The sequence below is a fragment of the Phyllostomus hastatus genome, unplaced genomic scaffold (genome assembly GCF_019186645.2).
Source record: "Phyllostomus hastatus isolate PE091 unplaced genomic scaffold, TTU_PhHast_1.1 phas_scaffold_46, whole genome shotgun sequence".
In the NCBI taxonomy this organism is placed as follows: Eukaryota; Metazoa; Chordata; class Mammalia; order Chiroptera; family Phyllostomidae; genus Phyllostomus; species Phyllostomus hastatus.
Window position 1 is genome coordinate 34923603 of NW_025334032.1, and position 72089 is coordinate 34995691.

Genomic DNA, 72089 nt, shown 5'->3' on the forward strand with positions numbered 1-72089 from the left:
TGGCCAAGGTCAGGACAGAGCCTGGTGATAGCAGTTTGACAGTCGTATCCCTCATTTTTGAATGCCAGTTTGATCTGCATTTACTTCACTTGCTCACTTGTTCATTCATTCAACACATTTACTTGCGGAGCAGTGGGCTTGGAAGCGGAAGGAACCATCCTGTAGCATCAAGGAGGAAAGAAGAGACATCGGACAGAGATACAGGCTTGATTTTTGTATGACTTTTGTCAGTTTCTAAAATAAAATATGACCTAACCGGGAAGGGCAAGACTTGCTATGACTGGACATATTTTAAAAAATCTAAAACATCAGTCCCAAAGAACTTCCAAAATGTTTTAAGGAATGATTAGCCATGTTGGAATGGCCATGCAGCATTCCAAGGCCTCAGAGCGTTCACTGAACGCTTATTTATTGGTGTCTCCTGGGTGCCTGGTGCAGGGAGACTGTAGGGGGGTCTCAAAGTGGATTGGAAAGCCCCTGGCTGTAGGCACTCAGCTACCGTCCCAGTGTAGGTACCTCGTAGACTGCACCACGAGTCCTGGGAATGAGGGTGTGGTCAGCAAGTGCACCCAGAGGGTGGAACAGGAAAGGTGTCAAGGAAGAGGCTCCGTCTGAGTTAGTTCCAGAGAACGAGTAGGATTCCATGAGGCAGATATGGCATTCTGTTAGTTACATGTCCCACCCAGGCGCTTGTTTGGAATTCCTATTTCATTTGCTCTTTGGAGATCAGTTCTTGGGAAACTCGCATTTTCCGTCTCAGGAAAGGAAGAAAGGAGCAATTAAAATGAAAATATAGATGCATGTTTATTGATTTTAGAGAGAGAGGATGGTAGAGAGAAAGAATCATTGATTGGTTGCCTCCTGTGTGCGTCCTGAAAGGGATTGAACCCACAACCCAGGTACGTGCCCTGGCTGGGAATCCAGCCCCCAACGTTTGGGTGTAGGGGATGATGCTCTAACCCGACCAGGGCAGAAGAAATTTTTTTTGTGCAGGACTTTTTCCGCAGAATTTCTTTGTGTTGCCAGGCTTACTGGAAGAGCTGAAGCTTGTCAGAATTCTCCTAGTGAATGCGGGAGTGAACTAAATCACAGCCCTTTGTCCCTTTGTCTCTGGCGCGGGGCCTTCCCCCACCCCAGCGTGTCCAGGGCGGACATCTGCCTTCTGGGATGTATTTACCGACCAGATGATAACAAATAGCAATTCCCAGGCTTGACCCTAGAGCAGGGGTCAGAAAGAGTTCACACTTAGTGATTTGCACTAACAAATGCAGTCTGCCAAAACTGTTGTTTTTACTTTCCAAAACTACCTTTTCTGATATGCATGAATGTCTTGAACCAGTTGCAAACTTCTCTTAATGTGATAAGGTAACGAAAGTGTTTCATAAATTGGTGAGTTGTAATCTTGTTACTACTATAGATTGTTAAATATTGAATGATGATTTTGGGAAGTATAGGGGTTTTACTTGTGAGATTATTCTAAAGCACACAGAATTTGGGAATAACTGCTCCCTTCAGAGCACCATGGTTGGTTTTTAAATTCCCTTGATTTATACTTTTAGTGAACCTCGAGTTAGCAATTGCATGTACTAGGGACTTTACAATGTAGTAAGATTTTGTATAAACTTTTTATCTGTCAAGGAGAGGCTAGCTAAGTAAATAGGATCACATTAGTCTCACAGCTCATGTTTTCCAGAGGCAAATACTTTACTTGTGTTTTTAAATCCAAACTCATCCTGCCTGCCTTTGAGTAGTTAAAGCAATGGGTCATTACAAATGTTAATAGAAAAATTCTACTTCTTCTTCCTTTTCTTCTTCTTTGCCTTATTCTCTCTCCTCCTCTCCCTCTTCTCCCTCCCTCTCTTTCTCTCTTTCTCTTTTTCTCTCTTCTTCGTCCTCTTCCTCCTCCTCCTCCCCCTCCCAGAAGAGAAATGTGAAATGCTTTGCTTTTTGGGGCCTGCTTTCTATACCTCAACATCATAAAACATTCTTGTCCTTCTGTAATGTTCCGCTTCCATTTTTTAAACTTGAACAATCAAGATGAAACAACTGAATTTTCCCTCTTCTGTTCAAAATGGAACCCAGTTTATCCTTCTCTTTCCACCCTGGGAGTGTTTCTTTTATTTTCATAGTCCCAATTATTTCCGCTCCATGTTCAGGTCAGAAAGCTGTGAGTCTCTTACCCTCCCTCCCGCAATTCTCCTCTTTTCTAGTTTCTGTTTATTCTGCCTGTTAAAAATCTCATAAGTTTACTTTCCATTTCCATAGCTACTGTGTACTTCATCATTTATTGTAAGAGATTCTCCTTAATTCTGCCCCTCCCCAAGTTATATTCTCTCTAAAATGTAATGTGAGACGGTGACTCCACTCTTTTGCTAAGAAATCTTGAACACATACAGAATCACATGCTAACTGTTTAATTTTTTGGTGTGTCCAATCTTTTGGCATCTCTTGACCACACTGGAAGAAGAAGAGTTGCCTTGGGCCACACATTAAATACATTGTGACAAAAAGTCACAAATAAAGTCTCATAATGTTTTCGGTAAATTTACGATTTTATGTTGGATCGTATTCATAGCCATCCTGAGTTGCATGCAGCCTGCAGGCTTTGGGTCGGACACCCCTGGGTCACAGTCCTCCACATTCTGGCTCCTGATTATTTTCTCAGCCTCAAAGAGCAGCTCGTTCTCCAAACTAATTGAGTTCATTGTACCCTCCTGCCTCCTGTTGCCCATCTTCATGCCTTTCCCTCAGCGCCTTGGCTACTCCCGCCTTCAAGTTCCCTTTGATTGACTGTTCGCTGAACTTTGTGCTCCCACCTGTTGTGTTTTCTGGTATTTGCACACTTGTCTTTTTTTTTGCCTTTCTACCTGGCTCGATCTGCTCCTTGTACTGCCTCTGGCTTATCTGCCTGACTCTGGTTGATGGTGTTACTTGCAAGCTTTGTGTCCACTTGGTCTCTTAATTATTTGTTGGCCACCCCAGACCAGGCAGGCTCCTTGCCCTGTATCTCAAAACTACCGTTGGCTTGGGAGGGACAGTGTATCTCTGCTCAAATTGTTTGGTCCTCGACAAGGGTACAGTCCACAAAAATGAATCTTCCTTTGAGTGTATTGCAACATTACCTCGTGATCCATACACATTTTCTTTATTATTATTGTTGTTATTTTCCAGTGGAAGGGTCAAGGGAGGCAGTCTTGGCCACCGATCTGGGTTTAGGCTTTAACCTTTCTTAGGATATTTGTTACTCTTGCAGAAATTCTGAACTTTCAATATCATCCAGTGACCTGACACAACAGGAATTTTGTTTTACTGTGAATGCAGCAGAGTTTCAGCACTTGACTGCTGTATCATCATTTCTATAGATTCAGAATGTGAAACACACATTCATATTGTCATGTGAGTATCCCACGTCTCAGTCCTCCACCCTCTTGCTACGCACGCTCCTCCCTATGTGATCTCGGGAAGCACAGGGGCATTACATGTCACCTCTATGTGAAAGCTCACAAATATGTGTCTCCAGCTCTCCCACTCTCTGAAGCCCAGACTCCTGTCTCTAACTGCCCCCCAGTTATCGCCACCTGGGAGACCCACACACAGCTCCAACACTGCATGCCCACAAGAGGATTCTTGGTCCCCAGCTCCCAACCCCGGGGCCCTGTGCACGGACTCGTGCCCGCAGTCTCCCCCATCTCTGTGCGTGGCAGCTCCGGTGCACCAATTGCCAGCCCAGAAACCCCGCCCTGACTCCCATTTATTCCTTACACTCCAATCAGCAAACACTACTGCACTGCATTGAGAGTCTTGCCTCTTCTTTCCACATCCATTTTGTTTACGCCACTTATGTTATCATTTTTCTGGATTATTGGAACACCTCTTAATTATTTTGCATTTATTCACCCTTGCCCCCTGCATTTTATACTTCTCCAAGAAGCTGGAGTAAGTCTTTTAAAACCTAAGCTGGGTAACATTTTCCATCTCCTTAAAACCCGCCGGTGGTTTTTCCAGATCAAGGTAAAAGCCATGACCTTGCTGTGACCGGCAAGGTTTTCAGTCGTCCTGTTTCCTGTTGCTTCCTTGCTCCCCAGCGCAGTCACGCTCCCATTTGCCACGGCCGTCCTCCAAGATGCCAGGCAGCTGTGCCTCTGCCTGGGGGCCTTGACACTGACCATGCCCTTGGCTTGGAATGCCCTTCCACCGGGGGTCACTATGGCTCATTTCCCCTCTTTATTCAAGCCTCTTCTTAACGTTACCCCGTCACGAGAAGAGTCCTTTCTGACCGTTTCATGTACAATGACAGACAACCCTGTTATCCTTTGGTCCTTATTTTATTTTATCCTTCTACATAGCGCGCCTTCCTGCCTGACTTGTTTTGTATGCATATTTTAAAATGTTTTTACTGGTGGCTTCATCTTTCCTCATGTAAACTTCACAAGAGCAAGGCCATCAGTGTGTTCATTGCTGTATCTCCCGTATTTACAATGACACTTGGCATATAGGAGGCTTGCCGGTAAGCATTGCATACACGAATAGGTATATTCAAGAGTACAGTTATTTTAAAGGCTGTGTCAGTGGGCTGGTGCTGAATTCTCATTTGTGAACAAAGAAAAACAGACAACAGAGAGTCCAAATTCTCCCTGGGAGTTTTCTCTCAGTCTTTGGGCTCGCTTAGAATCGCCCCAAATCTCTTGGCTTCTTGACTTTGAATGAGTCAGCTACTGTGTGCCTGTCCCATTTGCTAGATAATCCTGTGCTATGTTATAGGGATAATCACCTTTTATGTACGCACCCATCCTTTCCGCGGAGACCACAGATTTTCTGAGGGAAGGGACTGGGTCCTCTACTTGCAGTAGGCGCACAAATGAGATTTTAACATACAGATTAAGTTTGGTTTTATTAGAATTTATTTCAGTTATATCTTTAGTGCATTCAAGTGGTTAAAGGTTAGTGCCACATTGCATGTTGTGTGGCTTTAAGTCAAAATTTAGGGTGAACATGGGATTTAAAGAAGCAGCTTGGAAAACAGCACCTGCGCCACGTGCCGCCCTGGTCTGGGCTTTCTTTGGTCTCTCCCGGGAGCTCTGCGCACGACTGAGGAGACCTCCCGCTCGCTGGGAGTCGAGTGAAACAACATCGCCAGCCTCGGTATCAGCACTTGAGGGGGGCTCAGTTGACAACCATTTGAGCAGGAGAGTTAACTATTCCGTTTTAAGATTGTGAGTGGGAGTATGAAATACTTGCGCATGTCTCCAGCACACGGTGGGTAACGGAGGTGATCGGGACAAGGTTGAAGGGTGGGGAAATGCACCCTTACTCATTTATGAAAAAAAGAAGAACCCACAATGTTATTTTGTAGCATAAAATGCTCCCAAACTGCAAGTAATGTAAGACTTTAGATTTAGCCTATGGTGCAGTTTGCTTGATGTCTGTTGATAGACGGTAACCAAATTCAAGTAAAGACATTGTATTTTTTCCCTCAATTTCTCTGTCTGTCTCTCTTTCTCTCTACATATGCACACACACACATATATACATATATATGAGCCCTGACTGGCATAGCTCAGCGGATTGAGCGTAGGCTGTGAACCAAAGGGTCGAAGGTTCGATTCCCAGTCAGGGCACATGCCTGGGTTGCAGGCCAGGTTTACAAGGGGACCACGCCGAGAGGCAACCACACATTGATGTTTCTCTCTCTCTTCCTCCCTCCCTTCCCCTCTCTAAAAATAAATAAATACAATACTTAAAAATATATATACATATATATGTATATGTATACACACATATATATCATTTTAAGTATTTGTTTTTTTAAATATTTGTACTCTATAGATATCTGTAGATACTATCTCTGTGAAGTCATTATTTAGGCAAACCACACAGATCTGTTCTCTCAGATTTTCCATATAAATCCTTCCTTGAGTTTTAAAATGGTTATTGTTTTCTCCTCCTGAATGTGGGTTGGTTTTCTGTACTTTTCTTACCCCGGTCCCGAGAACGAAGCACGCCACCGTGACGCCAGTTCGCCGGTCCTTCTGGGGACGGCCGTAACCGCTCCTACGTGGGACGGGATGCCTGCGTTTGTGCCGCCCTCACCTCGGCCCCCTTTTTGTCAGCTGTCATCACGCATCGTAAATCCCGTTCTACTTTCTTATAACGGTTCTCTGTCTCTTCCACGACTTTACCTTTACCAGGGCCTTCCTTCCATCACAGAAAGGTGTTTTATAACAGTCCCAACGGAGAGATTAGCTTACGAGGCTGGATCATATTTTTATTGCCTGCCTCCATTTCTAATCTGACCATATTACTTGGTTTCATTTCTCAGTTCTGAATGTTAACAACGCTGCACAGATGGATGTTGCGATTTGCCTGCAGAGGTTATTAGGATGTGACTGGTTTCTCCTCCCCAAAGTCATTAATAAAGAAGGGGAAGGCCAGTTCAAAAGTAATCCCCGTGTTACAGCACAAGAAACTCTCCCCTGCCCCCAAACATACTTACTACTTAACCTTTGCTTAACCTTTGCTATTGTTTTCTCTCATTGGAATCCCTTTCAGTATACTATGGCGAAAAGTAAGGTGGCCCAGTTTTGTGAGTTGAAGCAGGTGGGTCCCTGGTCTTTGGTCACTGTTCAAGTCAGGATTTAAGACACTTAAAAAAGAAATGAATTCCTATTAACTGCACCAAAAGAGCTTAATGAGATTCACCTGGCATGATTTGTGAGGTGATTTTTTTTTTCAGAATTTATTGAACAAGAGAAGCCCTTTGATTTGTTATGCTTTCAAGGAGTAGAAAACAGCAGCTGGAAAAATATGGAAAATGGTCAAAGTGTGTTGAGGCAAGATCGAGCTTCTTTGCAGCAGGTTGGCGGGGGAGAATGTTGTGTTCAAGGTGTACCAGGGTCAGCAGACTGAAGCGGACGACATGCAGAAAGAGCAAACGGGGCTATGACCCTTCACCTCCCCACTGTAAGTCCACCGCAGGCAGCGGGATGGCCGTGATGGAGGAGACAGATGCGTCCCAGGCTCTGCCGCTCGGTTACATGGGGGTTAGCGGGCAAGGGGAAAGACAACTTCAGTACAAGATAATTGGTGCTCTTACCTAGGAAGTTCAAGGTGCTATAGGAGCCCATCGGGGCAGCACCTGCCCTCTTTAGAAATTGTCCATGATGGACTCATATATTTGGCACTGTTAGCAGATCCAGTGGAACTGGAGTGGAGTAAAAGAGTTGGGTGCATCAACTTAGAATACTGATTTACTTTGGTTGGTTAGCATAGACTAATAATTTAGTTGTATGAGTTAGCAAAAAAAAAAGTAAGACATAGAAGAAAGAGACATGGAAAGTTTTTAGCACCACTAAAGAATTCTCATAAAAATGTTACAAGAACGTGTATAAATGCAATACAATATGAAGCCGAGGAAAGAATGCTGTTGAATGTTATTCACTGTTTACTCTTCACAGCACGACTATAGGTGGTTGGTGGACATTCATCTAGTTGGTGAATAGAAGTAAGGGGATGCAGAGGGGTATAAGTAGTTGAAATTGCAGATAAGCAATGGATAACATATCAGAGGGCAAACTTCCTCTGGGTTATTTCTAATGCCTGAGAGGGAGAAGCTGTCCCGGAATTGCATCCCATTCCATCTCTGTCCAAGTCACAGAGTATGGATGGGGCCATCCAGATCCTCCCTCTCCATGGCAATAGGTATCTTCCTCCAGTGAATTTTACCAAACGCCCTTTAGGTTGGTGCTTTAGCACAGCCCCAGGAATGCAATCCTGAAACCCTCCAAGATAGTTTGGCTTCCTAAGGAGGAGCTCAGCCTGAGATAAGCCAGGTGGTGCAATGGCCCTGACCTAGCTCCATTGGCCTTGGAACTTTAGAAATGCCCCTGATACAGAGAAAGTGGCCCCTACCTCTAAACACAGCTTTGCCTGTTACAGCAGAACAGCCTGTGATGTGTTAGCTGGATAATCTTAGATGTAGGCTCACTGCTTAACTTCGGCTCATGAACACCTTTGTTCATGTTCTTTTTAAAATTTTTTTAAAAGATCTTCCCTTTTTTGGTAAAGATTTTATTTACTTATTTCTAAAGAGAAAGGAAGGGAGGGAGAAAGAGAAGGAGAGAAACATCAGTGTGTGGTTGCCTCTCATGTGGCCCCGACTGGGGACCTGGCCTGCAACCCAGTCATGTGCCCCGACTAGGAATTGAACCAGTGACCCTTTGCTTCACAGGCCCATGCTCAATCCACTGAGGTACGCCAGCCAGGGCCTTTGTTCATGTTCTTAAGTTGTATTTTGCACACATGTTTAGTTCTGATTGGTTTCCCCCATGTTCTCTATTTTAAAAACTGCTGCTGTGCTAGAGTCTCCCTTGCTCCACGAAGGTGCAGTGACTTGGATGGCTATTGATAACATTCTCCTTTCTCCATCCTCCACCCCTCTGCTCTTTTCAATCACCTGTGTCAACTGCTGGTCTTGGCTTCAAAGTCTTCCAGTGTTTTGAGATCAAAATAGGAGACTGCGACTTGATTTTCCTAAAAATGTTGTCGATACCTTCCAAACAGCCGGTAAGGATGAAAATGGAATAACACAGATTAGAGAATCGAAGACAGGGAGATGAAACAGCAGGAATGAAATCAAAAGAATCTGTGGACCGTGGCTGTCCACTTTGCTGGGGACTCTCCCATTTGTCAGTCTTGGGACTTTGAGGAGTTTCACCATCTTAAAAATGTTCCCCTTCTCTCTGTCCTGACAATGACAGGCGGCAAGAATGGTCCCCTGAAAATAAGACTTGATCCAAAAAAATGTAGTTGCTCTCTGGATCCTCCTGAGATGGCAGATTATGAAAAGTGGATTTGAAAGATGGACGCCTATTGTGAAAGTCACGTTTGGGTGATAACTGGATACGTGAAAACCACTCTGTGGTGTCTTCCGTTTGCCACGGCGCAGCTGCCTGGCAGGTGAAAAATAAATTACAAAGGATTCTTGTGGTGATGGAACTATTCAGTGTCTTGACTGAGGTGGTAGATGCATAAATCTACTCTGGTGACAAAATGGTATCAAACTTTCACACACACACACACACACACACACACACACACAAGTATAATGGGAAATTGGAGTAAGTTTACTGGACTGTGTAATGTTAATTTCCTGCTTCTGATATTGTATTGAAGTTTTGTGAAATGTTACCATTGGAACAAACTAGAAAAAGTATAAAAAGGATCACTATAATTTCTTTTAACTGCACATTATAATTATCTTGATAAAAATTTCAGTTAAAAAGGGCTTGCAATGAAACCCCTGTTTGGCCTCCATATTGTGCCATGATGATCTTGGCTTCTGAAAAAAATAATAAATTAGAGCAAATTACTTTAAAAATTAGGATATAAGGGTATAGTTGCAAAGGAAAAATCTCTGGAAATTTTAACTAATTTGCTAATAAGGAGAATGATATCTTATCCTAATGGTTTCTTGGAAGGAGGTTTAATTTAAAACGTTCAGAGTAATATATGCAATTTGGAAATAATGCATACAGATACACTTTCAGTAAATTTTTAAGTGATGTGATATGTATTTTCATATGAGAGACTTTATATGAAAATTATTAAATAGTAGACCTTATGATATACTTACATGATTATAGAGAGCAGAATCCATATTAATTATGTTTTAAAATCTATACAAATGAATTAAAAATGAATTTGTTCCTTACACATCCTGAATGTAACCTAAACACATGAAATCAAGTAACGAGTCAAGTAATAAAAACACTAAGCTTACCATTGTAGGCCATTGTCATTTGAGTGTGTGTGTGTGTGAGTCCTTGGGAGGCCATGTACTTATTTTAACTCTGTTTCCCCAGTTCAAAGTATTCAATGAATTTTCCTTTTGAAAGTAGCTTTGGACTCTGTGACCCATTAATTTTGCTATCATCAGGGGAGGGAAGTGTCTGTGTTTTGAGGAGGGAGAAATAATAAATGTATCAAGTTAAGTTTGGTAAATAACATGGTAGGTGAGGTTGAACCATATTCTATTGGGCCAAAAACAGGGGGCCACTATAAAGCAATGCATTTGCTTTTCTGGTGTGGTTTATTTTTTGGTTCTGAGAAAAGCAAGAAATAATGAAAGCTTAAAGGGGTAAGCACATGTGACACCCATTTATGTGGTTATATGTGCTATAAAGCCAGTTTTATGACCCTGTGCACAAATCTTATGTGTAATATGATTTGATACACTGGGTATAATTGGGTAGCAACCCATTAATCAAGACATATTTGCTGGTTACATGCTACCTGGCAAATGATGAAGATTGAAAAAGGAGTCTTAGATGTATTTTCAACCCAATGAAACAATTCCATTCCATGTGTTTTGTTTACGTCCTATACTTAATTATGGATGAACAGACCTGCTACTCTTGACCCATTTTATTGAGAGCTTGGCAGTTACTACACCCTGGACTGTGCGTCCGGAAGGGGGTGCCTCGCTGGTATGTGTGACACTGGATCCTTGTGGGTGACAACCTCTGAGTGGGAGGAAGCCCTGACGCTACTGAGTGGAAGGCATCCCCCCAAGTCCTAGGATGAGTTGATAAAGAATGGGGGAGCACCCTTGCTCTGGACGTTCCGGGGAGGGTTCTTCATTCACAGTTCAAGTTGAGAGGTACCTCTCGAGTCCTCTAACGCAGGAAGGCTGTGCTCTCCTCCCATTGGTCCTCCGAGGGTGCCCAAACAAATGCTGTGCTTCCCACAACTCAGTTACCGCTCTGTGCCCGGGTCCAGAAACCAGGGAGTTCCCCAGGGTCTGATGTGTCGTGCTTGAGAATGAACCTGTAGACTCTGGGCTCTCAGGAATTACATCTCAGTTACCCAGGGGCCCGTGAAAGACCCAGAGGCTCCGTCTGGACCCTCAGACTGTGGGTTATGAACAAGTTACTGAATATCTATGTTGCTTCCTCAATCAGCCTTGTTTTTTGAATGGTGATATCTTTGATCAAGGTTGCAGAGTGATTTTAACCTTTTTGCTTTATGTGTTGAAGAAGGACTTCCTGCTATCTCAAATTAGTCATCTGAAAGTTTAATTTAATGACCTGTTCAGGTCTACAGACTACAAAACACATTATGTCAATACAAAACATTGCATGTGTAGAAAAAATTCCTAATAGAAATATTTGGACTACTGTTAGTATAAAGAGAAGGTTCACTTTTAGAGAGATAAAATAAAATACACTGGATAGGTAGCTAGATCTATTTAAAAAAAAGGAGAGATTAAAAAAAGGAGAATTGGAATAAAGTGTAATTCTTAGTTTTCTCGTATCTTTATCTCTAGGTTTTTGGCGATCCAGTTGCATGATGAAATTTTCTCCATTATTATTCTCTCTATGGACCTTGTAATTAGGAAAAACACTCAAAACTGATTCCCCCTCGCTATTTCTGGTTGAATAACCTTACTCTTGAATTTGGTCAAAATGAACTTAAGGCTTATATTCAAATCAAACTTATACAGATAAAATATTCTTTCGTTCAAATTTGCCTCTGTAGTTTCCAGCCCTCCTCAGATGTCCAGGGTAATTCAGTCATAGTGCATAGAAGGCTTTTTCTTTACACAAGAAAGAAAGCATTGTTTTCTACAAATGAGTAGAAACTGCTGATAGATGAGGCCCGCGCATCTAGCTTTTATCCTGAGTTCCTGGGAGAGTGAAGGTGCTAAGAGATATTGCCCATCCTCCCCCCAGATATTGTTAAAGATCCCTCGGCCTCCCATGTGCTGGGAGGTGCGAGAGGATTTAAAGTCTTTCCGAGATCGATCCCTCGCATCACTGTGGTTTTCTGTTACAATGCAACACTCACTTTCCCAACATCTGTGACACAGTTTTTTTCCTTTCTCTAAGGTAATGAACACAGGTAACTTCTTTTAAGAAACAGGACGGTTAAGTGTAAGATAAATACCAGATTGTTTACGCTTAGCTCCAAGCAGTTCAGGTTAGTCACCTTCTGATGACTTCTTGTTTTTCTAAGAAAAGTTTAGCTCTATGTTTACTAAGACTAAAGAAATTCAGCTTTGGAGAAGAAGTGGACATTTCGGCAGCTATAACCTTTGCTGTTAGCAACTTCCTGTCCCGGGTCTGCCTATAGCAAAGGGTGCTGTAGATCAGTGTCTTCAGATGCTGCAGAAGAAGGAATGAATGAATCCCGTTGGCAGTAGGGGCTATCTGAAATGTGGTGTGAGCTCCACGAGGAGAGAGATTTCTGTCCCTTTGCTATTTGGTATTCTGTTCTAACTCTATTCTATTCTAACACCCAGAATACTGTTTGGTACCTAGTAGACCCTTAGAAAATATTTGTGGAATGAATGAATGAGAAAATGTGTAGAACGTGAGTTTGTTGGAGCTTGATATCCAGGGACCTCCTTGTGGCGAGGAAAGGTTCTCAGTGAGCTGTACTGATGTCTTCCAATTCCTTTTAGCCTATGACGAACTGGCCTCACCTTCTTCCAGGCTCAGCACCCAAGGGAGCAGAAAGAACTCTGCGTTCTAGGTTGCCAAACTCCACAGTTCTTCAAGAAGCCACAGTTGAGTATTGGGAGGGCTTGAATGTGGCAGCACCAGCCCTGCCGAGAAACACCGATTGGCAGAGGCACCACCTGAGGGGCCTCCTCTGGTGCCGGCCAGCCAGGGCTGGACGCCTTTCTCAGACTCCTCATGGGCACGCCAACATAATGTGATATTTGAATGCCATGGGCCTGGTTCACAAAGTATAAAACAGCAATCCACGCTTATATTTTAGAGTTTTTATTTTATCACAAAAAACCTGCAAGTATGTGAAGATAGGTTGGAATGTGTAAAGAAAGGCTAAGAAAGCAGATTTCTGATAAGACCAGCATGTGACTTGTCTAACAACTCTGAGTCACAGTCTGAAGGATGGGACGCTGACAGCTCCTCCTTTCTTACTTGTGACGGCTAGGATTTTATTTCCCCCTGTAATGGGTCATTTTGGAGCCAACCTTAAAATGAGAAAATACTTGGAAGAATTACCCATGATGGGGAGTGCACCTCCCTTGTTATCGGTGGGGTCCCCCCGCTGCTCACGGTGGGTGGAGATGACGCTCTGTCTTTGGACATAATCACTTTTGACAGACAGATCGTAATAATTCCTTTTTCGCCATGCAGTCATCTGAAAATCTGCCTAGTTGGTCATCCAAAGTGATGACATTTAAGATATAGTCGGTACACTGTTTATCTTAAAGAGACATTTTAAAATTAATTCCTCAGACCTGTGCAATATTTTATCTTTTCAGTTTAATAATACCCAAATGTGCTTTTGGTTGCTTTTGTGAAGCAAAAAACACATGTGCGTGGCTTCATAAATCAGTCATGTAGCTTTGAAAATAAAGTACATTTCAAGTATGTAGCAAAGGCCCTCAAAACACAATTATTAAAGCAACATGAGGAGTGGAGTTTGCTTCAGTTTTGGATTTTTAATAGACGTCACTGGTATGTAGTGAGGACAGAAATATGCTGTGGAAGTCTCTGGTGAAGAGCCAAGACTTTTTCTCTTGAATTAGTTTAGATCCTTTTGTTTCGGCTGGATGCTCAGCATGGAATATATGCATTCGTATTGTTGAGTAAAGTTGTTAGGAAATATAATCCCATAAACCTACCCCTTTGAGTCTTAAGGTGAACATGCTACCACATGAACTCAAAACTTCAAATAATGACTTTTTAGTAAATTTTCACATACTTCCTTTTTAAAAAAATATTTTATTTATTTATTTAGAGAGAGGAGAGGGGAGGGAGAAAGAGAGAGAGAGAAACATCAATGTGTGGTTGCCTCTTGCGTGCTCTCTACTGGGGACCTGACCCGCAACCCAGGCGTGTGCCCTGACTGGGAATCGAACTGGCGACCCTCTGGTTCACAGCCTGTGCTCAATCCACTAAGCTACTATAATGTGTATGTTCTTGAAAGCACACATGCACATACAAAGAGGACAGAGGACAGTTAGCCAACTAGTTAGAGAAACAGGCAAAACATAAAACTTTACAAATTCAGATCAAACTACACACAGTGTTTTTTTTTTTAAGAATTAAAATTTACATTACTTTAATAATGTATCTTCTCTGCCCAGAATGAAAACTCGTTAAAAACGCAAGGCCTCGGCCACTGAACTGGACACTCACTGACCATGGCTTTTCATGTTATGGATTTTGATGCATGCGTGCCGTGTCGAGTTATTCCTGTTCTTCCCCCTGCCCCTTTGTTCCTGCCACCCGTGACATGTATTTATGTAGATCTTATGTGACTTTTAGGGAACAGGCTAGTGCTTTAACGACACTATGGGACAAGGGGATGCAAAGTGTCCATCTTGGTGACGAGTTCTCTGTGGAAACCTGTCAGCTGCTTCCTTCTCAATTTTCCTGGAAAATGTTTACATTCAGTCACCAGCCGGTGAGCTACACCATTTCTTACCAAACACCTTGAACTCGTTATGTAAAGACCAGACAAAATAAGTGGACAATAAACAAAAGAATTTACAGTTTAGAGATTTCTGGATTCCTTGACCTGTGAGTGTATAGCCCCAGAGAAACTGGACAAAACAGGCCAAGAACCAGTTACGAACCAGTTACGAACCAGTAGAGATTCACTTTCTTTTCTTTTTCACTTGTTTTTTAATTTTTATTTTTTAACATTTTTTTTATTGTTACTTGATTGGTATGGGACTTGCCCAGGACCGCCTCCCCCACCTGAAAGCTGAGAATGCTTCTGTGTCACACGGTGCTGTCCTGATGTCCGCCAGAGCCAGGTCTTTGCCGACGGACAGAGCTGGGTGTGAAAGCCATTGTTCTGCAAGCTAACATTGAATGTGCCTCTGAGTGCGTCACTTAACCTCACACTGCAGCCTGGTTCCCCTCGCCGTAATAAGGGCAATGAAATCTCACTCTGAGACGTGATTTGTGGGAGCATCTGTCTTACAGTAGGCTCTTGACAGACCTACCCTCCTTCCTGCCTTTTCTCATCTAATTTAGGGGTTTTGGGGAGAGAGGGAAGGGGATGGTTTGTTTCAAATATGTCTCTTGCAAATAATTTACAGCTGAATTAAAAATCCGATCTAAATTTTTAGTTTTATATTCGTGATTTTAATCCTCTTATATTTTATATGATTTGTAGTTAAATTTATTTTCATCATGTGATTTTGTTTTATACTTTTCTAGTTTTTCTATGTTTCCCTTCCCCCCTTATTTCTCTTTCTTTTTTGACTCAATTTTGAGTTTAAAAATTCCTCTTTCCCTCTATATTGCTTTGAAATTATAAACACTTTTTCTATTGATTGCATGGTTGCTTTTAATTTTAAAATCCAAAATTAATCTGTGTTCTCTTCCCTAGCAACGCTCTATCCTAACTCTGATCAATCTCCTCCTGTCTTAAATAGAGTTTTATACATTATCTGGATTCCATCTTTTTTCCTCATATACTTACATCATTATTTTATATATGCAATGTTTGTTTATATGTACCCATGTCTTTATTTGCCATCCCTTCCTTCATCCCAGACTTTTTTTCCTAGAATTTTGCTTCTCACTGGTGTGTCTTCTTAGCAATTCCTTTAGTGAGGGTATGATGATATGCAACAGTTGTTTGCTTGCTCAGAGTGCGTTTATTTTGTCCTGATCACTAAATGATGGCTTGGCCGAGTAAGCCGCTTGAGATGGATAGTGTTTTCTTTCAGCAGTTTGAGGACAGTGTTTTGTTGTGTTCTGGATGCACTGTTGCTCTTGAAAAACATGTTTTTCCATATATCTGATGTTCCATTGTAGGTAAACTTTTTTCCTCTGGCTATTTTGAAGATCTTTCCTTTTCTTTGCTATTCTGCATTTTCCCTATGTGTCTAGATGTGGATTTCTTCCTTTATTTATTTAAAAAAAATCTATTCTGCTTGAGAATGTTTGGCTCCCCTTGTTTCATCTGTTTTCCCTTCTGGGTATTAACTCAGACATTTGGTAAACCTTAGCGTGTTGCTCTTTATGTGACTTAACCTCTCATATTTTACATTTCATGATGTCTTTGAGCTTCATTCTGGATAAGCTCTTTAGAAGTCTTTATGTCCTTATTTCTGTATAAATGTTTATCTGACTACTAAAGTTCTAACTTTAGTGATTATGTTTGTCATTTGAGAGGTTTTATTTGGGTCTTTTTCAAATTATCTTAATTTTTAAAAATAGCGCTTCATTTCATAGTCCTAGTCCATGATTTCATTTTCTTTCTTGAATAATTAAAAATACTTGTGTTATAGTCCATATTTCTAATACCTAAAGTCCTTGGTGGTTTAATTTTGTTGTTAACTGTTTCTGTTAACTCTTAAATATAGTTTTTTAACATTTTAGATTGAGTCCATGCTTAAATGCCTGGGCTTTAGGTGCAAGAATCTTGCAGCATTTATGCTAAGGGTTTATCCTTCCGCAGAGAATATGTATTTGTGTTTGTTGGGCATTCCAAGGTATAACCAGTTCAGGGCTATTTAAAATAGTTTCTTGTTGCGCTTCCTTGCATCTACTATCTAGTATCATTTTAAATTCAAACTTTGGAGCATGTCAATCCCATGGTAATTGTCATGGAAAAACACCCATTGATTTTTTCACCCTGAGTCCAGGCCAATAATGACATTTCTGTCATCTCTTTTTGTCAGGGGAGGGACATGTTGGTAAAATTCACTTTGTGGACCCTGGCTTTATCTGTACCTTAATTTTAACTCCTTCTCTGGGTTGACATCATGCACTGCCAGGCCCAGAGGTTGTTGCAAATGCCTGATCACAGATGCCTGCAGTGATTTAAAACTTAATTATATTATTTTTTCTAGCTCAATTATATAGTAAAACAATTTTAAATGTACTTTTAGTATTGTTATATGTTTCAAATGATGGGACTTTTTCAGGACACTTATTCTACTGCCGTATAGAAAATGAAACATGCAATATTCTCTTACTTAACACCCTCCTCCACCAGAGCCTCTTTCCAATCCATTCTCCACTCAATAGGCAACGTGAGGTTAAAAAACACAAGTATAATTGTCACACTTCCCTGGTAGAAATCCTTCAGTAGCTTCCTGTTGTGGGTTGAATTGTAGCCTTCCTGGTACCTGTGGCTCTGGTGTTATGTGGAAATAGGGTCTTTGCAGATGTAATCGAGGTAAAAGGAGACCCTCCTGGACGAGGGAGGGAGAAGACACGCGAGGAGAAGCCAGGGGATGGGAGGGGTTAGGTGGCCAGACCGAGGAATGCGGAGGATGGCTGACAACCACCGTAGTTTCCGCTCTTGAGCGCCGTGCAGGACCCAACCACGCCGCTCATCCGATTTCAGATGCTCGGTCTCCAGCACGGAGAGACAACACATTTCTGTTGTTTTAAGCCACCGGGTTTATGGGGCTTCGCTATGATCAACCTAGGAAATGACTACACTGGTGAATGGCAGGACTTGTCAAAACGAGTCCGGCAGGCCAGAGAGAATGGAAAATGAGGGTTTTCCGAGTCACCCGAGGCCTGAAACAAGCTGCACCACCTTGCAGAGCAAGCACCCTTCCTCTTGCAATCAGTGTAAAAGAAACGATCCTTAGCATGGCCAGTCACGCCTTCTTGATCTTTCCCACCTTGCTTTCCCAGGTTCGTGTGGCTTCTGCTGCGTTCACTGGCCTCGTTATGGCTCCTTGAGCAGGCCAAGCTCCTGTCTGACTCAGGGATTTTGTGCAAGCTGATCTTTCCGCCTGGGAAACTCTTTGGCCCGTGTTCTGCTTGGGTAGCTACTACTCATCCTTCTTGTCTGGTGAAATGTCACTCCTTGAGGACCTCTTCCGTAATACTCTCCCCCATCAGCCATCTGAATTAGCTCCCTTAGTTATATCTCCTAATGCAGTTTCCCCACTTCCTAGCATTTATCATGAACTGTGACGATCATACGTATATTATTTGTGTGATTTTTTTTTAATGTCCATCTTCCCCATTAGACTGTATGCTCCATCAGGCAGTAACCATATCTGTTTTACTCTTGATTTTTTTCTAGCTACCAGCACAGTGATGGGTGTGCTGTAAATATTATTGAAGGAATAAAAGCACATTTTGAGATATATTTAAAATGCCATATATTAGTGCAGTCAGTATTTTTCACTAGTTGCTTATGTTAGGCACTATTTAGTTGTTTAAACTACATTGATTCAATGTTCAAACTCAGTTCTCTGTACCAAGATAGCAGAAACACTGGAGATATTATAAAACATGCACTTTCTTAAACAAATTAATATACACTTGACATTTTATGCTTAATTACAAGTAGTATATAAGATCACCCAGGATTTTCTGGATGACAATTCTTAAAATTCTCTCAAGAATGTGGGTGTGAGGTCCACATGGCAGAATTCTGCACCCGCCTGGGGTTGGCAGAGGGTCAGCTTACCGATCCTTAGAGCAGGCTGTGAATTCCCCTTTTAAATGATGTGTAGCTCCTGCGTGTCTTCTTTGTACTTGTGTCCTGAGACAGTTAAGTTATGGAGAGCACAGTTCTGTACATCAAAATACATCACACCTAAGGGTTGTCCCCAAACCCAAGGGATTCTGAGAGGATGCGACCGAAGGAGCAACTCCTGTGTTCAGCCCCAGCCGCTCCGTTTAGGGACCAGCCACTCCAGCCGGGCTTAGGTGGGAAGTAAACTGGGAACAGTGTTGGAGAAGTGAAGCAATTACGTGGGATCACCGAATTTGAAAATTTCGCTTTGCTAAAATAACCCTTTGATTGATTCCTTTTAATGAATATTGTATATGGACTTAAACTTGGGGATATGAAGGTTTAACTGTGTTACATGTTTTCCAAATTCCGGGAACGTTATTAAGGTCTGAACTTGTATCGTGCAAAACTGATTCTTGCTTTTATTGTACAAACGACAGTGGTTTGTGTCATACCATGAACATGTGCTATTGAAAGACAAAAACAGGCGTTGATCTACCTTTAGCTGGTTTATGTCCAAAATTTACTAGTAGATGTGGCACCTGTGTATACGGCAGCAGGAAGTACTCATTCAGAAGAACCCTTTCCAGGTAGGCAGGTGTGATCGTGTTGTGTCTTTTTCTCTAGGGATGGCCTTTCTGATGCAGGGGTCAAGTGAGATTCAGGAACATGGAGTCCACGGTGGAGAGCCCAGAAGTGACCTTCTCACGCCTGGGTCCCTCCTGTGCCCTCCGTTCTTCCAAGTCACGTGTTCCTCACTGCAGGGCTGCGGGCCCCCGCTCACTTTGCTCTCAGCTGTGGCCTGGAATTCAAGGACGCAAACCCTCCCACAGCCGTTGTGATGCCGCCGCACAAAGGGGTGGGGGGGGCGTGTAGATGTGTGATTGCAGAGCAGGTCTCAGAGTCCTGTCGCTGCCCTGCTCTTCAGTTACACTAAAAAAAAATCAAGGAAATTGCAGCACACTCAGGGAAATTTCAGAGCCATCTCCTAATTATTGCTTTTTTTTGCATCCAAGAGAACAGGGCCCAAGAAGTTCAATGTGTGTGTCCCTCCTATTATCAGTCAAAATAGTCCATTAATAAAATTAGCTTGCTAAGAGGATTTTCCAAGATCATAAGACATTAAATTGATGAACTAATTGTACTAAAAGTTTATTTCAAAATTAAATTTTCAATAATTTTCTCTCAGGGGTAAGTTTTTTTAAAGTGCACTTTTAGAAATTGTAAAAGGTATATTAAAAACTTACGGATGCCACTTTTTATTTTCTCGGGCCTGAAAATAGATGGGACACTATCGTTGTCAGCCAAAACAGGCGAGAGCCACAGCACAGAGCTGTAGTTCAAGCGATTTGAAATTACCTGATTTTGAGCTCATGGAATAGGATGAGATTTGGAGGTTAAGAATACGTGAGGACATATTAACCTTTTCTCAGAGGTTGTATGGCAGATGAGAAGAGCTCTAGAGAGATTTCTGGCTCCAATGCAGTGCATTCAGACAAGTACCGCCTCCCAAGAAGGCATCTCAATGAATAGATTGGCCAGGAAATTAGGGTTGAAAATGAACAGTGTGGAAATGATGAGTTTGGAAAATGAATGTGTTCTCACTGAGATGTGAAGTGGAAGGAAAAGGAAAAGGGAATGTGATTTATGAAGGTTTTGTGATCTGGTGCTAAACCAGGTTACTAGTAACAGCAACTCAACCTCCAGATAGAGATGGTTGTATGATGATTTACGGACGGGGACCTGGGAGTGGATAGATGGTGCAGTTTGTACGGATTATAGAGTCATATTTCACCAGAATTTAGATCCTCAAAATAAACAAAGGTACCTGATATCATTTGTGTAGTAAATTGCTGCGCATTGATTACAAGTGATAAAATAAAAAGATGTTGAAAATGAACTTATGAGAAATATTAAAAAACTATAATTGCATGTGAAAGTAAAACTGGTTTATACAGCTCTGGATCTGGGTTCTATTTTGTTATGATTTGACAGGCAATTTAAACCACAAAATTGAAGGAGAATTTTGGATATAGCTCTAAAAAGAAATGAGTTTAAGGAGCCACAACTTTATTTTTAGTCTCAGAAGAAATCCAAACTTTTCGTACTTCATTGTTCCAATATTCCCTTTATTTGGCTAAAGATTTTGTTTGCAGGAGCCTATAGTGAACGAACAACATGGACTTAGTGTAAGAACTTAGCACTGGAGAACAGCTTTGATGAATTCTGGGAGATGGTATTTTTGACCCCAGATCTACCATCACGAACTCTTACAAGTTTGAAAAACCTACACTGGGAACTTTTTTTTTTTGGTACTAGTACGTTTTATTTGCATTTTTGCATAAGTATTAGCTATTTTTCCTGCCAGCATCCCCTCTCCCGGACACAAACAAAGGATGGGTTTCCATCACTTTTTCTCGGTGATTACCCCCCAAAGTTCCTAGACGTACGGGGCCGGAAGGTGGTTCTGCCCCAGACCCGATTGTCAGGTTGACTCCGCAGACATGTGACCTGCACGCTTGCACAGGACCGCATGTGTAGGAAGGCCTGCACTTGATTTAAAGGTTTGCTGTTGCGGTCTTGAAAATCTTGATAGTTTTTGAACAAGGGGCCCTGCATTATCATTTTGCTCCAGATCTCACAAATTATGTAGCCAGTCTTGCTGATAGGTATATAATAGCCGGCATTCGTTGCATTCTTACTATGTTCCAGGCATTGTTTTAAATTTCATCTATCTATCTATCTATCTATCTATCAGCTCATTTAATACTATTTATAACAACCCTCTGAGCGAGGTGTTCTTCTCCCTTCAGAGAAGTGATTGGAAGTGAGCACAAAGAGGTCAGACAGGCAAAAGCAGTAAGCGTGGAGCAGAGGTTCAGGCCAAATTGCCTGCTCCCAGCTAGGGTGGGTGCCCGGCCCGCTAACCTACTTCCTCTGCTCTGCTCGCTTACTCTCCTTGGCCTCACAGGAAGTTGTCACAGTCTGCTGTGCGTTCAAATGGGCCACACTTGTGCAACCCTGTGTAAGGTGTGCTTGCTGAGAATGCACGTAGCAAATGCAAACGTGTGACTTGAAGTTGAGTATAATTCCTTAATCTCATCTCAATTAACTAGCTGTTACCTTGCACAGGTTTCTGAGGGAATGAAAGGAAGAACGGAAGTGAGTGAGGGAAAGAGGTTTAAAAAAAAATGGTGAGAGCTTGGGCTCCAGATACGCAGAACCGGGGCAGCCAGCGTATGGGGAATGAGGAGGAGGAGCCGGGCAGGTTGGCGCATAAGGGGAAACATAAGGAAGTACAATCCATGTTGCCTATTTAGCAATTTGATTGTGGCTGATGCTGCAGACAGATGCATATGGTTTCGAACTGGTTTAGGGGGGCTGAGTGAGAACAACGTTTTTCTGATTTGCAGGTGGCAGGGTATATGAGTGCTGGGGGTGAGTGACTGGAGGCAGCTAATGGAGGCCAAATGTTGGGAAAGGCCATGAGACACTTTTGTGCAATGGGGGCGGGGCGCTGGGTTTGCAAGCTAAGAGGTTTCAGGCTTCCCGGGGAGGCCTTCTTGCTGCCTGCAGATCACACCATCTAGGATGTGGCTACCTAGTCAGCACTCAGTAACATGTCAACAACGAATGGATGCACCTAGCAACTGCTCATTGTTTAACCAGGGGTTTAATCAGGCTCCATATGGAGCCACTGTTTTTCTGACCCACTGCTTGGAGCTATCAATTTGTCATACTTTTCCACCCCGGCCCTTACCATAACTAGTGCACAGGGCAAGGCAGGGACCTTGAGCACTTGCGCATAGTTGGGGATTGCCTTCCTGGTGCCCAGCACCATGACCGGGACATGCTAGGGGCTTAAGTATCCTCTGAGCAAATGATTGAAAGTTGTTAATGTGGGCCAAAACGGGAAGTCTCCCTGTTAAGTCTCAGGTTCCATATTTTAGGACTATTTAGCCTCCTGGGCTAAATGTGGTGACCCAAGCTCGCTGCGTTTTGATCTGCTGATGCAGCGTGCTCATTACTGAGGGACTCAGATGCAGGCTCCTTGCTTTGGGTCAGCTACAGTGCTGAAGGCTGAGAAACTGCATGGACCAATTTGCTTTGAAAGGGGGGCAGCAAAGGGGAGGCTCTGAGGCGTCTACCTTCCAGATTATGTCCTCCTTGGAGGAGTATATATATTTTTCTTTAACACCATCAAATGGAGGACCCAAAGAACTGGCAGCTGCGTGATTGCAGTCCGCTGTGTTAGATGTCTGTGCCATGCCTGCAGTTTATGGTTCTGAGCTGGCCTCATAAAGTCCCTTGCAGCACTCCTCAGTCTATACTTTTAATAAGTCTGTCGTAGATGGCTGCCTTCTTTCTGGAGATGTTACCATCTTTCACTTCTTTTTACCAGGCCTGTATTTCTGAGGAGAGAGGTTAAGGACTATTGCTCATGTCCCCTCCGCTGATTTTCATAGCCGATTTCAGGGGCAGTCTATCGCTAGGACACCTAGTGATAGAGCATTTGGTGGGCCACCTTAAACATGCTATCATCTAGGATGGCGTGCTACTCATCCCTGGTGAAAACTGTTCTTTTAAATTTCTGGTATTGATCTAAAAGGCATGATATACTAAATAGAAGGAAGTAACAAAAATATTCTTAAACGAGAAGGGCTTTTGAATCCCATTTACACAAAAATCAAACCGCATGTCCTTTCATTTGTTTACACACCTGGACCGTGTGAAAATTCAGACTCCACGCTCCATGGGAACAGGGTCTCCAATCCCTGTGTTCACAGTGCGCGCCTCCTGCCCAGCGCCGTGCCCGGCCAGCCCTAGGAGCTCAGCATTTGTCCGCTGATGGCCCAGCATTCTGAAATCGTTTTTGTACTGGAAAGCTTTGATCTTGATTTTTGAAGATAACGAATATTTAAAATGGACCATTAAAACATTGATAAAATTATTAGCATCTACTTCCTGCTGCATGTGTTTGAAGGATGTGGTGTGTTCGTCCCCTGGACAGGAGCTGGGCTGCAGACAAAAGCAAGAGGACGGAAGTGAGAGGAAGAGAATTGCTGTCGCCCTTAGTTCTTCCCGTTTCCCTGTTGATCATGGGCCTAGCGAGGGGGCACTTTCAAGGGGAGTGTGTGGGATAACAGGGCACATACGACATAGGTGACCGACCTGTCTACTGTCCCGTTGTTTACCTTCTCTGCCTGAGCACCAGGGGAAAGCCTGTGGTCAGAAAGAGCATCTTAGGAACGTAACGTGCACGAAGGGTGTCCATCTGGTCCATGCCGGGTGTTCTCAGGTAATTCGTTTGGCAGATGGGAATGCTTTTGAAAAAAACAGAATCCTCAGCCCTAGGAAATCAATTTTCTCTTTCTATAAGAAACCTCACGAGGCTGTGTACTTACCTGCCTGTTATTCAGTGGGTATAATTCTTAATGTTTACCAAAGGTTTAACAGTGATCTGGTACAAAATAGCCCCGTGGTGTCTGGGTACCTGGGAGCAAAGCACCTGCAGCCTGTGTCCCTGCTTGCTGTGCTGGCATCTGCCGCCTCTGGAGGGAGCAGAGACTGTTGCAAGAAGTCCTTTGCTTCCTTAAGCATGCTAGAAAGGCAGACATCCTTAAGAGACTCCACAATTAGGGTGAGTTTAAAATTGTGTTCCAAGTTGTGTCTCTAACTCCTCGTTGCCCGTAAGCCACAGACTTTGAAATGAAACACATCTCACAAATCGGGCTTTCCCATCACTTCTTTCAGGAAGCAGCTGTCCTATTTCCTCTAACAAGGCAATCAGCCTGAAAATGCAATGCAAGCTCTCGGGGTGTATGATTAGTGAGGCTGCTGCAGAAACTGCCTAGGAGCAACGCCATGACCCCCCACCCCCAATCACACAGCCCCTTCGCTATGGTGGGGGGGGGGGTGGGTAGGCCAACTCTGCTGTTATATTTAGATGGAAGGAAAGAAACAGGTAGATCCAGTGTGAGAAATGTGGACTCTCAACATCAGCACCAGACTGCAGGGAACCATTTTAGAATCTGCAGGAATGTTGTATAGAAATATTTATTTCTGATTACCCAGAGCACATTCTAGAGTGAAATGATAGAAAGAACTCTATGCCTGGAAAGCAGACAGACTCATTGCTTGCGTCCATTGGAGTGGGGGAGGAATTCAGACCAGACTGCTTCTGAAAGGACAGGAAGCACAGGAAGGAGAAATGGCTCTGAGAGGACCTTGACTTTCCTTGGGCTCTGGGCTCTTTTCAGATTCAGAGGTCGTGCAGAGCCAGAAATTCTGCAGATGACATATGGCAGCTGGCTCTTCTCACTTGTGCCGCCGCAAACTCTGTTCACGGATAACCCAGGGTAGGAGATCTCTTGCGGCTATTATTGCCAGGGCGCTTTATCTGTGGTCAGTGGGGATGGCACGAACAAGTTGCACACTATCAGAATCATAACACTCAGTTAGCAAGGGCTTGCCGTGTGGCAGGTAATGTCTAAGTGCTGTAAAAAGAGGACATACTTCTTTCAGTGCTAACCTTTGCCGTATGCGGTAGATGTCGTCACTTTCATTTTAGGTGTGAAAAAGGGGAGGCTTGGGGAGGCTTAGGGAGGTTAAGTATCTGGTCCAGGATCAATCAGCTAGTAAGTGGCAGAGCCATGGTTCAAACTTAGGTCAGCCTCAGTCCAGAGCTTGTGCTTATTACCACGGCCTCTGAGATGAAAATAAAATGGGAAAGTACCACATAATACCTGTCCTGTGTAGTGGTTTCAATCTGAGGGAAAACGTTCCTTGATGGTGATAATTCTTCTTCCTGGCCCGCCACGACCCATTGAGAACTACTGGTATTACCCTTTACAAAGTTGTAAAGGGCTTTCGTTTTGTAAAGGTGCGTTTTTCTCATTCACAGATTGGGACCTTTGCAGCTTGTCTCTCCCTCACAGCTGTCTTCTTCCCTTTAATGAGGGAGTCCGTTACTAAAATGCAATGCAAATCCTATGGGAGTGGACTTAGAATAAGGTTGCCAGATTTAAAAAAGGGCAACTAGTTAAATTTGAATTTCAGGTTAACAACAAATAATTTTTAAATTATAAGTATGTGCCCCATATGGCATGAGATGTATTTGTACTAAAACATGATTTCTTGTTTTTAGAAATTCAAGTTTATCTAGGCTTCCTATATTTTTCTGTGCTATATTTGGGAGCCCTAAATCAAATCAGAGGGGTTGTGTATGAGCATAAGACTGGGGCATGATGTGGCATGCCTATTCCTCGGGAGCCAAGGGCAAACTCCAGTGGACTGAGCCAAAGAGAAATCTTGGGGCAAATAATACTGAGAGCATGAGTCTGTTTGCCTTGTCTATCTGGTCTTTCCATCAGCTCTTGCTGATCTCAATGTTTTCAGTCATTGGTATTTTGGGTAGCCTGAAAATGGTTAGAAACTTTATAGGGGTGTTTTTACCTTTATTGGGAGTTCAGTCAAAGCTCTACTGAGGCGGGATTGTCAATGCAAGCCTTGTTTTAATATTTTCATGTTTTACTTTTTATTTGAATGTACTGCAGGCCCTTTGAGGTCTGGCAAAAAGTCTTTCCATCAGCAGGAACATAAACTTGTTCAAATGAGATCAGCATTTCGGCTTTTGAAAGCTGTCACATGGAGAGCTAAGGTCGTCCTTTAATCTACCGATCCCACAGGTTGATTGGACATGGAAAACTCTATAGTTAATCTCTTGATAGCTTTGACTCTGATTCAGAAAGGCTTGGAACAGCAATACTTCAGCAATGCCTGGTTTTCTGCACGAAGGAAGCCTCTTTGGTAATATCATAGCAGGGACTGAGGGGGTGGCGGTGTGCGTCTGGAGGGGTGGAGGAAGTGGGGAGTGTGTTTCCTTCGTAGAGTGGCTTTGACCACAATGGCACTTGGCCCTGGAAATTTACATGAAGAATATTTTAGAAATATATCTGTCCAGTACTGCATATTTTAAGTAACAAATCAACCTGTAAAACCGCATTGCAGCAACATTTATTAAAAAATAGTTGCACGCAGTATAGTAGCAAACCATTAGTGAGATTTTGGAAATGAAAGAAATAAAGAAAAGCTTTATATTCTGACAGTATTTATACATTTTTAAGGTCCCGATTGCCATTACTTTCTGAGTTGCTGTCTCTCTGATGGATGACGTGTCCCAGATTTGGTTACTTTTCCCTACATGTTAATTTCAGATGTTTCTCACTGGGTGAATATGGATTGATAATATACAGGGAAGTAAAAACGCACAGGAGAATTTTAATGTATAATGGAAAGGGGTTCCAGTATCAGTGATCTGAGAGCTGAGTTCTTTTCCCCAGCTCTCTCTGTTTTATTTAACAACCCCAAGTATATTAAGACTTTGCTTCACTCAACGATTTCATGTTAATCATCTTTTGTTTTATAGCCTCTTATTTTCCTGCTGGAATCAATATCCCATCAACTTCTCTGACCATCTACTCGGTGATGTATGAGACGGGGCTAGTACAGGCCTGAATTTATACCCAAGCAATTTGCTTTAAATGTTTCCAGCATTTTATCCAAAACATTTCTTCCAGTTTACTCTCAGAGTTTTACTACTTGTTGCAAAGTTGCTTCCCTGCTTCTAGAGAAAGGGAGGAAGGGGCAAAATGGAAAATGCCTGTGCGGAGGATGTGGAAGTTGGACTTGAGAACACAAACGAGTGAAGTCCGAGAAAAGGAGGTCGGCGAACACGAGAAGCATTGGCTCGGTTTTCGCCCTGTGCGGCTGCAGCAGTGCAGACTGGACGCATTCATTTCCTCCTTGCCGGCCGAAGAGGGTGTTTTCCCAGAGAACATATTTTAAAGCAGTTCTGGATCCTGCTGGTGTATTCGGATTGCCTTGATTTTGGCAAGATGAGTAATCAGCTTGGCACCATGGTGATGATCTCAGAGCCCTTTCCGCCTCCCCACCTGACTTCATTCTGCGGGATGGCAGCCGTCCTAGATCATTCGAGTAAATGCAAGTTGCACACCCCGGGGGCTCTGGGTCTCAATGAAGATTGATTTAGAAATTAAAAGCGCATTATCCACCTCTAAAAACATTTTATCCAGGTTGCGACACCAGCATTTTTAATACAATAAGTGATTGTGACTCCACTTAATCTCACCACTAAATGGAACTGTGGGTGTCACTGGAAAGTGGGCAGTGAATTCTTCCTTGTTGTCTGTTAAGATATTTTATCTAACAGAAGGGTTTTAATGGCAATGATGGCACCCTGTACTTTTCCGTGATTATTATATTTATGTTAAGATATACTATTTTCTTTTTAAAGATTTTATTTAATTTTAGAGAGAGGGGAAAGGAAGGAGAAAGAGAGAGAGAGAAGCATCAATATGTGGTCCTGCACGCCCCCTAATAGGGACCTGGCCCACAACCCAGGCATATGCCCTGGCTGGGAATTGAACCAGCAACCCTTTGGTTTGCAGTTCCGTGCTCAGTCTACAGAACCACGCCAGCCAGGGCCATTTTCCTTTTAAATGGAATACTGTTCTTTCAACATAGTAGGGAGTCCGATTTCCATTGTCCATGTGGGGCAAATCTGTTTAATTTGCTTCAAGATGTCTTTTGCATTCTGTTTTGAGTGTGTAAGAACACATAGTGAAAAAGCAAACTCAGTATGTGCGTAAGTTCATTTTCTTGCTGGGATTGCTTACGTTTGGTCCTGTAAGGGAAGGTTCCAACATCAACTCATTTTAGAGGCCTGATCCTAAGAGGCTTTTGGTTTCAACCTCCTCCTTTGTAAAATGGGAGTAATAATCTTTGTCCTAATGTCCTTTCAGGGCTGCATGAGTACAATGTAAAGATGCTTTACAAATAAAAGTAGTACACAAAACCAGACTTTTTACACAGGGAGTGGACATACGAGGATTAAGCAAGACAGAGTACGCAGCAACATACATAATGTCCAGTCACGTGGTTGGAAATTATTATGGGAATACGTTAATGATACTTTTACTGATGTCGTCTAACTTCAAGCATATATACATATATTTTTTCTTTTCTTTTTCCTGTAACTCTTTTATAGGTGGCCTCTATGTAAGAAAATCTCTTTGTAGTTTTTATCCCTCCTCCACTCTGGAATTTTGAAATCATCTTTTACAGCTTGTCCTGTCTGGTGGTGACAAGTGGATGTTGCTTCAAGTAGCAGCGAGGACATCACATTTCTCTCTGTGTATCCGAGCGCTCTGGGTGGCCGGCGTGACCGTGGTGGGCTGGTTTCCACCCCCTGGAAGAGACGGTTGCTCCCTCCGAGAGGTCCCTGCCCCACTAATGCGATTCCGACCTCGCACGGAGCCGTGTCCTTGCAGGTCCATGCGGAGAATGGCTACCATCTGACTCTGTTCGCGGAGGGTTTCGTCCCTCACTAGTAAAACATGGGGGGGGCTAGCGCTATTTATGAGGCAACTGTTACTCAAAGGCAGCGCCCCGCATTTACAGGAAAACTCTTGTAAACATAAAGAAGTGATTTACTCCCAGTGGGAATAGATTTAACGCAGATCAGAAACATCTTTTCCTCCTTTTCTGCCTTATCGTTTGTATTTTTATAATAAAAGTTAAGCCCAGCTCTGAAGTATTACTAATGAGTGTTTTCTTTTTTTTTTTAAACTGGCAAAAAGTAGTTTCCATGTAATGAATGAGATTGTACCATTTACTAATGATATCTCTGCCTTTGAAGTATAGCTTTGTAACGGAAGGCAGGATTTATGTGATGGCCGTGATATTATGCCATCTAGTTTTTGACACACTAATTTATAAGGACCGGCAGATGAGAAGAACTTAGGGGAAAGTGAAGAATGGCACTTGGACAATTATAATGTCCAAGGGTGATCAATTCAGAGACCCGTTTTCAGGAAAGAATTTTGAAGAAATATGAGTATGTAAGTGTGAGAAAGTAGACCGTAACTCCTTTTTAGGGCTTGTGGATGCAGAATCTCAGGGCCACTAGGAAAATGAGGAGGCTTGGGAGGATTTGGGCTGGACCTGATTGCACTGGGAACTCACGAGGGAACCCCAGGAACTTGTGTTGGTGGACCGCCAGGTCTCAGCTGTGCCGTGTGGTGGCCATCCCCTGAGAGGGTCCCCAGTGTGCCCCCTTTCTCTGCATGTGCTTGCTGCTCTCACATCCAGAGGCAGAACACAGACCTCTTCTGCCCCTCCATTTGACCCCACACTGCCCCTGTGATGGCTTTGACCCATTGGCTGTGGTACAAACGTCCTTCTGGGACTTCTAAGCCCAGGCCACAAGGGGCTTCTGCTTCCTTCCTCTTGCAATGTTTGCTCTTGCGACCTTCACTCTTGGAAATATTGTGAAAAGCCCAAGTCGCATGGAGACAGCATGTGGAAAATAATCTGCATGCTCTGCCAGACGCCCCCAGGGAGCTCACAGCCAGTAGCTGTCTCCGCACCTGTCTGCCTGTAGGGGTGAGCCACTTTGGACATTCCAGCCCTCACCCCCCGGGGTCACTGCTATCACACAGAGCTGAAAAACCACCCGCTGAGCCCAGTGACAGGCAGAACCCTGAAGGGTGCTGCAGGGTTGCTCCTGCCCCAAGGGTGTCTTCTGCTAGTCCCAGGAGGGCCCTTGCAGGCTGGGGGTGGCCCTGAGTGTTAGAATACATCAAGTTGGATGCTGTCTCACTAGATAAGGATTCTGTTCATCCGCCATTCGCCGGCCTGCGGGAGCTGAATCTGCAGAGCGATTGAAGTGGGCTGGGATGGTGCCAGAGGGCTCTCGGTGCCCTGTTCTAAGTGAGAGGACTGTGGCTCTGAGAGAGGTGCTTTGCCAGCCCTCGGAGGCGGGCTTTGGCTGCAAAAGAGACAGGGGGTGAATGCTGACTGTTACCTGAAAAAGCCTCATGAGATTTTGTCACGGACTTCTAAGGGGACCTCAATCATTTAAGCAAGAACATAGTGCTTTCATGTTCTAGTCTACATGGCAAAGAAATGCAGGCCTTGTGCAAGAGCTATTTACACATGTATGCTTTGTGTTAGTTTTACATCTGTATGTTTTATCTTCTCCTGACATTATGTTTCAGCTTTATTTTTCTGATCAAATCAGGGTTCCTGGTTTTAGACGTAAATCTGTGATTTGTTCCTCAAATGCTGAATTTTCCCTTTAACTTTCTCATCTTGTTGGAGGTATGGGGGGGCGGAAATAAATGGCAATGAAAAAATACAATAAAATGAACTATTAAAAATGTATTTAAAAACATTGTGAAGTTTACCTTACTTTTTCATAGTCCAGTCTGGTGTTTTCATAAAGTGTAGGGCATAATAAAGCTACCAAGGTATACAACACATGTAAGGAAATGAGAGGAGTTTTAAAGACATTTTATTTGAAAACAGTTTTACAGAAATGTTATGAGGAATAAGAACAGTGACTGGGGCCCTTGCATTCCCTTCACCCAGATTAACCACTGTTAATATTTTGTTCCATTTGCTTTATTGTTTGATCTCGCTTTTTCCCTTTTTTCTGCATGCATATGTAATTTAAGTCATATTTTTTATTCTGTACTGCCTGAGAATAAATTGCATTCATCACGGCCTTAAAATCTTCAGTTCCTATTTCCACAGCGTGAGGACATTCTCTTTTTTCCTATTGTCTATACCGTTGGCCCTTGAATAACAACACTGGGGGTGGGGGGGCCAACCTTTCCTGCAGTAGAAAATTTGCATATAACTTTCGTCTCCCTATCATCTCTTAAATATGGCTCGGTTATCAACTTTACTATATTACATGTTGCTACAATAATTTTATCTCATCCACTCTCCATATTTTAATATTTTCAACCGACCCCGTAGTGCCTTTCGTAGTCCTTTTCCCCCCTGTAGTATGTGACCTACTTTAGGGACAGGTGGTCATGTCTCTTCTGTCTCCTTTAATCTGGGACATTCCCACAGCCTCTGTTTGCCCGTCATAACACGGACACTTTGAAGAATAGTCTCTTTTACAAAAGGTAATCTTTCTTATTGTGGGTTTGTCTGATGGCTTCTCATGGCTCCATTGAGGGGACGCATTTCAGGCCAGAAGTGGTTCGTGTTCTCTGGAAGTTCACGGTGCCATCTGCCCCTCAACTGGTGTTAATTTTGGTCACCTGGTCAAGGTGTTTTCCAGTTTATTCCCTATACTGTTCTTCTCCCCTTTGCAACTAAGAAGCTGTCTGGAGAGACCACGCCAATATACTACCGATCGTGAAAAATTTTCCTGAGATTTGGTATTTATTGATGAACTCCTGCCTGGACTAAAATTTACTACGATGGCTGCAAAATGATGGTTTTCTAGGTTCTCCACTCCCCTCCTGTTTACCAACCACCACTAAGCATTCTACTAGAAGCAAGAGCCCTCTTTCTTTCCCACTAATCCATTTATCTATTATTATTCCTTTGGATGCATGTGTTTTCAATGGCCTATGATCCATCATCGCCCTCACTCACTTTAGTGCTGAAATTATCCCACATTCGGGCCACAGGGACCTCCTGTATCATTGTGCTGCCCCCGTCATTTAAAAAAGCACTTTCTTTTTGGCATAACAGGTGTCCCAGGTTCATCCTGTCTCCACTCTACTGCAGCCCTGAAATCAGCTGTTTCTTCAAAGAACCCCGGGATTCCGAAGATCTGGGCAGGAGATCTGCTAGGAGGGCAATTTCAGGTAGGGTTAAACTGGATTTAGAATGCCTTTTACTCCAAATTGTATTTGAGATGGACAAGGTTCGAAAGAGAGACTCAATTAGTCATGGAAAATGCGGATCTACATTTTCTTCCCTTGAGTGGGACTGTATGTGACTTTTGACTCCATGACACACTTTTTGGCAGAGGGACCTCAGAGATCATGTCAGAGCCCTGGCAGGCGGCCTTTCCCACTGGACAACCCCCGCTCCCCGCTCCCCCCCCGCACCCCGCTCCCACGGCTGCGCCCACGCACGCTGCAAGCCCGAAGATTGGACCGCCATGCTTACTGCCCACGCTGTGCTCTGAGGCCCCGCAGAGAGGCTCATGTATATATTTTGAGTTTTCCTGGGTAGTTTTTTGGAGTATTCAGTTATGTGTGAAATAGATTTGGTCCCAAACCATTTGAATGCAGGAGAATTGACTATAATTGGTTCTGGAAGATATAATATGTTTCTCTAGGAGTTCATGATTTTGAAAAGGTGGTTTTTCTTCTGGGCCAGATAGACATGAATCATCAAACGGGCGCGAAGTGCGGTATCTCTGTTTCTGACCCTGGAATCCAGATGCAGGCTCTGGCTAGTGGTTCCAGGTTTCTGGTTAGTCTCACTGGATTAATGGTAATTACTAACATTTGGCTGGAGTCTTAACGCTTTCAGAGTACCTTCACGTGCACTTATCACATTAGATGGTGTCGCTGGTGGTAAATGACTTGTGTCTTCACCTACTGACCCACACAGCCTGGCACGGGGTTTTGTCACTTTCTAAGAATTTCTTCATGATGTTGATTCAGTTACTCAAAGCTGTCTTTGAATAAGACAAGAATGAATGAACAGACCGTGTCCTTTCCTGCTCTAGAAGACCCAAGTCCACTGTTTGTGGTTGTAGAAGATAAACTTCAGTAGGTATTGGGAGGTGTTCTTCCTCTAACTTGACCCTGTAACTGCTCTTTTTTTTGTGGTATGAAAATGAAGGCAGCCCTGGCTGGTGTGGCTCAGTGGATTGAGTGCTGGCCTGTGAACCAAAATGTTGCCAGTTCAATTCCCAGTCAGGTCATATGCCTGGGTGGCGGGCCGGGTCCCCGTTTGGGGACGCGTGGGAAGCAACCATGTATCTCTCACATGTGGGTGTTTCCTTCCCTCTCTTTCTCTTTCCCTCTCCCTCTCTTTAAAAAAAGTAAATAAATCAAATCTTTAAAAAATAAGTTTAAAAAGAAAAGAAAATGAAGGCAAATATTATTGTCCTGGCTAAAGATATAAATATCCACCAGCAGAGAAGAGGTTAAATGGCATATCTGAGGTCACTTTTAAGCAGTTAAGATTCTGGGTTCAGCTCGCTTTCAAATTTGCCAGTAAGGATTTCTTTGAATTCACAGACGTTCTGAACAAGCTAAATCTTACACGCTGGCCCGGACTTCCATAGGTCAGAGTTGGACGGAGCCACAGCAATCAAATCTGGTTTTAGAAGTACATTAGCACATGGTGTCCAAACTCGCATTTCATTCCTGTGAAAACCAGTGAGTGCCGTCAGAAAAATACTGTCAAGATTTACTGCTTCTTCCCGAGACCAAGGACTCAGCCGCAGGGACACCCAGCACCCTAAACCTGCTCAGAGCCGCTGCCTCTGAAACCCTACCCTGTAATTTGGTAAGTGTTTTTAAAAATGCAGCTAAATGGCTACCACATGCTGGAAAATTAGCAATCTGGGACTGCAACTTTGGCGTGTTGTTAAACTCACATATGGAAAAAATTAAATAGCATCCGCGGTGCCCTCCATGTGTTCAGCTGTATTAACTGAAATGCTTATAAAGTGTGACATTATTTAACTTTTATAAGGTCTGTCACGTCTAGTAAAACTTATTGCTGTTCTTTTGAAAGGTTTTATACAGGTGGCTTCTGAGCTCACATCAGTCTGGATGTCCTGTGATACACCTATGATTTGTTCCTGGGTAGAGCACCAGGCAATCAACAGGAGGAATCCAACCAGGGCAACTTAATACAGCAGAGAGCACAGGACCAGGCAAGGGGCAGGGCTGTGGCGGGCAGGGGGGCCCATCATAAACCTCTTCTCCGTAGAAAGGGTTTTATAGAACAAGCAGGGGGGAGTGTGTGCTGTACGCTGTTCTGACCAAATTTGACTCTGTAGAATCAATGGCTCCAAGTACCTTATGTTTCCAGAAATTGAAATGGTAGTGCCGCGTGACTTGCCCATTCTGTGTCTGTGAATATGCCTAGGCTGCTGAATAAATGTCAGAGTCCTATTGATGCCACGGATAAGAAGGATTCCTTAGGACATTTGTCCCCTTAACTCAGTTTACTCTGGCGCAGGAACGCATCTCCTGGGTTTAAGAGCTAGTTGATCCTTTTACTAGAGACTGACGAGTATGTTAGGTGTGCAGACCTCAGGTGTTCCTGGGAGCCTGGGACGTCATCTCTCTGTCCCAACAGGCGTGTTTCACAGCCCACGGGTCTCAGCATCTCACGGAGGGCTTGTTGAACACGAGAGGCCTGGGCTGCATTCTAGACCTAGTGCATTTGCATGCATACCAAACGCTCCAGATGATTCTTATCCATTCTAAGGTTGAAGATTGACAGGCCAAAGCCTTTTGATTAGAGAAAATCAAGGCTGACAAGTTTATCAGCTGTTTTGACTCGACACAGCTAATATATGCAGTTCGCACGGATGCATTGTCATCAGTGATCCCCGGGGTTTTCAGGTGCACAGATGTGACCGCCATAGAGCTGGCTTCCTGGTACGAGGCGAATTGTTAAGCTGTGTCGACGAACCTCCTGTAACGACGGTCCACGTGAGAATAAGTGCTTTCAACCCTGAGTCTCAGCCTGGCGCGCAGTGAACAGGGGAGCCATTCTGCTGAGTCGATACCCAGATGTTTCAAAATCTCCCCACAGTTGACACAGTCTCCTTACGCTTCCTACAGTCAGATCCCAGCCCTAAAGTCCTTTTGTGTTAAACTGTGGGCCAAAATAGTTGAACCTGCTCATATTTTTAATAGACCAAACTCCCAGATGGTTTAAAAGGTGGACACGGTTTTTATATAGAGCATGGCACAATGTATGGAAGCCAGTGCTTCCCCGTGAAGAACACGATAGAGCGCATCTGATGGTTTCCCGCCGTGAGACAGCGTCTGCTGGGCGAAGGCTCCAGAGGGCTGTTAAAGGATCTTGCGTCACCAAAAACACTGGGGCAGTCACACCTGAGACAAGCCGGAAAGGGTCACCAGCTGGGTCTAACGAAAAACAAGTGAGGCACTTTCAAGAAGAAGTTGGAGTTTCTCAGGCACAATTATCCCTCCCCTCCCCTTGCCCCCTCCAACCCCCATCCCGCTGCTCTCAGGGATAATGTCATCGTGGCTCTGCGACCGTATATCTCTGGCTCCCTGGGTCTAGATTTGTTCACGGAGCAGCGCACTGCTCCAGGCAGCTGCCCCACGATCCAATGCTCAAAGAGCTGCTGAAAATGGAATGATCTCTAAGTATCAGTGCTTTTCAAATAAGTGCATTTTCTTCCAGCTCCAAATTTTGGGCTGTACACTGTCACTCGGGAGCTGGCACGATGGTGTGTGATGAGACCCCCCTCCCCCCCCGCTGTTACTTGTCCTGCATCTCCATAGGGCTTCTTCCCGAAGCAGCAGCAAGCGCCCATGAATGGTATGCTTCCACCCTGTAAATGCCTCTCTTGTGTTACTGTCCGAAATAGTCCTTCCTCTCGGGAGGTCTGTGAGGAGAGACCGCTGAGTTTTCACGTCGAACTGACTGCCTGGGAGCTTTAGCAGAGTCATCGGCGCTGGGAGGCGACCCTTTTCTTCCAGCGACGGTCCAGGCTGAGTGTTGTAGGACAACGATGTGGTTCGCTGTGTTTTGCCGCTGTTGACAAAAAAAAATGAGCCGTTGCCCACCAGCAGCCAGGAGTCAACCGTTCTCAAAGAGATTAGTAAAATGCACGATGCTTTTTTGTATGGATATTTCTGGTGGAGAGCACAGATGGCTAGCCCTTGGGCTTTGGAGTCCACTGCACTTGGCAATGAAATCTGTGGCTCCGGTTGCCAGGAGTAGTAGAGCCAGCCATCCAGTTGAGTGTGACAGTCTGTCCTCGATGGCTTTGAGTCAGTAAAGGGGAGACGCTGGGTGTTTGGCCCACTTGGAACGGGCTGCGGCTTCCTTCCCTGCAGCAGGCGTCTGCGTGAGGGGGCTGTGCTTTCACTGGCTGGGGCAGTGCGTACGCATGAAGCAGAGGGGAGCCCCTGTATTGAAGGAGTGCTCCCCACGTTAGGGCTGCCTCGGCCTGGATAGGACCCCGAGGGGAGTCTCCCTGCCCTCTGGCTCCAGGACGGGCTGACGAGGGGTGCTCGTCTGCTTCCGGAAACCCTCAGTTCACAGCCCAGAGCTGCACGGACCATTCACAGTTGGTGACACGTGCATGGGAGGAAAGTCAGAACACACAGGCCTGCTCCTCCACCAGTTTGGAGAACACCAATTGGGAGAATAACAAAGTATTTCAGAAGTTATCTTGCCTGACAAGATTCGGGTTGATCCTTTGTTGACTAAGCAGTACAGTCAAAGTCGTTGATATGCAAAGTGTATGTGGTTGTATCTATCTATCTATCTACGTATAATATTTATGCATGTAAATACATGCTATGGACGCATATGTGAACTGAGGAAGCATACATATGTTTGCTTGCCAATCTGCTGATGTAGGTTCAAAGTCTTTTCTTTAGTTGTTGGTTGCCTGACTGGAATCCCGATTATCTTTCTTCTGGGAAACTCTCCCATAGGCAGTTTTCAGTTCTTTCAAAGGGAGTGAGAACGTAAAGATACTTGCAGAGAAATCTGAAGGCAGAACGCAGTGGAGTTGTTTCTGTTTTGGTAACTTTGGAAAGGGTGACTGCCTCCTTCTTGTTGAGCTATTCCATGAAAGTCACCTCAGTTTCTTTTTTCAGAAACAACAATTCTCTTTTTGCACTCTTTATCAATTTCAACAATCATTTCTTAATTTAGGTGGTTATAACTGCACCTGCCAGAAAGGGTTTGGTACAAACTCAGCTGAGCCATGGTGACCAAGCCGCCCCCGGCGCATGAGGGAGAGGGAGCAGGCTCACCAGCGCGTCCTGTAGCCCCCAGTGGCTCTGCTCAGCGTGTCGTGCAGAGGACACGGAGAGCATGGGTTAATGGAGGGAGCTGGGTGAAGACGAAGAGGTCCTGGTGTATGTATTTGAGAGAAGGAAGCTGGTGTCTCTCGCCCATCTCTGTGATCCGAACCCCAGCCTAGGAAAGTGGTGGGCCGAGAAAAGGCAGATTGAGTCCCTGGGCTGTGATTTGTGGCTTTTCTGTGACTTCTCTGTCTTCAAGGGCCCCTGTTAGGAATACATAGAAATTGCTCTAATTGTCACTTACTTGGAACTGTAGGTCCTGAATGTATACGAGCTGCTGCAACTTCCCTGATAGACAGACACTCAGCCAGGTTGGTGAGTATGAGAGTGAGGACTGGCCCAGGCCGCCATCCTGGACCTCGCCCGGTCTGGGCCTTACTGGGAGCCTGGCCTACAGTTTGCTGTTGCCTCTCTGTACATGACAACTCTGAGGACTTGACAGCCACATTAGAAAAGGATGTTAGTTGAAAAACAGAGCCGAAGCACATCTGGTTTGGGTAAAGTCCGGCCTTTGCACCCAATTTGACAGCTAAGCCGACTGAAGCACCACAAGGTCATGACTCATCTAGGGTCAGCTCGTCGGTCAATAGCTCAGGTGCTCTGTGATCCCAAACTCTCGTAACTTTCAGCCCTGTATTCTGACTATTAAGCCACGTGGCCTGCTACAGAATAGGCCCCCAAACTGCCCAGTGCGCATGGAGAGAAATCCTTCCTGACCCAGCTGACTCTGAGTTCCCCCAGGACTTTCTGACAATGCAATGCTCCTGGAGACCACTCCTGCAGCATAAGCGCATTAACCCGAGTGCTGTGAGGATTTCCCTACATGACAGAGTTCTGAGATTTTGTTATGAGGTCACTTCCTAGGAAGGCAGGGATTTAAAAGCCGCCACACAGGCAATGAAGCAAGCGACATGTGGCTTTGCTTTCCGTCTGTCACTTTAAGCCATGAAGGATTTATACGGGTAGGTTTTCTAGTGCAGCTGATGTGGCTTTTTCGTTTGTTTATAGGTTTTGGCTTCACCTGGAAAACATCCTCTCTGGACGCCGGAGTGTGCTTCCTCCCTGAACGGTGAGCTACTAACTCCTAACACTCCCTGCTTCCAGTCATGAGGTTTTCAAAACCAATCGCGTACACCAGGGGGCTATTCACATTTAAGGGTGCCTTCGGAAGGCCAAATTTTTCCTCAGTTTTTTTTTTATGCTGCCTTCATCCCATTAACTACTATCAGCTCGGATAGAAACCATGCCTTCTCTATAAAGCCTTTTGGCTCCTTAAGAAAGTATTCAGATCACTTAGGTAAACCCCGCTGAGACAGAGTTTGTGGATGGTGGCTGCATATTCTCCCCAAAGCATTAGTCAAACCGGTGTCTTAGCTCCGTCCAGGTTGGCTGATGGCTCTTGGCCTGGCCCTCCACGGTGACACTCAATACGGGGCATCTTCAGGAATGTCATGGAGCTGTTAGGGACATTCTGTTGGCTTTTAAAAGACCCAGGTAATTTGTTAATTTTTCCAGCAACAATTACTGAAGCTTTTGTAAAAGCAGACCCACTCCTGCACACCTCCCAACTCGGAACACCCTCCTCGGAAACAAGTTGGGCCGAGTTCATGTAACAAAAGGCCGCCTACACCAAACTCTTGCCCTGTGTTTTCCTAATCCACATGTGTTCGCCAAATCTGTGTAATTTGGTCCTTTGTTTCTGCAGAACACGCTGCCAGCCGTGTGCGGCCAGGAATCCGCAGCCCCGGCGGGGCAGGCACAGAGCCCAGGCCTCTGCAGAGAGTGCGGGAAGCCAGGCAGCCGCGGGCGGGGGCGGGGCGGCCACCCTGACCCCTGACCTCAGGACCGCAGCTCAGCCACGTCCTTGCTGGGGTGCAGTGCTTCTCCCAGGGTGATTCGGAGAAAAGTCCGGATGTCACAGATGGCCTCCTCTTCCCAGTCTGACACAGGATTCCTCGTGGAGGCTGCGTGGAGCCGCGATGCGACTGACATCGTCTCTGTCACCTTCCTCTGTCACCGCGCCACTCCGAGGCTTTGGAAATCCACCTCAGTTTCTCTTTCCGTCTTGTCCCTCGGGTTTTTCTGGGAAAACGTGGCATAGGCTGAAATGATAAAAGTCAAATCTAAGTTTTTCATACAAGTAGTATAAGAGGGCATTACACCCATTTTAATAAGAAATACCACATTTACTTCTTCCTCCCTCCCTCCCATCCTTCATTCTTTCCTTAAGAAACATGGAGTATCTTTTATGTGCAAACATAGACAGTGGGAAATAAGACGTTAAGTGTCTTATTTTATGTTGCACAGTATAAATCTTTCAACCGTGTATATAAATTGAACAGAGCAACTCAGTCATTAGCAATAACTGTATTTAATTAAGTACTGAATCAAATTATATAATAAAAAATGTTTTCAATTTCTATCAGCCATAGATTATTTTGATTATAATGAATAAGGTAGTAAAACAACATTTGCAAAATTAGTCCAACTTAATCTTGAAAATGTATTTATTGAATTGGAAAACGATTATGGGATTCAGAAGGACTTACTTGGAGAGTTTTAAGGGGAAAATACCACTTAGGATTTTCCTGATGGCAGGGTATTATTTGTTTATTGTAGAAAAAAGTGAGGAAGCAAATGAAAAGCTTGCATAACTCCATTGCCCAGAGACAGCTAACACCATGGATATTTTGATATATTTCTTCTGGCCTTCGTGTTTGTGTGTGTGCACATATAAAATAAATACTATTAGATATAGTTATATAAAACAAAGTTGAGATCACTGTTTTATTGCTTTTAAACTTGCTTTTAAAATGTAATATATCCAGAGGCATAATAAATGCCTTGGTTAATAAAGTGTTTTGTAAAATATTATTTGTATAAAGGACTGCAGAATATTATACTATATGAATATGTACAAATTGGACATTAAGGTCATTTAACAATTTGAACCAGTATAAGTAACTCCTGATTGAGTTTTACATAACCTTTGTGAATATCTTTGATCATTTCCAGGATAAATTCCTAGAAGAAAAATTAATTTCTGGAGTTACTGAGCCAAAAGGGATGATTATTGTTTAAGGCTCCTAATTCCTCTCTGCTGTGTTTCAATTAACAATGGGTAAGAATGATTGCATCCTACATGTTTTTAAACTTTTATATCAAATTGTAAAATTATTGTTTTTGTGGGAATAAGCAGAAACTGCATTCGGGTTGTGAGAATGTCAATAAATATGTTCTGAGAGGACACATGTTGAAATGTTTTCAGTTAAATTCACATAAGTATTGTTCACTTTATCAGTTGCAGTGCATGGTTACATAAGCTGATCAGACCAGCCTTGGGTCATAGAGATAGACTTTGAAAGCCTTAAAGGTTATGGAAACCTTCCATCTTCTGCCAGAATGGGCCTCTCTCCCATAATGCTTCTTAGAGAGGGCTATTTCGTTTCTGTTCAAACACTTCCAGGGACCACAGGTTCACAGTTTCACCAGGTAATCCTCAAACGTAGTCTTCGTTTATGTAGCTCGGGCGTGTGTGTGCTCATTTGCCTTTGGGTCCTCTCAGGCAATCCAAACAGACTTCATAGCCAATACAGCACGACTGCTGATTTGCATTTAGCATTAATTGTGTGTGATACATATCATCATCCCATAGCTTAAAATTCACAGTTAACTAGGGACCATCCTAAAACATTCCAGCAGAACAATGGCACTGGAGAGAGGCCGTGTTCCAGTTACCTAATTACGGTGTTACACATGGCCATGTTGAGCTCGGTGCCTCTAGCTCCTACAATGATGAATCTGCTGTTAAGGAGAATGCCTTCCCGGACCATATGCATTCCCTGCAATATAATCCTGCAGCACGGCCACCGGGGACTGAATCTTGAAAAGCTTCCTGTTATGTAGATTTCTTGGAAGAAAGAGTGTATTTGTGGGGTTAGCAAACATAACAACATCTTGTTTATTATTTAATGTTACCATGATAATAGGAACATTTATATAGTATCTTTATTTACAAATTACTGTAGAAACATTATGATCTTTTTTGAATTCCCAAATAGTCCTGTGTGGTAAGTTTTTTGTTGTTATTATTATTATTGGGTGTAACTACATTTTCTCCACTTTATGGATGAAGACGTCCAATGTCTTGCCAAAACTCACACAGCTAGTTCCCTTGAACTGAAATCAGTACTGAAGTTCAAGAGCAGGACATCTGACTCTACATCTTGTGCTCTATCCACCTCCTACTTCGCTGTACCTAGATGGTCATGGTTTCTTGATGCTTCCTGATTTTGTATGATTTGACTCTGATGCAAACACCCAAGAGTCCTATATGGGTCTTAGGATTTCTTTAATTTAAGACTTGTATTCAGCCCTGGCTGGCGTAGCTCAGTGGATTGAGCGTGGGCTGAGAACCAAAGTGTCACAGTCAGGGTACATGCCTGGCTTGCAGGCCATGACCCCCCAGCAACCACACATTGATGTTTCTCTCTCTCTTTCTCCCTCCCTTCCCTCTCTAAAAATAAATAAATAAAATATTAGAAAAAAAAGACTTGTATTCAAACCACCCTGTGAACTTGTGTCAAATAGTCTTTTCTTTTTTTTAAGACCAGAAGTCTGCATTTGTGTGCCATATCCCCATGGGCCAAACCACTTTTTTTCAGGTTTGTACAAATTTTATCAGCAGGAGAGAATAAAGGTCAAATGCATTCCTTGCTTGGTTTGATTGCCTGTCACATTTATCAGGGAGGAAGTCTAAAAACTCGGGAGACCTGTGACTGGCAAGTGGCAAGTGTGCGCTGGTAACTGGGCACCCCCACTGCTGCGGAAGAAAGAGGGGGGTCATGGGAGAGGCCAAGATGTCTCCTTTTGTGTCTGATTCATAGTTATCCATATACACCTGCTTCACACCCATAAACATTGGCATCTAGAGGCAGGAAGAAAGCGGAAACATAGACCGCTTGAGTCAGGACTGGTCTCGGGCTCCTTCAGCAGGAGAGCCAGAGTGCAGCTGAAGGTCAGGTTGGAGGTCAGAATCAAGACTTCCATTAGTCCATGAGTCAGAATTTTATTTCAACCCGACTCTTCATGCCAGCACCCTAGGGTGCAGTAAAGAGAGTTCTAGTCAAAACAGCACAGTGAGATATCATCTGAAAAGGAACAGGTTTGTAGGTTAGCTTTCAAAACACACAGGTGTTTTGTTATTTTAAGAATAAAGTTCTCCAACTGACAAGCTCTTCCCCACAGAACTTCAAGCAGCCCCATAGTAAGACACTTGAAGGTCACAAAAATAGCAGGGAAATAGGTCTTCAAAGTGTTTCCAGTTAGAAGCAGCGCAGGGCAGAGAGCACGCTGCCTCTCCGAGACACCGGTCGCACGCTCTTTTCCGCACGGGTGAACCGAGGCAGCTCCATCTCTCCATTCAGATAATCCGTAAATATCTGAGGGCCAGCTGGGTCAAGAACATTATTACCACTTGTACCTTACCTCGTCTTTTACTGTCACCGTGGAAAAGAAGAGTTGGAAGGGAAAGAGAAATTGTGAATTGAAACAGAAATACATCCAGTGATTGCATTCAGCTATTGGCACAAGGCCGGTTTTCTCTAGCCCACTGCCTCCCGGAGAATGTTCAGCTCGGTTTTCGTTGTGGAAATTTAAGTCCCTAATTCAAAAAATAAAGAGTAATTAGAGATTTATGTATTTATGTATGTATGTGTGTGTGTGTGTATTTATTTGTTAGCTTATAAACAACAACATTGATTTCTCATGGCTCCGGAGGCTGGAAGTTCAAGACCATGGTGCCGGCAGGTCCGCTTCCTGTTGTGTAACTGGTGCCTTCTCCCTGCATCCTCACGTGGTGGGAGGGAGGAAGGAATTAGGGATGGAGGGCTTGTCTTTCCTCAGTCGAGCCCATGCTACCCTTAGTTTCTGAAGGCAGAGAGCTCGGAGCAGCTGGAGTCACGTGGGTCAGTGGAAATTGCCTACAATGAGGGTATTCTTATTTTTTTTGAAGGTTGAAAATCCCTGCAGTAGAGCAAAGAGAGAAAGAAGAGACTCGAAGAGTCAGTCTGTCCATCGTGAGGAAGGTGGCGGGCAGGAGGTCACATTCAGGTTGGCAGAGGACCTTGTGGGCCAAGGAGCGGTGGTAAGGATAAAGGCACAGAGGCCTGAAAATGAGGGACATCTTTGGGGGAATAACAAATGGCTTGGGTATTTGGGATCTGGAAAAATGCAAGAATATGAGGCCCCAAATGCATGTATATATTAAGATAACATTGGCTGAAGGAAAAACTGGGACAGGATTAGAAGGACTTGGAATGCCATGTTGAAGTTTCAACTTTGCACAGGAGATGAGATCTGTGTTTTAGAAAGATAACTTTGGCAGTAGTGTGGAGAAAAACCCGAAATTCCATGACAGCCCAGTTTAGTTTAGGAGGATATTGTCCAACCTTTCTTCCCAACTAAGCAAGCGACCGAGGTATGGTCTACACAAAGGGCCTCAGAGCCAGGCAAGGTGGGGGGGGGGGGGTTGTGTGTCCCTAGCTCTGAGGCCGAGACAGTGGTGTGCTGGTAAACTAGCTCTCTGGAAAAACAAACAAAAAAATTGTGATTTGCATCCTTTGCTGAATTGCATGGCCACCTTCAAGCTGCCAACATCTCAGTACTGAGCAGAGTTTGGAAGAGCCTAGCACAGTCTGCTGTCCTCAGCCAGGGTTGGCCAGCTCCAGCACGGGCCTCAGGGCGGTGGGGGGGGGGGGGCGGCATGCAGGGGGAGGGCCTTCCTGGGAGGGGAAAGGAAGCTGGTGTGAGTGTCTTCATCTGGTCCGGCTGCTGTAGCAAAATGCGATAGACTGAAGGGCTTACACAATATCTATTTTTTTTTTTCAGAATTCTGGAGGCTGGGAAGTCCAAGATCAAGGTACCAGCAGACCCAATGCCTGGTGAGGGCCCCCTTTCTGGTCCATTGGGTGCTGTCTTCTCCTATATCTTCCTATTGCAGAAGGGGTGATAAAGGCACTAATCCCATCTGAGGACTCCACCCTCATGACCTATCACCTCCCAAAGGCCCCACCTCCCAACCATCACTCTGGGGGTTACTTAGGATTTCAATATATGACTTTTGGGGAGTCACAAACATTTAGTTCATTGCAATGAGATGATAGGAAATGGGTCGAAACTGTTCTTTTTACGGAGCAAGTCAAAGACCTCCTCTGCACCAGGAGTAGCTGAGGCCATCAGGCGCCTGACAGCACAGGGGGACCTGGGCCAGGGAGCAGGAGGATGGCGTCCTGGTCCTGGTGGCCTGGAGAGGAGGTGGCATGAGGGACAAGCTGTGCCTTGGAGGAGGGTTCCCGGTGAGCAGGGATGCCAGTAAGCAGGAGCAGGCAGCTTTGCCTTGGGGGTATTTGCAGCTGCTGTTCTGACAGGGAACAGAGCTGCCATGGGCCAGGGGTGGGGGAGCGGCGGCTCCTGGGAGTGGTTCAGATCTGGGGCTAAGCCCTGGGGTCCTCCCGCTGGCACCGGCGTGCTGAGATGCTGATCCCCTTAGGCTCCCAGAGTGAGTTTTTGAACACTTGCACTTTCTTTCTGCCACATACTTCTGAGACAGGAAGAGCTACCAGTTCGAGGTTGGGGTAAGGGAAGAAAAACAGTCATAAAGGTTAACACTGAGCCCACCTTATCTCACACTGTTCATAAAGCTTGACACGGGTAGACTCTTTCACCGGCACTCATTGTCCAGATGAGGAGATTAAAGCCCAAGGAGGTGAAGGGACTTGTTAAAGACACGCAGCTGGTGGGGGCGCAGCCATGGAGTGGGGGGTCTGACTCCGGAGCCCCCGTCCCACAGGAAACCCGCTCTGCTCTGCTGGGAAAGGGAAAATGTGCAGGTGACGCAATGTGGGCATCTCACAATGTTGTCCCCCTGCCTGAACTAGCTCAGCTGAAGCCTGGCACGTGACGGATGTACAAAAAATATTTTTTGAATAAATACAAATGATAAACCTCTCTCACATCACTTAATTTTTCCAAAAGGAGTGTTTAATAATGTTATATTTCTGTCCTGCTCCTTTGAGTATTTCGGAATGAAGATGACCTTTGACTAGTGCATTGTATTTTCCCAAACAACAATTTGAGATACACCAGAAAGGACAGTTCTTCATCTCTGAAACATTGTGTTAAATCTTTTGATCCTGGGCCATAACGCTCTTCTGTATCGATAGATTTAATTACTTCAATTATTCATTTACGACACTGCTTCTCTCTGGACATACTTTGCTATGAATCACTTCCGAGGCAGGCCTGGCTGCGGCTCCCGCGCCGCCGCGCGACCGTCTGCGGTCCAGGAGTCGGCCTGCATCGCTGGGCAGAGCCTGTGTGTCCTGCCCAGAACGTGGTCTCTGGGATCTGTCTTTACCTTCCTCTGAGCTTATATCAGAAAAAGTCTGCTTTTCGGGAGAAGTCAGAAATGCATTGTTCCGTCTCTGTGACGAGGGGCAGCTCTCCCACTAAAGGAGGAACTCTGCCTTTTCAAAGGCTGAGCAGGCTGGCATGAGAAAGGGAATTCCAGCCGCTTCTTTCGGGGTGCTGAGAAAATGACCCAGCCTCAGAACGCTGTCTGGCAGCGGGCCCACCACATTTTCAGCTGATGGTGAGCTGGAAGGCTTTCATCGTGTCAGGGGCTTTGCTGTTCCAGTATCGCGTCCTGACTCGGGAAGCAGGGGAGGGTGCACGGGCTGCCCCCGTGAGCCTGGGTCCGGCCAGTTGTGTCAGAAGCAAAGATGTCCCCATGCTGGCTGACATATTCGCAGTAAAAAACTGAACAGGAATTTAAAACTACGTTTGCTCATGATTTTTAGATATACTGGCTTCTAATTTTGTTTTCTTTTGTATCTAGAAAATACATCCTGAAGATATGGAGAGACCTTTAGGTAAAAGAGAACTTGAGAAAGTCATTAAGGTCCTGTGTTAATTTTTTTTCCTCCAATGGCTTGACACACGAGGAATTGATATGGATCCTCTCTGGGACTGGGCGACTTTCCAGGGCCACTGCCAACCGACCGTGCGATCTTGGACGGGACCACCGTGTTCCTGGACGAAGAGAAGGAAAACCTAAAGGGTTGTGTGCAGAGGGGTTCACAGCTCCCCCTGCAGGTGACACACAGCATTTCCACTTCCTCGGCTGTAAGTTTTCATGTGGCCCTGCGTAGCTGTTGTGTTTATTTCTCCTTTATTTCTGAAATGGAGCATTGGGCTGAGAGTTGTTTTTTTCTTTCATCCGGTTCAGGATATCACCTGATTGTATTCTGTGTTTTGTGTTTTCTGATGAGAAGTCTACTGTAATCTTTCCTTCCTGTAGAGAACTACAAAGGGTCTTCTGGGATTTTAGTCAACAGGCAAGAGACTCCTGAGTGATAAACAGAGGTCGTTACCAGTTACGGCCCAGAAATCACGAGCACCAGCATATTTGAGCATGTTGCCCTTGCCCCCCCAAGCCCTACAAGGTCGATGCAAATGGTCCCGGATGGACTGCATTATAGAAGAGGGACCCTGAGCTTCGGGGACCCACCTCTTTTATAATGGGCAGTAAGCACACCTGCCCTTTGTTCTGGAGAGAGAGGCACGGTGTCTTATAAAACTATTCTCTTTGGAGAGAATATCATTTCTATTTTATAAGGCAGTTTTATGCACACACATCCTTGTCTAGGTAATCTGGAATTCTTCAATCGGCCTCACTTTGCAAGATGTTCAGAAATCTGAGAGAACTGTGTAGACTTGTGTCCCAGTGGAACTGTATCTCTCCCTTTCTTTTTCTGGGTTTCGTCAGGATTTCCTATTTGTGTTGTGTTTTCAGCTGAGTACGAGTTTCTTAGGTTTGTGTGTGTTCATGCATGCATGTGTGTGTGTGTTGTTATTTTTTCCTCCTTGTGTTCGCTGAACCACTTGGATCTGAGGTCTGGTGGTCTGTCATGGACTTTGTAAGACTCCTGGTTATATGTCTGTGAGTATTTCTTTCATCCTTTTTACTCTCTTTTTCTCCTGGGATTCCAATGGCACATTATACTAGACCATTTGAGATTATCTCGCTGTTTCTCTGTGTTTGGCTTTTTAGGTTCCACAGGTAAGTGATATTTATTCAGTATTTGTCTTTCTCTGGATGACTCACTTCACTTAGCACAGTGCCCTCAAGGTGCATTGACATTTCACAACACAACACACACACACACACACAAGAGATGGAGTTTGGTCCCACGGCGTCATAAGCAATTTTTTTCACTGTCTAGAGATACTGATGTAAATGCCTTTATATACAGTGGCACATGTAAACTGCCTTTGGGCCTGTCCAAGGTTGAATTATGTTACTCCCAATAATTCATCTGTTAACATCTTAACCTGTAGCACCTCAGAATGTGACCGTGACCGTGTTTGAAGGCAGGGTCTTTGAAGCGGTAATCAAGTTGGAATGAGGTCATGAGAGTGTGCTCTATTCCAGTGGAACTGGTGACCTTGTGTAATGGGATAATTTGTGCATGGACAGGGAATGGTGGGAAAACAATCTGGGGACACAGGGAGAAGACAGTCATCTTGAAGCCAAGGAGAAAGGCCTTAAGCCAGAACCTTCTTTCCTACACTCAGAAGGAATCAACCTTGCTGACACCTTGGTCTTGAACTGTGAGACAATAAACCTCAGTTGTTTGAACCACCCAGTTTGTGGTCCTTTGTTACAGCAGCCATAGAAAACTAATGCAGGGCCCACAGGCATAGACTTCTTTCAGTTACTAGTCCTGTGTAACAGATTACCCCCAAGCTTTGAGGCATAAAAATAACTGATGTATTATGTTCATTGATTCCTGGGGTCAAGCCCGTGCTATCTGGGTCTTCAGCTAGAAAGACTGAGAAGACAGGTGGGTGCGACCACCTGCAGACTCATTCACTCCCGTGTCTGGCGCCTGGGCTGGGACCATGTGCATTCACTCCTGTGTCGCGCCTGGGCTGGGACCATGTGCATTCACTCCTGTGTCGCGCCTGGGCTGGGACCACGCGAAGACAAACTACTGACTGAGCACCTACACGTGGCCTTTGCATGGGGTTTGGCTTCCTCACAGCTCGATGGCTTTAAGACAGTTGTCCTTCGAACATGGTGGCTCAGGACACCAAGCATGAACGTTCTAATGTACACTCAGAAGTTGCATCCCCTTTCATGGCTCTCCTTGGGAGTCACCCACAGTAACTTCCGCCATACTTCATGAGTCTTAGCTGTCCTGAGCTTGTCCAGATTCCAGGCTGGGCAGGGGGACAATGTCAGCCATATTTTAAAACTTTCCCTACTTCCCCAAATTAGTTCCTTGAGAGGACAGGCATGTTTAATCCCAAACATGTTCCTGCTCAGTCAAAGTCTTTGGAAGCCTTGGTCCTCATGAGGTTAAAGTGTAAGGTCAGATTAAATAAGGCCTGCAAACCACACAGGGAAAGTCAGATACGTTTAGGTAGGAACATGAGGACTGGCTTAGGTTTTTAGGGATGGTACGTGAGCTGCAGTGAGTGGGACATTTTACCTCCTTTTTAAGAAGATCACGGACACAAGTCAGAGTTATCCTCTGAGAGAGCCCATGTGGGGGAGCTTTCAGATCAGCGTGTTCATCAAAGCCTCACTGTCATCTAAGTGAGAGTTTGCCCGAGCCAGAAGCCCACTGGACAGAATCACAAACACTGAAACTCAAACGTTAAAAACACGGCTACAACTTGCAGTTTTGTTCAAAAGTCAGTACCGGGCAGAGGCTGACTCTTCTCCCTGAAGAGAAGGAATCCATGATACACACAGGATGACACAGGGCCTCTGATTAGCTGTAAATCAACTCGACCCCTGGGCCAGGTGCTGTGCTAGGTGGTACGGGAGGCAATGAGATGTGTTAGGGCGTGGACCCTTCTTTCAAGGAAGTTGTAATTTAATTAGAACAACCCCCTTAATAAGCTGCAATAACTAAAGCACAGGAAGGTTAAGTATCTTGGAGAATAAAGGCCAGAACTAGCTTGAGATCATTCTGTTTATTCTAAGCAAGAGCCTTTTCTATTCCCACCATTGCCTCTTTAATGAGAAATCAAATGTACCTTTCTATTTGTGTTTGAAAACCAAGAATCTGATTATTGGCTTTCAATTCTGCAGCCAGGGAGCCAGTGGAAGGAGGAAGAGTTTTCGTGGCGGGCTGTCTCTGGACGCCTGGTGCGCAGTGAGCGTAGGCCAGTGGAGTGGGGGTGGTTTCTGACCTCCAGGAACAGGATCCCAGGTGAGCCAGAGACACTTAGCGCTTTCTGAGCGGCCCCGTGCTCACTCACACGTCCCAGCTTCCGTCCTAGTTGGGTTGGAGCTCTGCCGTTTGGACTGGCGAAGGCTGAGGGAACAAGCCTTCCGTGTGAGTTCTGGGGGGAAGCACAGGCTGGGTTCTTCACATTCCCTCTCCCTGCCTTGGCAATGGGGCCATGTGTCGAGCTGTGCAGTGCCCATCGCTTGGGTTCTTGAGTAACTAGGTGGAGCTGAGCCCTCACTGACCTACACTGGACCTGAGTGAGAAAACACCTCTTCCTTGTGCTAAGCCCCTGAGGTTTTGGAGGCTAATTGCTATCACAGATAAACATAGTTGATCATGGCTAAATATGCCAAAGAGTTCCATGAAAGGCCTGAGAAGAAACCCAGGGTTGAGAATAAGTGGGGACCAATGACTATGCGTATCCACCTCTAAGTGAAACCTTTCAAATGATAATGTAATTTGTTATAAGAGTGGCAAAATTGTAAGCCGTTCGCAGCTAACCAATGTGGTATATGCTAGTATTTCAGATGAAGCATTTGGTTTTTAGAGACAAACCTCAGGGAAAGGTCTGGTTCTCAGGCTGCAGCTCAGATGTTCCCTTCCCCACGAGGGAGAGGTCGTCAGGGCTCTGTTTGTGCAACCCAGGGCACAACCACCGTCTGGTGCCGGGCCCCTGAATGGCGGGACCTCGGGGAGCCTAGCCCGTCCCAGGGAGCACACCTTGTTAATTCGACCTAACTTTTAGGGACAGAAAAGTCACAACTTCAGAAACATGTTTTAAAATGATTCAGATAATCCTGCTTCTTAGTATCTCATTTCCTAGACGACTATCACAGTTCTACCACAAATAAAAGTTTAGTGGCCCTAAAATCAGTGAAGGAAAAAGGATAGCCTTCCTTCCAGCGGAGGGCTGGTCAGAAGTGTACTTCCCTGCCTTTCTATCTTACCAATTTTGCAAATTCGCTCTCCAGTGAAATTTGATGTTCGGAAGGTCTTCCCAGGCCCCCCACTCAAAGAGTCGAGTGCCTGTTACTGAAAGAGCCTTCTCTCTAAGGTGGTCTTGAAAAAGGTGGTGCACGGTGAGCCTCTTTTTATAAAAGCCCTGGCACGCCTATATTTGCCTTTTTCTAGGTATTAACAGAAGGTTGAATGCCAGTCTCCGTCTACTAATTAATGCAGGTGAATATGCAAATACATAAGCCATTCAGTGTTAGGTCGTGCAGAAATGTTGCCGGGCAGTTTGTGGACTTCTGCCGCAGGACCGACTTCCGGTTTTACAATGTAAGGAGAGCTGTGCCTAACATCTAGGTTAATGTTAACTCGGGTAGGTTAAATGTGTGTTATGTATTGTTGTTGTGTGTGGCAGAAAATTTCTTTGTGTCATATGTTAGGTTAGTACTTGAAAATCCTGGGTTTGTACGGTGGTATATCGATAAGTCGATGCTCCTAAAAATAAGTCATACATTATATTACCATTTGCTCAAAAAGCACATGGGTACAAGATGCTACCCAAAAATATCGTCAGTGTTTGAAAGGCAATTTATCTTCCCTCCTAATCGTATGTATGACAGCGAAGACGAGAGGGCAGGAGTTTCTGTTTTCTGGTGTGAGCGTCTGGTGCTCCGGCGGGCGAAGAGACCGGCATGAGCGCACCCACACTCACAGTCCTGCAGGCGGGGACTCCGCGAAACTAGCCACCGGAGAAAATGCAAGCCCTCCCCGAGAGGAGGGAATCTGTGAAATCGGGGGACGTGGGGGGTGTGCTGCTGGGAAACGGGGGAGGAAGGAGAAGTGACACGTGCTCAATCACCCTTTATTAAGCCTGGGAGACAGACCAGAGCCCCACCGCAGCCTGATGAGCTCAGACAAGGTGCTATTTGTACTCGTTCCCGAATGACAACCAAGTTCACGGCGAAATATCTTGGTCATACATTCTGGGAGACAGGATGCTGAGGATGCTGAATGTGGGCAGGGGCTAAACTGTGGTAATATTGCATTATAGATCTTAGGCAGGGCTTTTTAATGCTGTAATGAATTCAGGAAAGAATAAGATGAGGTAGAAGGCAATTTATGATGTGCTGGATGAACAATGCTTCACCGTGCCGGAGACGGGGCTGCGGGGCCGAGGACATGCCCAGGGACGGGCCGTTTCTGTGGTCGAACCTCGCCTCTCCCACAGTTGTGCCAAGGGCCATTCTTCTCTCTCCTTCAGACCTTGTGGTTTTATTTATTCAGTCAGCTTTACATTCATGGGCTCGGCAGAAGCTTTTGGTAATATATTCACACTCCCAGCACAAACCATAAATCTTACAGATTTAAAACAATGTATTGAAGACCATAGGCTTGTTTCTACCATCATAAAATCCTCTGTTATGATGTTCGTTTGCTGGAGTTTCCTCAGCAGCGGATGAGGGAACTGGTTTTCACCCCGATTTTGGGGATGAACTGCCAACTGCATATTATAACTCAGCCTGTCCAGCCGTGGTTGCCTAGGGGAACGCTGGCTGTAGTTGGGTCAGAACATCATCGTTATGTCTGTTGGAGCCCAGGGGGCGCCTTTTCTTGGGGTGAGTCCCCTGGGCCGAGGTTTGTTATATGGGAAGGGAACTGAAGGAAGCGCTCTTTGAGCTTCTGTAACCACATGGGGTCATACAAGCTGCCTCTTCCTTATTTTCTTCTATTTCCTAGCACTTAGAAAAAGTTTGCTTAATAAATGGTTGTATTTTTAGAATGGTTTTATTGACTTTTAGAGGGAGGGGGAAGTGAGGGGGGAGAGAGAGAGAGATGTTAATTGGTTGCCTCTTGTACACCCGCAGCTGGGGACCAGGACTACCAACCCAGGTATGTGCCCTGACTGAGAACCGAACCAGTGATCTTTGGGTTTGCAGATGGGTGCCCAATCCACTGAGCCACACTGGCCAGGGTGCTTAGTAGGTAGTTTTAGAAGTACAGCTGGGAAGGGACCTTGAGCAGAATCCTTTCCCTTTCTGCAGGTGGACTCAATCTCTTCAGGTAGATGAAGAACGGATCACATCTGAAGGCAATTGGGGAGGTAGCGATGAGCAAACAGGTGTAGAGCATCACCGTGGTTTAGGTTAGCCTGACCCTCAGAGCAGCCCTGGAGGCAGCTGTCACTGTTGTGCTCGCAGCAGCAGCAGTGGGGACCTTGGGCTTGGGTCGCACAGGGCTGCGACTGGTCAGAGGCAGAGCCCGGGTCTGCACCCAGCTCCACCCCCTTCTGGACTCAGCGCTCTTTGCCTTAAACAGCCCGTTGAACGAATACTCATCGAGATAATTCTTAATGCCAAACACCTGCTAGTGAGAGCAATTCATTTGGATGATGATGGGGCGAGGAAGGTGTGGATCCGGAGGCTTGGAAAGGCTGTGATTTGTCCTAGGTCATGGGCCCATCACCTAGATGTTTTCCCTTCCACTTTCCTTTCTCCCCCTGCCGTAGGAATTTGTGCTGAGAGAGAGTCCACGGTGCAGGTGGGATCCAGGGTGAATGCCAGCCGGCCCTCTGTACCTGTGCTGTGAGACTGTCCTCCCAGCTGTTAGAAGCACCTGACAATGCCCCCCCCCCCACCCTCGCAGTGCTGTTCTCAGGTTAACTGGGCTACTGTGTGGGCAAAGAAGGGCTCAGGAGGTGTCGTTTCGCTCATCTTCCAAATTTACTGAGTTTGGGAAAAGTGGACATCAACGGCTTGTATTTATCCCCATGCGATTACAACCAGATATTGGATAGGCTGGCTTTTCAACGTTTTGAACATAATAGAAGGTCTCACGGGGCTGCATCTCAGGCGTCCAGGATGCTGCCATTCTATAGGCGTGATCACAGACACAGAAAAGTTTCAAGATAATTCAACACCCTTGAAACATGTGCATAAAGATTTCATTTAAATGCAGTATTATCCAAAAGCAAAACCAAAACCTATAAACCACCAACATACGTAGGATGGACCTGTGAAGTAGAAGTGCCAGCTTTTCCCGTGGTAGTGCTGGTGTTGCCTTCTCTTTTGACGTGTGGTGGTGGTGATTATTTAATTTCAGAAACAAATGTCAGTAGGCATCTTTCACATTGACCAAATTTTTGTCTTAAATCTGTAAGAACTGCTTAAAAGGAACAATGAAATATTTTTGAAATTCCTCCTTGATTTTAATGATAATTTCAGTTAGATTTAGCTAGATGCAGAAGGGATTATTTAATCTGTCACAGGGTTGCATATACATGGCACAGATTAAGCACTCTGTGCTACAGATTGCTCAGTTTAAGGTGCCTATGACCACGTATGGCTGGCTATCCAGTCCTTCCCAAAAATCCTTCCAAGAGAGCACAGAAAGAGAACTTAGCCTGAATGTCCAGCAGAGGGCAGTAAAGCCCTAGTTTTTCTTTTCTGACTGGTTTCCTTCAAGTGACTGCAGCTGTGTGGCGAGTGTTCTGAGGCTCTAGGGAGGCTGATGCATAATTGCAGACACGGACATCTCTGAGAAGTACGAGATGCATTGTGAGGTCAATGAGATTCTTTGTCAAGACTTCTCTGCGGATGTGGCCGACCCCTTTGCATGACAGTGCGGAGCCAGCAGAGGCGCCCCGCTCTCACTGGCTTGCACGGTCTTGCAGGCACTGAACTTCCTCCGCCAGACATTTTCGCGTTGCTTTGTGTTGTTTACTCAATGGCAGCGTTCTCTGAGACTGCAGTCGGGTGTGATCTTACCTGGCTGCCCGTAAATTAACCACGTAGATCATTGTCGTGTTTTGCCCAATTGTTTTTGAGCTTCCACGTTCTCTCGAGCAACAGAGTGTTGGGATTTGTCTATGACAGGAGGTGGTGTAGGTTCTTGCTCCCCAGCCCTGCAGTCCCTTCCTATTTCCAAGTGTCTCTTGGGAGTTGTCTGGCAGTTCGGCTTCCGTGGAAAACACGGTTGTTTTCTTTTGTCTAAGAGAAGTCAGTCCTGGAAGGGCGGAAAGGAAAACAGAGAGTCTTGGGAGGGAGTCTTCCATGGCTTCTCCAGATGCCCCTCCTTGATCTGGGTGGGGGAAGTGACCCTATGCGTTGCTTAGCAAAGAGGTTGCTGCCTCATGTGGGGCCACATACATAGTAAGCTATGTATGTGGTCACCGGAACAGAACTCTATGGGCATAAGTTGTTTGTGACTGCTACTCATGAAGGGTGTCGAGCCACAGTAACCAGGCGTGGTGAATTGCATTTTCACTGGTGCTCTGTGCAGCCCCGACAGTGCGTGGTCCATGCTGGCGCTGACCCACATTGCAGAGCACATCAGAGACTTAAGTTAAAGGAAGGAGAACAAAAACACTACAAAGAACAAAATTTGTATCCTCAGGTTAGACATTCCTAAAATGAGCTCTTGTTCATTACAGCTCCCACTCAGCGGTGCCCTGATCTGTGATGCTGGGGAACCGTGAAGGCCACAGTTTGGGATCTCGTCCCTCTGCGAGAGTTCCTGGCACAGAGGGTCTCCGGAGCAGGCCAGTCTGCTCACTTCAGGAAGGAAGTGCCAGCATTTTGAACATTGTAGGACCTCAGTACACAGCTGTTCAATAAATGAGTGAAGTGGGTTATTAATTTTTTTAAAAAGGACCAAATCAATTGAACATTCTTCTTTTAAAAGATTTTGTTGATTTTATTTTTAGACAGAGGAAGGCAGAGAGTAAGAGGAGAGAAACATCAATGTGTGGTTGCCTCTTGTGCACCCCCTACTGGGGAACTAGCCCACAACCCAGGCATGTACCCTGGCTGGGAATCAAACCAGTGACCCTTTGGTTCTCAGATGGGCGCTCAATCCACTGAGCCACACCAGCCAGAGCAGATTCTTCTTAATTAGACATATATGATCTATGTGTTCCCATTACAAACTGAAAAACTTTTGCCTGAAATGTCTTCAGTCCATTCACTAAATTTTTCTCTTATTCCTTTAGAGATGACTGAAACATAATCTTTGTGACATGGGCACATCACACTGTAAGCTTGGATGAAATGCCAACATCTTTAATAGCTACCCACCACACTGAAGTGGACGGCATAATTGGGGAGAGAGGGCCCACCCACGTGACAGCACTAAGAATAGTACCACAGAGCCTCTCACTCACAGTTAGATTTCTCTACTGCTGATGAGCAGTATAACATGAATTAGGAGATGAGGTTTAGGGAAACTCCACAGATGAGGTGGCACCTGAACCAGCTGATGAAAAGGGAACATCCTGAGGCAGAGAAGGGAAAGGGCATTCGAGACGCGAGCTCCCCTCGGACCCCGAAACGGGTTTGGCGACAGCCTGGACAGGGCAGCCGCCACACCCTGCTGATGACTGATGTCCCCCTCCCCTCTGAGAGGTGTGAGCTACGGATGGGTGGGGTCCCTGTCTGAAATATCTGGGAGCCCCCACTTTGCCTGGCCTGTAGTAGAAAGGTAATAAATGTGGATTGCATAAAGGAGAGGAGGGAGGCCCAGAGGTGAAAATGAGGGTGGCGTGTGTGTGAGTAGGTGTGAGTAGGCGTGAGTAGGCGTGAGTAGGCGAAGACAAGGTGGGCTCAGTAAGGAAACCCTACCGCTGGGAGCAGAGACTGTGTACTGAGAGTATTTAGCAGGAACAAGCGTGAGGCAGCTGATGGGTATTATTACCGAGGTAATGAAGGAGGAATTTCAGTGAGAGAGGGTGGTGGCAGAGAACCACTTAAGCAGGAATGTCATGGAAGGGTCGTGTTACAGGAAGTGAGTCTGGCTGCAACGCACAAACTACCGAGGCTGTAAAGCAAAAGACAGAACCTGACAATGCAGAGGCTTCTAAGTCGGCCTTCCCTTTTCTCTTCCCTGAAATGACAGACATGCGTGAGTATGCTATCGGCCAACACAGTTTCACACGGACGACTCATTTCCCTGCAAAAGAGGTGAAAATTGTCTCTTGAGTTGCACAGTAAAATCAGAAGGGGCTTTAAACAGTGCAGAACCTAGTTCTTCAGTGTGTTCCAAGAAGAACGTCACGACTTTGCTCTTCCTATTTGTGGTGACAAACAAGGGGTTATAAATGACAGCTATCAACACATAATAAAGAGACCCAGGTGGAAAATGGGGGAACTCCCATTTGAAGTGCGGGGTGCTTAGTCTGACCGGGAGATGTCAAAAGCTCCGGGGAAAAGTCCTTCCCATGTAAAAGCAGTCTGGCAGACAGCATTTTTCCGGAGACACGTGCTGTAAACAGGGAATGCCACAAAATGACAAGAGCAAACTGACATTTGACCTGTGTCTCGTGCCCAGGAGGTTGCTCCTAACGGGCGAAACAGACGAAACCACGAAGTCAGGGCCGAAACAGGCCTGCTGCCGGGCTGCCCCTGCCCCCAGCCGTTGGGGACTGCCGCGGAGAGACAGGTGTTTGGTTGGCGAGGGTTCCTCAGTTTATACTTTCCCCTCATTTGTAAACGTGGGAAAGAAGCTGTCGCCCAGATCAGACTTGAGGCCCATCCACTCTTTGCAGGCAATTCAAACAGCCCACCCCCGCTGCGGTCCGCTCCCTGTGGGCCCCGCCCGCCCGCCCCCCTGTGCACGGGGGCGCATTTTGCGCCCGTCTTATTTGTATTAATACTGCTCACAGTTTAACGCCTTTTTATATGCCCCTCTCCTCGCACGGGAGTCTGGCTTTCTTGAGAGGGGAATTCACCCTTATTTTAAATTAGTACCCTTATTTTAGTCCCTAAAGGATCAAACTGCTGAAGACAGAGGGGGGTGCTGGCCGGGACCCACGCTTCACACTCAGACAGATCGACGTCTGAGTGTCAGACTAGACAGACAGGAGCCGAGAACGTGGGAAAATCACGTAACACTCCCGGGCCTTGTTTTTCTTCTCTGAGAGAGGAGCTGGAGAGGGGTCTGCGGAGAGGCTGTGGACCACTGGGAAGACCCCAGTCCGCCCGGAAACCTTCCCCTTCCTTCACAGACAGGGCCTCTGTCCCGATCACCGCAGCAGGCCCCGTCCTCACGCGCCCCGGCCTCACAGGCAGGCGGCAGGTGCACACCTGAAACTCACGTCTAAAGAGGAAGCCATCATCCTCCCCTTCTCCTGCCTCTGGGTCCCCATCTCAGGGAGGGAGGCCTTGATCCACTCACGGGGCCCATCTGCAGACTTGAAATTCGTTCCTGATTTCTTCCTCCTCTTCGCTCTCCACACCTAATTAACCCCTAGGCTGCCCATCCATCCACTCCCGGCCGTACCCGCTTCCACTGCCCTAGCCACACAGTCAGCAGGTCTTGCCTTGTGCTCCGTAAAACTCTGCAGGGGTCGGTCCTGTCTCCACAGCTGCGCCTGCCCCTCCCCCCACTGAATAAATCCATATTTGGAACACAGGAGCGTGAGGATTTCCAGACCACCTCCGCGTGGGCGGTGTGCGTCTGCGTGGCCTTGTGTTTTCTGATCACGGGGCTCATCAGAGCACACGCACACTGACGTTTGCTCGCAACCACGTTTGCCTGGCTGGCAGTGTTCACAGGGGCGGTAGACGGTAGGCATGTTGTGAGCATTCACGGCAAGGAACGAAGCCACTAGCGGTACTACCAGAACGCAGTTACTCTTCTTCTTTCCTTGCTTTTCTCATTTCCTCCTGTTCCTTTCCTTTTCACTCTGTCTTTCACTTTCTCTCTTCAACGTGCAGTTATTGATCATCGTTGCCATTGTTGTCATCACCATCATCATCATCACCGTCATTGCAGTCACCATCAATCATCAACTGCGATCACCCCTGTAATAGCCAGGGCTTGTTAGCCACAGGTAGACTCTAATGGGAGCCCCATGGAAAGGATGCAGGTTATTGGGGAAAGCTGTTCAGAAGACTTTTGGGGGAAGGGGACCTCCAGGGCCCCCTGGGTTGGCTCATGTTTTTCTGGAAGCTTCTTTGGGAGGAGAGGAGCATAGAATCTTCTCAGGCTGATCTACCTGGGGTATCAGCCTGGCTGTCCCCAGGGAAAACAGACACATTAACTCCATCTCTGGTGGCCTAGGTAAGGGGCTCCGAGGGATGCTCAGAAGGTCATGGTTTTGAGTGAATTAGATGAACTTCACTCTTCACTTCTTTTACTTTGATTCCCGTATTTTTTTCTCTTTCAGGGTCTTCTTAGTTTTCTTGCATAGGCACCTACGCTCTCGTGCCCGGAAGGCTTTATGTCTACCTCCTGTCTTAGAGAGATGAAGTGGAGAGGATGTTAGATGACTCGCTGAGAGTCACACACAAGTGGTCCTTCGCACAACAGGGCATAGAAATCGGGTTTCTGAGTTTCAGGCTCGAGTCTTTGCTACCACATTGGTTCGCCCACTGAGGGGTCACCAGCTGAAAGGCATAAATGAGTTTGGTAAGGGTCAGTGTGAGGTTGTGCATGGGTGTGTGAGTGTGTGTGCGTTTTGGAGGTGAGCAAGCACCTTCTGTTGCCTTTCCCCTCCGTGCTGCCCTCCACCACCGTCTTTGCTCTCCTCGCACCCCCCTCCCCCGCTGGCCTCCTCTCTTGTCCCTTCCATTGTTCCATCCTCCGCGCCTGTGTTTCTCCCTCCCCGCAAACTGCCCTTCGCTCCCAAATCCGTACCCCCTTCATCTCCTGCCTTCCTATTTCTCCTTCCTCTGACTCAGCTCTGAAGTTTCAATGGGCCCCTAAAAAATACAGAATGCTGGATTTTTAAGGGATGTTAAAGATAGGTAATTTTGATGAATTTACACTATAGCTAGTTTTATAAGGACGGTTTGCTATCCAATGAGCCTTTGAAAAGTCTTAAAGTATTCTTTCCTGCAATAGTAACGTTACATTTTTTTTCTTTTGAGTAAAACTAACTTGAACACTTGAAAACCACATTTTTCTTGGGAACCATATCTCTTTGCTCACAGAACGGTGTGCATGCTTATCTTTGCAGTTATAGAAGCTGCGTGAAATGAACCCTCCGAGAATCGCGAAGCAAGAGGAAAGGCTACGGTGTGCACCTGTGTCCTGTCCTTGTGGAAGGGCTGGGAGGGCCAAGTTTGAGCACAGATTGAATTCAGTGGATTGTTGTCAAGATGGGATCTGGCACAGGCAGGACTTAGTTATAAATGATCTGGAAAGGCAAGCTTGCTGGATAGAGGGAGGCTTGGAGCATGGCCCAAGGGCCCGGTACCCCAGGAGTGGAGATCCAGGCCGGCGCAGCCCAGAGGCGGGCTCTGGAGCTGAGGTCAGAGGTCAGCTTCTCTCTCTGTCCGGCGTGCTGGGGCTCTCGCTGCCCTGCTGACATGGACAGTTCATGTCGTCCTCCTCCCCTCATTCTCTGAGGTGAAGCTTCCTAAAGGGCCAGGCTCCTAAAGGCAGGACTTGCCCACCAGTGAAGTGTCCTTGTCCTTCTTCATGGTCGTACCTGAGTGACGGCCATCCCCCTGGGGAAGATGATGCTCCAGGCCTCACGTTCTGTCTCAGTAATCCGTTCTCGCTGATCACCCAGGTCTGGGTGCGGCCTTTTGGAAATCCGTCTTACTCTGTGGCCCACCACTCTCTGGGGACCAGGCGAGGACAGTGACGGGAGGCTCTTTTCCCTTTCGCCAGGTGCCCTCCGGCGGGGAGGCTGAAGGCTCAGTGAGGTATCAGGACATCTGAATCAGACAGCAGGTGCCTGTGGGTAAACCTCCTGGGTCCGGCTTGTGCGCCTCCAGGTCAAGGTGTTCTGCAGATTCCGTTTGTACAGCTTAGAGCTCACGGTCAGGCCAGGGAGCCGCTGTGTGACCCTGGGCACTGCATTTTACTTCTCTGTTTTTTAGGTTCCTTAACTTTAACCTGCGGATAGTGGGTATATATGTACTGCTCCTGTGCCTTCCTCTAAGTCAGAGCTTGCATTTCTCAGATATTTTTCTGCCTGGGTTCTAGGCGCAAGCTGACTCCACCAATTAGATCTCTCGAGTGAGGTTTAGCAGGCAGAAAGGAGGAGGCAGTCACGGAGGCAGGCCCAGGGGTGGAGAGGAAGGGGTTTTTGTCGAAGTGTGTGAGAGTCTAGCCACTAGCATTAAAAAAAAATCCTTACCTGAGGACATTTTTTTTCATTGTTTTTAGAGAGGGAGGAAGGGAGAGGGAAAAGGAAAGAGAGAGAGCGAGAGAGAGTGCTCAGTTGGTTCCCTCTCATAGGCGCCCTGACTGGGGATCGAACCTGCAGTCTGGGTTTGTTCTCTGACTAGGAACTGAACCCTTAACCTTTCAGTTTACCGGACAATGCTCCAAGCAACTTTGCCACTCAGTCCAGGGCCCCATCACTATCTCTGACGGTTGTCCAATGGCTGTTGCTCCCTCATTCCCCACCTTCCTGATTGGGCTGCCCTGTTGGATGGCCAGCTCTGCAGGGTGCTGGCCCGTTCTGGAAATTCTTCCTGCAGACTCAGCCCAGAGCTCTTGCCTCCTTCCTGAGCTGATAGCACCCAGTTTCCCGCACCACACCCCTTTCCACTGATGAGTTGTGGCTTCTGCTTTCTACAACTGCGCCTTGATCTCACAGTCTCCCAGACGATCATTTTACGTCCAGAGAAGGCTAAAGTAAGGGCAGTCTTGTCTGATTTTCCAAGGCTGCCAGGGCACATCTCTTAATGGTATATCCTCATGTGAATCCGTACCGAGTAATTTCCTAAGATTCCTCCTGTGTCGGCTTGGCTTACGAGGACTTTCTTCATCCTCGTAAATAGGCTTGGGGATTTCCCTGCGTTTCCTCATCTTCTCCAGGTGGCTCCCAGCAGCAGACCTGCCTGTCAATCACGGTGCTGCTAAGACCCATAATTATGTGATGGGACCTGGGTGTTACATAAGAAGTTACTTCAACAATGGGCAGGCTGAGGTCCAGTTGTTCTGCTGATACAATACCTAGCCTCCTGTCTCGTAGTGTAGCGTTGCTGTATTCAGCGGGTTGAATGACTTTGTAGCGTGAGCTAGAAAGGAATTATTTAGGTCAGGCCCATCATTTCTTGTCTTCCTATTTTCATCAGATGTCAGCTTAGGTCTGGAAAGGTGTGGGGAGGGACTCTGCCCACAGGAGGGTTAAATGAATTGATGTCCACAGCTCAAAACCTGGCTGAGGATGAGCACATCAGATGAACTTTGAAAGTCCCCCGCAACATGGGGTCCCCATACAATACAACAAAGTGGGCACAGGCCGCTGTGCTGATTCTTCGTGAGGGGTGGGGGTGGGGGGATCGTCCATACTGCCCTGAGCAGGGTTCTTTTTCTCCAGTGTATGTCCAAGGTAGCTTGGGGTAGTTCACACGTACACAAGTTGAAAGTAACACATATTCTTGTTTCCTCAAGTCAAGGCTCAGTGAAAGTGCTTGCATAAAGCAAGGCCTCCCAAAATGTTAGAACCAGCCACTGGTCTGAGAGGCAGAGAACTGCGCTACACAATTCAGGATAGCTTCACAAATGCACAGGTGCTGCGGGCCTCCCTGGTGTCGGGGTCCCGAGTGTCTACAAAGGAGAGGAAGGACTAGGTGACCAATGATCTTAGTCGTACAAACCGGGGTTGGGTGCAGTGTTGCCACGACCCTGCTTAGCTGAGACATTTGTTTGGTCTGGGGGCAGGGCAGACTTTTGAAACACTGTAGCTGTAGGTGTATTTAATCAGCCAGAGGGTGTCAGGATGAGGCCAGCGGGGAAGGGAGGGTCAGGGCCAGCCGGGAAGGGCAAGCTGCCCGAAGCAGGCTCCGGACAGCAGACGCTGAGGCAGCTCCACGCCAGTTTCCGCTGTCTGTGCCCTGCTTTGTTCGCTTGGGCCAATTTGATTTTTAAAAACCAAATCTCTCTCCTTCCCTCCCTCCCTTCTCTTCCTTCCTGCCTCTCTTCCGGTCTTCCTCTTGTTTTTATTTGTGTTTATTTTTTGTTACAGTTACATGTAGTTTGAAGAGTCAAACTCCCACACAGTCTGTTATGAAAGATGATTTGCGAGCCCCTCCTGCTAAGACTTCCTTCCCAGAGGCAAGAGCTTTTAACTTTTACTGCCTCTTCCCCTTATTTTCATCTGCCGCTATGCTTCAAAATTGCATGCTTTTATTGCTGCTTCTCAAATTTTCAGCTCTAGGCATTATTCATTGGGAGTTCAGGATTTTTCTCTCTTTCCTCCCCTCCTCCCCACCCTCTCGCAAGCATCCTTCCCCTTAGGTTACACTTTCGGTCAAATCAATATTCATTGCTTTGAGGTAGGGACCGAGTTACTGCCACTCACGGCCCGAGCCTGTGCAAAATTATGTTTGCTTTTCTTTTCCCACGTGACTGCTTGTCTTTTCCGGATTAATCACTTCTTTTTTGTTTGTTTGTTTGTTTACCTCACCATGTTTTATTACTAATTCAACCCAAACTCTCTGCTAGTTGTCCAATTTTTGTTCTCTCTAAAAGTTCCCAGGCATTAGGAGTTCTGAGACGTCCATCTCTTGGGCACTCTTTTCCAGAAGCTTCAGGCCCGATGCAGTTCGGCCTCTGTTTTCCACCCCCAGGCTCAGCTGCAATCAATATCCCGGGATCTCCCTGCACCATCGCTGTGGACGCTTTCTTTGCTACTTTGCTTCTCTGTTTCCTCTCTCTGCGTCTCTCTTACTTCGATTCCTTCCTCGTTTGGGTGATGCGAGTCCTCAGGAGTTTTCGGATAAAGGGTGCTTCGGACTCCGTTCAGCCAGGGGTCGGAGGGTAAGCTGAATTGCAGACTTCCAGGACTGTTTCCCAAAGGCGTGAGGGCCGAGAGAGAGAGAGAGAGAGAGAGAGAGAGAGAGAGAGAGAGAGAGAGAGAGGCTCCTTTTTCGCAGCTGGGTCTGAGGGGCGCGGGGAGGAAGCTGTTAGCAGGGACCCTGGAGCCAGAAAAGCCCCTGCATTTGAGGGACGCACACAGTGCATGCTGGCCCTGGAGGGATTTTCTCTTTCTCCTCTTCCTGCAGCTCCAGCCCTGGTCGTCCTGGACTGATCTTTATTTTGTATCTTGTAGACAGTGAAGCAGTTCGGGACGAGGCACCGCAAATACACCACTTGGATACACTGATTGTTCTGAGCTAAGGCTTTCTCTGGACTCCCCTTATCTGCTCCAAGATGATCCACTCGGCACGGGGGAAGAGGAGTAGATGCCACACGCGGACAAATGTCATCACAAACTGCCATGCGTCCCACATCTTCTAAGGGCCTGTCGTGCTTCCTAAAAATAACCTTCTCTCCCCTAAGAGGCCCCCATTTTCCCTCCCTTTTCCATGTTAAGATGTATTTAAGGCTGAATTCTAAACTACCGTAGGAGTTGCTAACTTTTCCCTGGGCGTCTTTTATATATGTGTAAAGAATACATGTTAATAAACTTCTGGGTTTTTTTGGCTGTTAATCTGTTTTTTTATTATTACAAAAACTCAGAAGGGCAAAGGGGAAAATTATTTTTCCTACCCCACCCTGGCATATGGATGGCATGCTGAAAATTCACATTCGATCTCAGCTTCAGTGTTCCTGCTCGGGCAGTGATCTGGATGCTTGCCCTGCTTTTAAACTGGCTTCCCAGCGTGTGTCCCCCCTCACCTGTGTCCAGAGGTATATGGCTCCCGGAACCTTCAGGGACCTTGTGGTTTCAGTCAAAGTAATTACTGGCTTTCCTTGCTGCTGGCGAGGGGTCATTGTTCTTTGGTCCACCGACCGGTTGCCCCCTGTCCTGCTGCTTGCCAGCTCTGGTCTCTTCCTTCCCCCCATCCTTGTTGCTGCGGGCCCTAGTCGGCCCCTTCACGATGGTTTAGTGGCATTTCTTGAGGGACTGGCACTGGGTGTGTGAGACTCCGTGTCTCCTTCCTAAGGCAGCCAGCTCTCCAGTCCCGAAAGGAGGGGGCTGCGTCCTCCTGGTTCACAGAGGCCGCTCTCTCTCCTGGAGGGTGTGGGGTTCCTTTGGCTATGTGTTCACCTGCGGGCTCGTAAAGGGTCCAGCTTCTGTTCACGGTTGTGTTGTCCTCTGAGGTTCAGTGCACCTTCCAGGGATGAGACACAGGACTCAGCGTGAGGCCCCGCCCTGAACCTCGTCACTGTCTTCTCTTTCTCTCTCCCTCCCTCCCTGTCTCTCTCTCTTCCACTTGCATTTCTGTGAGCACGGGAAACCCCAGCCTGTGCCCTGTGTCCCACAACCTGCCTCCCTGAGCCCCCAGAGCTCCTGTTCTGCAGGTCCCCTGGGACTGGGGCCCCTGGGACTTCCCTGATGACTGCCCCTCCAGGCTGTGGGCTAGGTGTTTGTCAGGGACTAACAATGGCTCCATGTGTCCTGCCTGAAAACCCTTTTGCTTCAAAGCAGTAACTCTCTTACGTCTGGAGCTCAAGGCGTGATAGAAGTGAAATATTCAGGCCATATTTTTGATTGAGAGCTTTTCCTTCAGCACTTGTTTATGTAAAGCCCTCCCCCTACCGCCCCCGGCCCCCACCCCAGGGACAACATTTTGGGCCTCTGTTCTCATTTGGGAGCTAAACTAGCTACGTTTATTGGGAGTGAAGCAAGGTAAGCCTTGGGAATGCAGGGATTTTTTTGTGTTGCAAAAAAAAAGATGCCACTCTGAAAATTGGTTGCTACAGAGTTTTGATAGACTGATATTCCAATCTTACAAAAAAACCAGACTGGATTTCACGGAATTTGAAGTCAATTGAAAGACAGACTGTTGGAATCATTTCATGAATTCAAAGCATTCCGAGAAAAGGCGTTTGCTCAGCTATGGGGGTTGAGAACTGGAAGGCAGCTAGAGTGATGTGTCACGCTGGGTTAGGGGCTGCTCTCAGCCAGTGGGGAGTAGAAGCTGAACTTTGTTGTCGAAAGCCACCGTGGAAAGTAGAAACATCGATTGTGCATTGCTGAGTGGTGGGGTATTACTGGCTTATCCAGAAATAGAAGCATCCTTGCCTCAGTGGGCTGGGGAGAGAGCATCAGTCCTCGCCCCCTCCTCCTCCTCCTCCTCCTCCTCCTTTAATTTTGAATGAGTAAATATTTAAATAGGTGATATGGAAAAGCTATCACCAGTTTTTCTCTGTAGGCCATGGTTTTGAGTTAAAAAGAGTCAGGCAGCTGAATTCACATGCGGAAAAAAAAATTGTAGAAATTGCATGTAATCTTTTTAAAGCAAGGGCATCGGAATTGATTTGCAATTGACCAAATTGAGCCAACGTTCCTCTGAAAAGCCATTTTAACAGAAAAAAAAATATGAATTTTCTTAAGCCCTGTGATTAGCGTGTAATATGTATTTACGGTCCCCCCAGGCTCCACACGATAAAAATGGTTAAAACCTTTAGTTCTTTTAGTAGTTCGAGGTTTTATTGCCAAAGTTACTTTGTAGATTTTACGCTTAAAGCAAGGTCAGTGTATTGCACTGTATAAATTATTCTAAGTAATTGCTCAGTTATTTTATAGCTTAGTCACAGGATTTTTTCATTATTAAACGTAGCCTTTCCTTTAAAGTTAGGATGCGAAGGGCAGTATAAATCACAGGGCAGCTTGCCATCGGGGGTTTCAGCTGTACCTGTGATAAGGGTTTAATAACAATCTGGTGCAGACACCCAGTCCCTCTCAATTACCTTTCCACATGGGCATTTGTTCACACTGTTTATTAAAAACTCCCCTTGTAGTGTTTAAATGGAGTGTTTCAGATTAATGGCCCCCATGGAGTTGAACTTCATTGCACTTCATTAAAGCGAGATTGTGCAAAAGGTTACCTCAATTAAATCCAGAACAGGACCTTAAATCTGTATGGTTTTTTTTTTTTTTTGGTAAGAAAATGTGATAAAATTGCTCTGCCAGCCCTTTGAGATTAACAAGGCCACCTCCCTTTCAGTCACCAAAGTGCAAGGCTTGTGAGCCTGTTTTGAATTTTCCTAGGGTTATATATTTGGATTTTACAAAATTAGAAACCAATCCATGGAAAGAGCCTGGAGTTATAGGTGGATTGAGTTACTGGAGAGCAGACCCACCACAGAAGACTGGAGAGTTTGTGAAACCTTTTGTTACACTTGAGTGGATGTTGTAAGTTTGGTACTCTAGACAAAAATACTTTTGTTTGCCTGGTAACAAAAATATTTTTCAAAATAGCCTGGTTTGTGTCTTCCTGCACAGAGAGTGATATAAAATTTTCTGGGAGGTTTTGTCTCTTGGCTACTCCAATGCATAGCCTGTGGCCATTGCTAACTATTGTTTCCTCTGAGAATTCACGATAATTGGAAGCATTAATTACCCATCCTGCACCGTGAGAATGTGGCCTCATTACCTCGAGGCCATGTGCGAATTGGTGCTCATTAACGCAGCAAGTCAATCGCTCAGTTTCATCTTTTCGTGGGTTTCAAATGACTTAGTCAAATTAGCCTGGCTCCATTTTTCTCCTCTTTTTGGATGAATGGGATGTCAAAGTTGTATGTTCTCGTAACAAATATTTGTATCTTATTTGAAGTCCCCTGCCACTGTAAATAATTTTGAAATGCTGTTGAGTGTTACTCTTAAAAGAAGTTACGCTGAGAACGTCAGCATGTTTAGGGAACTGACCCTGTAACGGTGTGTCTGGGAAGGTCGGAGATGTAGCGTTCCTTCCGACACTGGTGTTGGTGTTTTTGTCGTTACTCTGCTTTCTGCTGGTGTCTTTTGCTCTGGGCCTAGGTTTTCACCTCCTTTATGTGACTGAAAGCGGCACATCCTGAGGGACTCGGAAAAACCTCTCACATATGCTCCTGACGGCATTCACTGTGCACAAGGGCAGCTGGGCAAAGAGAGAGAAGACGATGTCATCAGAGCAAAGTGACGGGAAGGTCCTCCCATGGAATGCACTCACATACAAGCAATTTATTTGGGTGGAGGCATCAAAGGGTTGAGTTTAAATTCATTCATTCATTCATTTACTTATTTATTTTTAGAGAGAGGAGAAAGGAGGGAGAAAGAGAGGGAGAGAAACATCCACGTGAGAGAGAATCATTGATCAATCACTTTCTCGTACAACCCAACCGGGGACCTGGCCTGAAACTCAGGCATGTGCCCTGCGTGGGAAGTGAACTGGGATGACCCCCAGCCCACTGAGCCACACCAGTTGGGGTGAAGACTTGACTTTAAATAGGAGAGCGAATGAAGGAGGGCTGAGCCATTATCACCAATGAACAATTCAGTTCATTAAATCAGCCTCTTGCCAATTTGGACCCTCAGGGAATGATCAGAGAATGGGTATGTTCTGATTTACAGAAATTGGCGCTTCGAGAACACATGAGCCCACAGAAAGAGCAGTCCCGGCTCCGTGTCACAGGGAGACAAGGGTTTCTGGGCAACCGAAAAGTAAGACGAGGAAGCTGGTTAGCCGGGATCTGGATGCCAGAGGAACGTGGAGGAATCAGGAGTGAGCCACCGGCAGAGCTTCTCTGTTTTGGAACGTGGGTTCGTGGTGCCCGCACGCACCGGAGGTCAGTTGTCCTCCAAGTGCGGGCTAGAGAAACGTGCAAGGTCCCAGACCGTTCCGTTGGACCCAAGAAGTCAAACAGCTGTTTCACGTTACCTTCCAAACTCCGTTTGCCTTTTTCACTCTTTCTCTCTTCCGAGGACAGAGGAGCAGCAGTATGTAACAGATTAGACAGACAGACAGACAGACAGCAGGGGCCCTGACGTCTGTTACTACGCAGGATATTAAAGAAATGGGACAAACGTGAAAATAATGGATTCCTCTAACTACATTCTTTTGTTGTGCAAAATAGATGGTTTTCGTAAACGTGTTTTAATGTTAGTACGTAACAGATCTATTATTGTTATAGACTAAATTAATACATATAAAAATTATGATTTTTCATTTAAAATGTAGCATGGTAAATATCAATAAGTATAAATCAGATAAAAAAGGTCTTTGAGGAACTGTGATTTTATAGTGCAAAAGGGTTTTGGGACCAAAATGGGAGGGAGCCACCTCTGCAGGTGATGGATGGGACCCTCCACACTAGCACCTGTCCCGTGTCCAAGGACTTCCCGTGCGGAATCCTGGCACCTGGAACATCACAGGTCCTGGGAATACCTTGTCACACGTACTCCTCTGAATAAAGAGAAAAATTTTGCCAAACAGCAAATATTGAGAAAGATGTTTGTGACTGGGAATATGGAAAGGAATAACTAAGAGAACTGGAAGGAAGGATTGGAGGGTGTCAAAAACAGGCTCGCTCACCACTTCAGTGTAATATTAATAAAAATATTTAGCCACTGACAATATTTTAGAATGAAGTATTAATTTGCATCAGGATTTAACACGGAAACAGAAGAAGCTGAATTACAGTATCTAATGAGCATGGATGAGCAGTCGCAAGTGGTGAGCTGCTACTCGAGAAATGGAAATAATTGGGGTTTCCTGCGTTGGGATGAGGCGGGGGTGGGGGGAGTTGTACCGTGACGGGCAGAGTGGTGGCACCGAGTGAATGGGGCAAAACCAGCTCAAACAATGGGTGACCAGAATTTAGCGATACAATTGAGAAAAATTTCTCATTCAATAAATCTGCTCAATTCCAATGTGACTAGAAGGTGAGTAGCTTTCCTCTCAGGCAGGAATTGATTGAAAAATCCCACTGAAGAACTTGGGTTACCTTGATTGGAATCGTAGTCCAATCCTTGACCGATGAGCAGAAGCCAGGGAGGAAGTACCCTGGTATCAACTTCTACCAGAGGTACAAGTCGGAGCAGGAGGAGAAGTATTTCCCCAAGAGAAGGGATGCATTCGTCCCACACAAACGGAGAAGCACTGGACAGAAAAAAACTAAACAACCTTAGTCCTTCAACCTTGTCCAAATCCTGAGTACCTTTGCAACTGGGTTCTTACAAGGACTTTCTCAGTGGTCTTTTGCCGTTCAGTTATTCCCACCACTGACAGATTAATAATCTCCCCAAACCTATTATTCTGTTACTTTTATTACCCACGACACAAACTCGAAGCTCCTTCTCCCGGTGTTCATGGCCCTTGAACTTGGCCCCACCCCGCCTCTGTAGTTCCACATCTCTGACTCCCCCCTACAAGCCAAGCTCCTCTAGTCTTTGAGTCTGGAATTTGGTGAGCGTGTTCTCATTTCCATTCACCTGACCGTGACATACTTTTTCCTTTGCCATGGTTCTCCTCTCACTTAAATTTCAACTATTCTGAAGAGTTGAGCTCAGGTAAAGTTGTGGAAAAAGCTGTCCTGTAAGGAATTAGTAGATCCTGAGATTGCGGATTCAAAGTGTGGGCTGCCTTTTCTGAATCTTCCCAGAATACTATCAGTTTGGGGAGCTGAGAGTTTGGCCCTCAGGCTGGTTGGCTCAGAAATCAGATTCTGCCAACACATGATCCCCAGTTGTAGGGGCAGAGAAGGCAAACTCACAGGACTAATTTTAAAGTCACGATTTTTCCAAAGTGAACTATGAGTGTCACATCAATAGGAACGCTCATGTGGATGTCACCCTGCAGACAGACCAGTGTTACAAATCAAAACGTTTCTAGATGGTCACTTGGCAGAGGTGAGGCTGAGGAAGCAACCAAGTCTAGTATTTTTCTCTCTGCCGTGCAGGCGGTCTTGCTAAGAATGGTCTCACAACCATCGTCCTGAAGTCCTTCAGGTAAGGTTCCCTGACACTCTTCCCGATGTTCGCATCTCTGACCCTTCTTCAGCTGCTTTTGACCGTCTACTTTACTATTGCCAAATTCTATGGGCATGTCTTTTAATGTGGTTCATCAGACTGGTGTTCCTTTTTGCTGACCGGCAATTCATTCTGTCTTCCAAAGCTGATGTTATCTCCCTGGTTTTTGATTCGTTGCATCTTGATTTTATAATTTAATGAATGGAAATGACATTTTATTTTTTAAATGTATTTTTATTAAAATATATTACTGAGATATGATTGGCATATATCCTTGTGCAACTTTAAGGTGAACAACATATTGATTTGATACATTTATGTATGAAAATATAATGACCACTGTAGTGTTAGCTAACACTTCTATTGTTTTATATAGTTATCATTTCCTTTTATGGTGGAAACAATTAAAAGCTAGTCTCTTACCCTGGCTGGCGTAGCTCAATGGATTGAGCATGGGCTGTGAACCAAAGTTTTGCAGGTTCGATTCCCAGTCAGGGCACATGCCTGGGTTGCAGGCCATGACCCCCAGCAACCGCACATTGATGTTTCTCTATCTCTCTCTTTCTCCCTCCCTTCCCTCTCTAAAAATAAATAAATAAAAATCTTTAAAAAAAAAGCTAGTCTCTTGAAGTTTATAACACAGTATTGTCATCTATAATCACTGTGCTGTGCATTACATCTCTAGGACTCACTTATAACTACGGGTTGCAAGTTTGTATCCTCAGACGACATTTCTCCATGTCCCCCAATCCCCAGCCCCTGGTAACCACCACTCTCCCCTCTGTTTTCACGAGTTCAGCTTTGTTTTATTTCACTTATGAGTGATACAACACTCTTGGAGAGTGATCTCAATTTTCTCGTTTCAAAGTGCCCAGAGAGACATTTTCATTATTTTCCTGGCAACAGTTATTATTCGAGCTTCACAACGACCCCGTTAGGCAGGCCGGGTAGATGAGCATCACCCCCGATAGATAATGAAAATGAAGCTTAAAGTGATATGGCCTTTGTCTGACGTCGTGCAGATGAATTGGGTGAGCAGCAGTGAAACCGAGATGTTCTCACTGTGGGCCCCCCCAATGGAAGGCCGTTTCTTTTTGTCAACTAGCACAGCCAGCAAAGTGCTGGGACCACTGCAGGCGATTACTACGCATTTATTTAACGGTGAACAAGAAGCCCTCCATGAAAGCAAGTGAAACAAATCATTGACACCACGAGGCAACGTTAGGTGTGGAGGTCTGGGATACAGGCTCTTTGCTCCTCACTGATGACTCTGTCCAGCTACTGAACCAACTTCTGTTTTACGATTTGGAAAATGAGCACCGTAATTCTTTTTGATGTGAACGAGGGCGTGACTGGACCATGAGGATTCAAGGCAGGTTGTGGGGAATGGTCGTGAGTCACGGTCACGTGGGTGAGTTCAGGAAGATCAAAAGCAGGACGTTTGGGGTCAACCTCTGCCTTGGCCTTCAAGGGCATCGAGTCACTGTGGAGGTTAGAACCCTGGACAGGTCCCTGATTGCAAGCAACTGAAATTGTGAGAAAACTTTCTTTGAGATTACCATCTTTTTTTTTTTTTTTTTTAACATTTCAGCTTTCCTGGGTGACCTCTCCTCCAGATAGAATTTTCTGGCATGGCATTAAAGATTTCAGAGTTTGGAAAAAGATCCTACAAATGAGGTGCTCAGGTGCAAGCATCAGGAATTAGTCTGGCGAACTGAAGTAGAAGTTTATTGGAAGTAATAGTCCATTAGAAGTGCATTTTGAGGGGTTGACCGAAAGTCTGGAGAAACATTGTGAGAAAAATACGTGGAAACCAAGGGAAAGCAGGCCCCTGAG